Genomic DNA, 70,506 nt, shown 5'->3' on the forward strand with positions numbered 1-70,506 from the left:
AAGATGTGTTGTAGCCGGGCGGTGGTGGCGCATGCCTTTAATCCCAGCCCTCAGGAGGCAGAGGCAGGCAGATCTCTGTGAGTTCGAGGCCAACCTGGTCTACAAGAGCTAGTTCCAGGATGGGCTCCAAAGCGACAGAGAAACCCTGTCTTGAAAAACCAAAACAAACAAGAAGATGTGTTGCTCTCATTGGTTTAATAAGAAGCTAAATGGCCCATAGCTAGGCAGGAAAAGGTTAGGTGGGACTTGTGGACAGGGAGAGAGCACTGGGATGAAGGAAGGGCAGAATTATCAGGAGACCCTGGGGAAAGCAAGATGAACATGCCATGCTGGGGAAAGGTGCAAAGCCACATGCTAGAATATATATAAGAAATATAGGTTGAGTTGTAAGAGCTAGTTAATAATAAGCCTAAGCTATTGGTCGAGGATTTATAATTAGTAAGTCTCTGTGTGGTTATTTTGGAGTCGTCTGGTGGGACAGAATATTTCACTTACACTAATGGCTAGTGCATTTTTTTCTTCAGATACTTAGAACTATTTTTGTTGCCTGTTGTATAACTTCATAACAATCTTAACTTCCAAATTTAAATTAGATAAAATTAATAAACTTAGAATTAGCTTCAGGTCTTTGAGCAAACTAGCTACATTTCAAACATCAGAGAGTCACATGTGGCTAATGGCTACCGTATTGGACAGTACCAATAGGACACTTTCATTGTTGTGGATAATCTTATTGTACAGTACCCTTCTAGAATGGTTACAATATCTAGCTGCCAATGTGGAATGGTTTCTAGCCCCTGACAAAATACTAAGACCCTCCTAAGGTTGTGGCGTTGAAGGGAATGACTTACCCAGCTCCCTGTGGAAATTCAGACTGTTTTAATTCCTCCTGCAAATGTCATTTTAAAGGTAACTTTGATGTGACAGCTGAGAACAGTCTCTTCCAAAAATAATGTTGTGCTACCTCGGCTTCTTGTAAGTACTCTCAGCTTTTCTCATTAAATCTACACAATAGTCCTGTGGGGGAGGTATTACTTTCAGAATGCAGATGAGAAAAACGAAGATCGGAGTACTGATGGATTTACCTATCTCAAATACTTTGGCTTCTAGGAACAGGAATTTAAACTCTCTTCGGCAGAATTCCAAATCTCCTAGAACTTTTGTTTTTGAATCAAGGGTTTATCTGTTGTCGCTCTAGTTAGCATCAAACTCACAATCCTCCTGCCTCAGCTTCTTGAGTGTCTAGATTATAGGTGTTTGTCACCATAGCTAGGGTGTGTGTGTGTGTGTTACTAAAGACTGAACCTATGGCCTTGTACATGCTGTTTTTGACACTGAAGTCTATCTACAGCCTATACCTTTAATCTATAGCCTATTAGTGAAAGTATTAATGTCTCTTATACTCTTATATATGAGCCAATTCTGATATCTTGAGCCAGATTCATGCTTAATAGCTATGTGACCTTGGGCAAACAATTCATTCTCAGTTTCATCGACTATACAGTGGGCGTGGTGACCACAGCAGCTTCCTGCCTCACAGGGTTTCAGCAGTTTGATGAGGTGTGTGCATGAGGATCTGAATCTCAGGGTGCTCAGAGGATGCCTGCTATGATTATCTAAACAACATTCCAAGAAGAGATGGAGAAAACAGCTTTTAGTAGCTTTGACCTTGTTAATAACTTAGTCTGAAAAAATACTTTTCTTTTTTTTTTTTTTAAATCTGTTTTACGATATAAAACAGAGATTGGATAATTGGAATTTTTCTTGTCTGGCTTTCAGCCAGCCTAGGAAGCCTCTGCAAGTAGGCCAAGAGTTGATGCCGCTCCTGGCTCAGCAAAAGCTGGGCATACAAGAGAGGTTACCTTGACTGGCAGCTGCAACACAGTCTGCCCTGCGGCGAACAGAGATGGCAGAGGAACAGGGGATGTCAGGATAACTGGCCTTGCTCGCCTCTGCTCTCTGGCCTCTTGCCAGGGTCTCCTTTGTAGATGGTGAGAAAAAGCAAATGGAAGCTGTTGTGTAATAGAATGTTTAGGTGAGTGGTGGCGGCGCACATCTTTAATCATAGCACTCAGGAAGCGGAGGCAGGCAGATCTCCATGAGTTCGAGGCCAGCCTGATCTAAGAGCAGGTTCCAGGACACCTAGGCCTGTTACACAGAGAAGCCCTGTCTCAAAAACTCAAAAAAAAAAAAAACAACAAACAAACAAACAAACAAAACCCCTCTGTTTAACTATATAAAGATGTGTTGCATTTGTTTGTAACTATGTAAAATTGTGTTGTCAGCCTAGTTGGTCGAATAAAAAGCCAAATAGCCAATAGCTACAGAGGAAGGATAGGCAGGGTTGGTGGACAGAGAGAATAAGTAGGGGGAGGAATATCTAGGCTGAACAAAAACAGGATGTCAGTTGAGCATGTCTTACCACTTAGGACAGAAGACTGGATTTATGCCAAGAAGAAGAATGGCGTGTACATAGGGATGCCTATCTGTAGCCTCAGCATGCAGGTAGCTGAGGCAGGAGGATCAGGAGTTCGGTGACTACACAGTGAAGTCAAAGCCAGCCTGAGCTACATGAGAACCTGCCTCTAAAAGGATAAGCTATGCTAACCTAGAGCACAGTTCTTAAGGCAATGGACACACGGACACACACACACACACACACACACACTCTCTCTATGCAATTATTAGTAAGAACCCAACTTCAAAGAGGAAAGAGCCCCAAACCACTTAAGAGGGTATAGAAAATATCAAGTCCCAATAACAAAGAACTCAAAATACTGCCAATGAAACAAGAATTAGCAGTGACCGTCAGGCGTTGATTATGTGGCTCAGCTCCTAGGACGATCTGTACAGTGTGGGGCAGGAATGAAATAAAGTTTTCCACATTAGGCCAGTAAAGGAAAGAACCAAGTCAAGGAGTTAGACTCTCCCACCAACCTAACACCTGTGTTGGTTTTATAAATGCACGTGTCTCAAATGTCAGAAAGACAGATGGAAGGAAGTGGTGAAGACTCATTAATTATCACACACACCCATTTAATCTATTTTTGCTAGATAAGGTTTAGGACCAAAAAATTAAAAAAATTAATAAAAGAATTGTCACTTCTTTTCCAGTTGTCTACAACATTATCATTAAAAAAAAACTGTTTCTACAAATGTACGCTATGAATTGTTCTGTAATTTGGAATATTGGCACGAGCTGGGTATTGAGTCAGTCACTTGGGCAAAGGTCCAGCTCATCTTCCCAACCCTTATGCAAGACCATTAGCATGTGGCCCACCTTCATGGACAAGCCCAGGGGACCCCTTCTGTGTAGGGAGGATAGCACAGTAGGAAGAATCCATCTGCCACGTTGATTCCTGTCTACCAGCTACACCAGGGCCCCAAGCTACAAAGAGAAGAAAGTTTGCTTTGAACTTCTGTCAGCATGGGTCCCTTTCTATGCTTTTCAGTTCAAATGGGCCTCTCACCCCCCCCCCCCACACACACACATACCACACAGAGAGACACTTTGATGTTGATTTCCACCATAGTTCCTTGAGGAAGAGTGTTGGGATTTGCGGATTAGCCCCATGTCTGGGCACCATTATGTCGGGGTCCAGTGTCAGCCTGGAGCCTAAATTATTTTCTCTTTACCGGATCCCAACATAAACTATCTCTCTCTGAACCAGCATGGAAGCACGGGAATAAAGACACAACTCACGTGGCTTTATCGGGAGGGAGATTCTCAGTGTTCCCTCATGAAGTCCTGAGTTCACATCTTGAAGAATTTCTCCGTCTTTATTCTCCAAACAGCCTTATATGTTCAAACATAAACTGAGGGGTAGAATCATTAGTATTCTGTTTCCTAGGAAACCAGGTGAGTGGCTTTTAGTCACGTCCACGTCTACCTGTGTCTACTGTCGTGTCTTCCTGCTCTGTATGCTAACTGTCAAGTAGGCTTGAATTAGCATCTCTATCAGGCATCCTCCAAATTACCAAGAAAGGAACAAAACAACATCCTGACCTTTTGTTAGGTTAGCAGCAGCCTGTCTGGAAGGTTACCTGACCACTTCAGATACTGACTATGGCTTTGGAGCCTGGCTGCCATACCATATAGAAGTATGGGCCTACAATCCACTCTCTCTTATTAATTTAACAAAACCTGTGCTTCTGCAACAGGACAGATGATCATGCCTGACTTGGGAAAAGACCTCTTTGTTTACCCAAATTTTCCTCTCTGTGGAACAGGCATTCATATATGCAAGTTCCTGTCTTTGGCGTCTAGGAGAAGAAGCTTCAAACCTGTCATTGTCTGCTGATCTCTGTGAAGAAAAGATTAATGGAGAGAGATACTTTGGGGGCTCTGTGTTTCGGAGCCATACTTTCTTGTCAGGATAAATTATAATGCTTTGTGAATAATCACGCTCCCAAAGGCTACAGTCTCCTATTTAAAGGAGAAGAGATCACCTGAGTTGAAAATGCTTCTTCACCTAGCTTAGAGCACCTCTTAATTTTTTTTACATTGTATCAAAATCTAAAGTTCTTTAGCATATGCATTAACTCCCAACATTTACAGGGTGTGTCAAACTTTTCTCAGCAGTTGACAGGTTAATATCATAATTTTTAGCATTATTGGTCTATACCAACTTTTCCAAACATCTTTAGGTCAGTACCATGATTCTCAGCATTATTGGTCAATACCAACTTTTCTCAACATCTTATATGCGGTTACAAATATCAGGTCAATATGGGTAAGAGTACAATGACATTGTTGTTATCAAATACCAGCTCCAGTCCCCACCGTTGTGGAACCAGGAATGCCCTTGTGCCCTCCTAATTACAACAAGAAAAGAAAAGTTAGGGACTTACCAGACATCCCAAGGATGAACTGCCTACAATCCAGATCCAGCTCTTGAGGCCATTAAGGGCAAGAGTTCAGTTAATAAGTATAGAGAAAGGTACTGTATAATGGAAAAGAATAAGACATCAGGACCTTCCCTTTTGGGAGTGTCTGAGGGGACCAGGCCCACTGAGTAAGACTAAGACACAAAGGTACACAATTAGGAAACAGTTCAGTGCCCCTTGGGGAAGATTGCTTTTAAATTGTAGTAGTGTGTCTGGTCCCTGCAGAAGTCCTTTGCCCAAGGACAGGCATTTAGATAAGGGTCTCCATTTCCTCAGGGGCTTGAGGAAAGTTCCTGCTTCCTAAAAGCATCCCTTTTCCTTATCTCCTTATCAGGAAGAACTTGTGGGCTCTCTTAAGGCAAGAGGGCTCTGGGTGGAGTACTGAACCTTTGAGAGAAATAGGGGTGTGAATAGGTCCTGAACTTACAGCTTTCATCTCAGGAAAAGGGTTACAATGAAGTTATGGATGCTTTCCATCCATCCCTGGTGTGGAAGGTTCTTCTGTTTGTGTGTTGCTTTCATTGGTTAATGAATAAAGAAACTGCCTTGACCTAGTTGATAGGGCAGAACTTAGGTAGGTGGCGAGGTCTGGACTGAATGCTGGGAGGAAGAAGGGCGGAGTCAGAGAGATACCATGGAGCCACCAGAGACAGACATGCCAAGTCTTTCCTGGTAAGCCACTGCCACGTGGCAATACATAGATTAATAAAAATGGGTTAAACTAAGATGTAAAAGTTAACCAATAAGAAGTTAGAGCTAATGGGCCAAGCAATATTTTAATTAATATAGTTTCTGTGTGGTTATTTCGGGTGTAAGCTAGCCAGGTGGCCAGGACAAACAAGCAGCCCTCTCCCTGCACATCCCTGAATCTCTCTCTCTCTCTCTCTCTCTCTCTCTCTCTCTCTCTCTTTTTTTTTCTTTTTGACCTGGTTTTTCAGAGGACAGGGTTTCTCTGTAGCTTTTGGAGCCTGTCCTGGAACTAGCTCTTGTAGACCAGGCAGGCCTCGAACTCACCTGCCTCTGCCTTCCAAGTGCTGGGATTAAAGGCCTGCACCACCACTGCCCAGCTATGTTCCTTTTTAAATAAATGGCTCGGGCACCATCCTGATTTGCCCTCAGATCCAGTCTCGTGGGTTTTTTTGTTTTTGTTTTTTTGAGACAGGGTTTCTCTGTAGCTTTGGAGGCTGACCTGGAACTAGCTCTTGTAGACCAGGCTGTCCTCAAACTCACAGAGCTCCACCTGCCTCTGCCTCCCGAGTGCTGGGATTAAAGGTATGTGCCACCACCGCCTAGCTAGATAAATTATTTTAGGAACTAACTTTTTGAAGGCACTCACTGCAGACTTGAGACTTGGGAAAGGCATGAAATCAAAGGGTTTCTGACTGTCACCTTCAGTATTCTACACTTGACACCAGGCATGTGGGAATTTTCCGGATAAACCAAGAATTTCTCCATTAACCTACCCATTGTCCTATAATTTCATTTTATTCTAATGATATCTTCCTGGGTCAGAGTCATACCCCACAGGTTGAAGTCTTAGCCCCATAAGATTGTCATCAATGGAAAATACCAATCACAACTTATAAAGTGATGGCTCTAATTTTCACCCACCATCAGGGGCTCAGGGTTTCTATTACCCCCTCTTTGCGGCCTAATGGAATGGAACTAGAGAGCCTCTTGGGGACAAGAGGTAATAGGTCTGTGTCCTTCATCCGTGACTTGTCTTCCCTGGTATCAATGTATGCAGTATGCCTTGTGTGTTCTCTGACTCTAAGGGGTGTGGGAGAGTAACAGGTGCAGGAAGGCATCAAAAAGAAAAAATTCCCACTGACCTGTATTTTATATGGGGGAAATGTGGGATGTTTGTACACTGTGCGAAGATACAGTGCTGCAGTTGGCTTAATATAGAGTTTATTCGAGGCCAGCCTGGTCTACGAGAGCTAGTTCTGGGATGGGCACCAAAGCTACAGAGAAACCCTGTGTCGAAAAACGAATATATATATATTTTTTAATGGCCAACAACTAGGCAGGAGGTATAAGCAGGATTTCTGGGGAGAGAAAGGAAGAGCACCAGGAATTGAGAAGCAGGAGAAGCCAAGAGAGATGGAGAGAAAACAGGAACTGCAAGATGCAAAAGAAGTAATACCACATAATAGAACATAGGTTAATATAAATGGGTTGATTTAAGTTATAAGAGCTAGTTAGGAACATGTCTAAGCTATAGACTGAGATTTCATAATTAATAAGAAGTCTCGATGTCATTCATTGGGAGCTGGCTGGTGGGACAGAGAAAGACTTGTTTTTGGTTTTGTTTTGCTTTTTTTGATTTTTCGAGACAGGGTTTCTCTGAAGTTTTTGGTGCCTGTCCTGGAACTAGCTCTTGTAAACCAGGCTGGCTTCAAACTCACAGAGATCCGCCTGCCTCTGCCTCCCGAGTGCTGGGATTAAAGGCGTGCACCACCACCGCCCGGCCAGAGAAAGACTTGGGAAATATTACAGGGAAATATCCTTAAACTATGAGGAAGAGATTTCTCTAAAAATACTGTCTCACAGGCAGAACTCTGTGAGTTCAAGGCCAGCCTGATCTATGGAGAGAGTTCCAAGACAGACGGAGATACATATGGACCACGTCTTAACAAAACAGAACAAAAACAAAAATACCATCCTATGCGGGCGTGGGGGAGCACACCTTAAGTCCCAGCACTCAGGAAGCCAAGGCAGATGGACCTCAATGTGTTTGAGGCCAGCCTGTTCTCAAAAGTAAGTTCCAGGCCAGCCAAATCTACAGAGTGAGACCCTGTCTCAAACAAACAAATAAATAAATAACATCTTCATGACTAACAAAAATAACCAGACCTCAGTCCACTTCAACAGCTTGATAAAATGCCCATTACTCTGTCAACGAGTAGCCTGCATCTCAGGAGGCAGAGTCAGGTGGATTTCTGTGAGCTCAAGGCCAGCCTGGTCTACAGAGTGAGTTCCAGAACAGCCATTACATAGAGATAGCCTGTCTCGAAAAACCAAAACCAAAACCACAACCAATAACCTGGAACCAGTTAATCAACCATGCCTGTGTGGTGAAGCCTCCAGCTATACTCTGAGCTACTAGTTCTGGAGTCTGGCTTGATGCAACACTGAGCATCGTGGGCCTTCACTGGGATTCCTCTTGGACATCCTGTTGTTACCCTGTGCTGTGAAGATCCCGCAGCTTCAGATCTGCAGGACCAGCCCTTCCACCTCTTCTAGCAGTTCACAGATCGGATGGATATTGGGCTGGGTCAGCTCACAGCTCTGGTCTTGGGCCTGGGTGGTAGCTGGGTTGGTCAGACTGTCATACCAGCTCTCTCTCACCCTCACTGCCAGGGTGAGCTCTCCAGCACTTCCCTGAGCAGCTCCCTCAATGCCACAGGCAGCAGAGGGCAGGGCCAGGTCTCTTGTTCTTGAGTCCTTGGAGGCTGGCTCCCCAATACCCACACCACCAGGGCCAGCTCTACTGGGTTGTCCAGGTGAGGTGCAGGGTCCAATCACCCATGTATGGCAGCTCCCACAATCGTGACCAGGGCCATCTCTCCTGCCTACTGTAGCTGGGTCAGGGAATCTTTCCCTGGCCCACATCACCACATGGCAGATGGGGGTCAGCTCTCCCACTCCCAAGTCCTCAGGGTCAGCTTACCCACGACCCGGCCAACAGAGTCAATTGTACTGGGTAGCACATGCTTTTAATCCTAGCACTTGGGAGGCAGAGGCAGACTGATGTCTAGTCAACATAGACAGCAAGTACTGCCCTACAGGCAGGGTTACATGGAGAGATCCTGCCTCAATGAATGAAAGGCAAACAAACAAAAAAGAAGTGATATTTAGAACAGGTTTGACATCAGAAAAAAAGTGAATTATGAGTCAGTCTAAATTCAATGAACAAAATACTCAACACCAACCTGTATTGGTGTTACTTTTTAAAAATATTGCTTGACAATAAACCAAACAGAAGCAACAGAAGGAAGAAAAAAGGAAGGAAGGACTCGTTTTGGCTCAGAGTTTAAGGGTGCAGTCGGTCTTTCATGGTGAGGAGGCATGACAACACCAATCATATTGCATCCAGTCAGGAGCTAGAGAGCGATTAATGCTGGTGGTCTTGCTTTTGCTTTTTAATTCGGTTCAAAACAGCCCTTGGCTTGAGTTTTTCTAAATGTGAGTTCCGCAACTAGGCAAATCACCTACTAGGAGATCACCAACCATGTCAGCGTTTCTGAACTTGGTCCTAGATTTCCTACGTGACCTTCAACAACTTCCCTAACCTCATTTCATGTGGCTGTTCTTTTGCTGGAAATATGCTTTTGTTTTATTTATTTATTTTGAGACTGTCCTGGAACTTGCTCTGTAGACCAGGCTGACCTTAAACTCACAGAGATCTGCCTGCCTCTGCCTTCTAAGTGCTGGGATTAACGGCGTGCATGCAACACTACCGCCCAGCACTGCCCAGCCTGGAACAAGGATGTTAATGTGCCACAAAGTAATGTTACAAAGTATTGCCACTTCTTTTTTTTTTTTTTCAAAAAAAAAAAAACCCAACTTTTATTTTATGTGCATTGGTGTTGCCGGGAGGCTGCTTGTTTGTCCTGAATGCCCAGAACCAAAATAATCACACAGAAACTATATTAATTAAATCACTGTTCGGTCTATTAGCTCTAGCTTCTTATTGGCTGACCCTTACATATTAATTTAACCCATTTCTATTAATCTGTGTATTGCCACGTGGCTGTGGCTTAACAACTAAAGTTCCATCTGGCTCCAGTGGGGCTACATGGCTTCTCCCTGTCTCCACCCTTCTTTCTGGCAGCAATCAGTTTAGTTTTCCCTGCCTACCTAAGTTCTACCCTGCTATAGGTCCAAAGCACTTTCTTTATTCATTAATGGTAATCACAGTATACAAAGGGAAATTCCACATCACTTCCCCTTTTCGGTTTAAATAAAAAAGGAAGGTTTTAACTTTAACATAGTAAAATTACATATAACAAAACATATCAAGCAAGAGTTACAGTTACAATATTTATATCTACTTTATCTTTTATCACAACAAAAGAAAACTATAATAATAATTATTCTTTAACTTCATCAAAGACTCCAGAAGGATATAATATTACCTAAGTAAACAGGAAGTACATTGTAAGCAACTTCCAAAACTCTAGAATTGACATCTTGCTGCCTGGACAGTCACCCAAAGTTCTTCTATATCATTGGAGCATCCATCTTCAGCTTACAGGTCCATAGTATCCAGCAGACTTTTCCACAAAGCAGGAAATTTCAAAGACATTTCCACTTACATTGGAAGTTTGTCAGTCACTTTTTTTCTGTGTCCTGCAGAATGTCTGGCAGACTCTTCCATGAAGCAGGAACCCCGAAGGATTGTCCCACCCTTCAGTCATTTCTCTGTGGGTCCTGCATGTCCAGTTCATCAAGCAGTCCAGGCAAGAGCAGCTTCTTGCCCAAATGGCTAACCAACTCCATAAGGAATCTCTTTGATGTCCATCTTCCCCTTGAAGTAGACTGGTGCTTCCAGAAGCAGATGTGCCTCATAGTCATGAAAAGTCCTAAGTTCTTAAAACATTTTAAATGTCATATTCTGTAGTCTTTGAAAGGTTTGAAGAATGCCTATCCATCTGAAATATATCTTTAGAAAACCTAACATGACTACACACTTGACTATTATAGATGATTTTCTATCAACCTATATTTCTTAATTATACATTACATTTTTAAATGAGCTATACTAACACACTATCTTAATCAAGAGCAGAAATATATATATATATATACACACACACAATATAACAAAATTGACCTTAAATTTGTATCAATAAACCAAGATCCATACCAATGCAAATCTCTATAGCATATCCCTCTTTAAATATAAACAAACAGTTATAAACAATATTTGGGAATATGAGTGTAGTTGGTTTTATGTGGCTGTAGTTACTCACGTTGGCACACCAATTTGTTGGAGGAGGGCTGCTTGTTTGTCCCAGCTGCCCAGAACCAAAATAATCACACAGAAACCATATTAATTAAATCACTTTTTGGCCCATTAGCTCTAGCTTCTTATTGACTGACTCTTTCGTATTAATTTAACCCATTTCTATTAATCTGTGGATATCCATGTGGCTGTGGTTTACCAGCTAAAGTTCCCTCTGGCTCCAGCGGGGTTACATGGCTTCTCTCTGACTCTGCCCTTCTTTCTCCCAGCATTCAACTTAGTTTTTCCCACCTACCTAAGTTCTGCCCTGCTGGAGGTTAAAAGAGTTTCTTTATTTATTAATGGTAATCACAGCATATAGAGGGAAATCCCACATCACATTGGTGTTTTGCCGGCGTGTATGTCTGTGTGAGGGTGTCAGATCTTGGGGTTACAGGCAATTGTGAGCTGCCTTGTGGTTGCTCGGACTTGAACTTAGCCACTGACCCATCTCTCGAGCCCCTCATTGTCACTTCTTTTTGAGACTCTTCAGTGTCACTTTTTCAAAGGCTTGCCTGGTGTCTTCTCTGCAGGAAGCATGCCTGCTGAGCTGTAGAATTGATTGCTGGCATACCAGAACTTCATCCTTTGCCTTTAACTGGGTAGACTATGAACACAAGCTCTGAAGCTAGGCTGCCTGCAGAGGAAGTCTGTCTTTGCCTCTGATGGGCTTGAGACAGGTCTTAGGTCAGCGGGAACTAACAATTTGTTCATATACCTTACATACATATTAAGAAGACATCGTTTTGGGGGCTGGAGAGATGACTCAGAGGTTAAGAGCGTTGATTGCTCTTCCAGAGGTTATGAGTTCAATTCCCAGCAACCATATGGTGGTTCACAACCATCTACAAGGAGATCCAATGCCCTCTTGTGGTGTGCAGGCAAACATACAGGCAGAACACTATATATGATATATAATAAATAAATCTTTTAAAAAAGAAGACATCATTTTGATGCCAAACAAATAAAAGACTCCCATACAAAGCACTCCAATGAGTGAGTAAATTGAAGCATATTTATCCTGCTAGAGAAATAACTCATCTCACTGCGGTTAGAGGGCACCAAAGAAGAAATTCAAGCCCCTGAGATGGCTCAGTGTGTAAAGGTGCTTAGCACCAAGCATGGTGACCTAAGTTAGATGCCGTGGGACCACATGGTACGAGAGAGCTGACTCGACTCCTTTAATGCTCTCTTCTGACAGGAACACCCACTTAGTGGTACATGTGCATCTGTGAGCACACCCATACACATAAATACGTGTAATCTCTTAAAATGGCATCCTCTAAAATGGAAGTGATCATTGCCATACATGAGGACTCCAATGGGAAACTACAGACATTTTGAAGTTTCTGGGATTATATTACAAATATAATATAAAATATAATATATTTAAACTATAAATACATTATAAAGGAAAGGTCCCAGGACCTTTCCTTTCACATTTAAAAAATCCTAAGATTCCAAAAGCTGTTTAGCTTTGAGATAAGGTCTCACTATGTAGCCAGGTTGCACTGGAATTCATAAATCCTGTCTTTATGTCCCGAGGTCTGGCTTAGCTGGTGTGTTACTCCCCGTTCCACTTTCCCCCAAAGAACTGCTGTGTGTCATCTAGATACTGATAGTCATCTTGTTGGAAATTAGTGGTGACTTCTTTCTTTCATTTTTTGAGACAGTTTTCCACACTGGCCTGGGACTCCCTGATCCTACGCTGCTTATTCCTCTGCCTCCAGCTCTGGCGTGCCGCAGCTTCAGAAGTATGAGCCCACACGAGGTTTATGTGTTGCTGGACTTTGAACCAGGGCCTTGTGCATATTAGACAGACACTCTTACCAAATGAGCTATACCCACAGGCCCCCACACTGACAAATCTTGAAGAGTAGTTATTTATTCCTGCATTCCTTCATTCAAAGAGTCATAGCACATAGCCTTTTATATGAGCATATTATTTTTATTTATTTATTTATTTATTTTGAGACAGGTTCTGTGTAACAGCTCTGGCTGTCCTCGAACTCGCTTCGAAGACCAGTCTGGCCTTGAACTCACAGAGACCTATCTCCCTCTGCTTCCTGAGTGTTGGGATTAAAGGCATGCACCACTACTGCTCAGCTGAGAATATTACTTTTTTTCTTCCATGCCTGATTGTTTGTATTTACAATGCTGTTCTATTGTATGATATATAAAGTCCGGAATACTCCAGTATAGGCTTGTGAGAGAATGGGAATGTAAAATGTAGGCAGTTCCTTAGTATTACAGACACAGATTGGATCGTCCCCCTTAAAGGGTGTGTGGAAGGTCAGACCACATTTGTTTTGTGGATAGATTCTCAGCGTTGTGGTACATACCCACACTGTGGAAGAATTAAATTTTGATACCAGAGTGGACTACACAGTGCGGCCCTGCCTAAAACCAAAACAACACAAAGAGTTAACAGGTGATCTGTAGCCAGCTGAAAAAGAGCCGCAAGGTTTCACAAGCTCAGGGGTTTTATTTGGGATTTACTTTTTCAGGAAGATGAAAAATTGATACTCTGGTTGTTCTCACTATAAAGCATTTTAATACACAAAATGTGCCCTTTTCTACCACCAAATGAACAAAAGCAGAAATGAAGGCTTGCACATCGTTGCAGAACACCCGACAAGGCGTGGAGGCCCCTTTGACTTAGAAGCAAAACCTGCAGAAGGTGCCGCTGCGGTGTTCACGGTGTTCACGAGGCAAGAGCTGTGGTTCTTAGCCCGAGTGGGAAAAACGATTTCAGAGGGGGGGGGGGGAAGACTTGCAGGAATTAGGCCTGGGTGCGGATGAGAATCTGAGCCGGGATGTAGCAAGCCGGCGACTAGGCTGTTGTCCCTAACCTAGCGGGCAAGGAGAACTAGGGTCGTCGCAGTGAGTTTGGGATCTCCATCCCACCGCGGAGGGGAGGGGAGAGGAGACGGTGGGTGTGCGGCGAGCAGAGGACCCACTCTGGCGGGAAGCCTAGGGCTCCCGGGGAGAAGAAGGACGGCTCTGTTACTAGGCAACAGGGCCCGGGCCCGCCTCCCGCGCCCGTTGCTAGGTGACGCCGAGGCCAGGGGGCGGGGGGAGGAGGGCGGTGGAGCGGCCCTACGTGCTGACGCTAATTGTATATGAGCGCGAGCGGCGGGCTCTCGGGTCTCTTTTAGCGCCATCTGCTCGCGGCGCCGCCTCCCGCTCCTCCCGCCGCCGTCGCCGCCGCCGCCGCCGCCCTGAGTCACTGCCTGCGCAGCTCCGGCCGCCCGGCTCCGCGTCCGAGCCTCCTGGAACGGTAACGGCTGGGGCCGGGAGGGTCGGGGATCGGGACCTGCGGGGTGTGTGTGTGTGTATGTATGTCGGGGTGTCGGAGGCCGCGGGCAGTGCTCCGGAGGGGCCGTGCGGCCTGAGGGACCCCGGCGAGCGCCGCCGGCTGCGGGGCGCGCGGGACAGCGAGGCCGAGGGAGGAGCAGCAGCAGCAGGAGGCCACGCCGCTGAGCGCATGGGTCGCCCGGGCCGCCGCTGCCTCGGTGCCCCCCCTTCGTTCCCCCCCCCCAGAGGAGCAGGGCGAGCAGGCCGCGGGTGTGGGGTGGGGGTGGATGGAAAAGAACGGTGGCCTCGAGTTCCGCCCGCGGGGAGGGAGGGATGGGGCTGCGCAGGCCGAGGCCTTTGCGCTCGGGAGCCGGGCACGTGGGGGACGCGCTGCGGCCGGCGGGAGACCCCCGCTCTCCCCCGCCATGCCCGGGCCAACCCGACTTTACCCCCACCCCCAAAGAGTTGTAGGCAAAGAGGGTCACGACGAGGACCAACCCTGAGGTTGCACACGCTTCCCCGGAGGAGAATGTGCAAACGCATGGGAGGATGGCGCCGGGGTCGGTGCGGGAGGGGGGCTGGGGGGGGAGAAGCCTGCTCGTCCAGGGTTGTTAAGGGGTTAACACGTGCAAAAGCATTTAGCTTAGCTGTTTTTAACGAGAGTGTTTTGTGTCTCACAGGTACAGTTAGAAGTTCGCTGGGTACCTTGGCCCGGGGGTCTTATTTTATGTGGCGAGAACTTGATCTTAAGTCTCCTTAGAACTCAATGGTCCTTAGCTGAAAAGGAGGCTGGTTTGTTGAGGGGGGGGCACAGTCTAATAGAACAACAACGTAGTTTTCCTCTCCGGGATGATGAAGTGGATGGAGGATGAGATGGAGCAGGGCATTAATATATACCGAGTGAGCTCAGTGCGCCACATTGCTGTGAAGATCTCAGGAGTGGCAGTGAAGGGAGGAGACAGGTCCTGTCGGGAGGGCTAGACTTCCAGAATCAATGGGTGAACCAGGCACAGCCTGCCCTCAAGGGCTCCTATTTCATACCATCTCCTGTTTCTAAAATTCCAAGAAGACAACGTTTTAAAGACTCAAAATATTAACCTGGTTTCAGGAGAACCAACACAAGAGTTTGTTATTTTTGAAAACAGTTGCCAGCAAAACATCTCTTCGCACTAATATCCAAAGAGATTTTCGTTGTGTTAGGGGAAAACGTTTATTTAAACCTAACCGCAGGTAAATGGGGTTTTCGGTGATCTTGGGGAATTCTTGTGTCTCAAGCTTGTTTACAGTTGAAATGCACATCCTAGGTTTAAACTATACACCTACTTTAATTCCAAATCTGGATTTGGAGGATTTAATTTAGCATTAGCAGGGGCTTAGACATCTGCCATAAAATCTTAACCAATAGGTGTTCTTTTCAAGTCAGCATTTAGATTATTAAATAGTTAAAGACTCAACATATCAGTGAGAAAAGTTTGTCAGGGGGTCCCCCCCCCCCACACACACACACAAGGTTTCCCTGTAGCTTTGGAATCTGTCCTGGAACTAGCTCTTGTAGACCAGGCTGGCCTCGGAACTCACAGAGATCTGCCTGCCTCTGCCTCCTGAGTGCTGGGATTAAAGGCGTGCGCACCACCGCCAAGCAGTTTGTCAGTTTTATCTGTTGCAAAATACCTGAGTTTTTTTGTTGTTGTTGTTTTTAGTCTTGGGTCCTATAATTGACAGTGTTTAATACTGAGTGTGGCCTTTCTTGAGATAAAATTTTTGGCAGAGCCAATGTGATTAAAATTTTATGGCTTAGTTCATTATTTGCTGCCTCGGGGAGCTATAAGAAATTTCTTGTTGTGCGCACTGAGGTGGTGGGAATGGCTGCTTCATGCCTGTTTAGTTCTTCATCAATCACGGACCACTGGACCATGCTACCTACTGGGTTTGTAGGCAGTAACTACTACACCAGGCAGATGTGGTGGGCCTGGCCTTTAATCAGGTGTTCGGGGCCAGCCTGGTCTACAGAGTAAGTTCCAGGACAGGCTCCAAAGCTACACAGAAACCCTGCCAAAAAGAAGTAACAGCTGTACCTTGGAATAGCCTTTCATCTCTAAAAATGTGTCTGTGCTCTTTTTTGGGTGGGGGGTTGTAAAGCTTTTCACATTTTTGTTTATATTCTTTTTACACTAGAAATGAGCTGTGATTTCCTTAGAGTACTACAGTGGCTGGCGGACTGGCTTGGGTTAAGAGCGCTGGTTGCTCTTCTAGAGGACCTGGTTCTAATTCCCAGCACCCACATGGCAGCTCACAACTGTCTATATAACTCTGGTCCCAGGGAATCCAACATGTACGCGCATGGTGTGTAAGCACACGTAGGCAGAACACCCACTCACATAGGAGTGAAGGTTAGAAAACTTTGAGGATTCCAGTGGGAACAGTCAAGGCACAAGATACTGAGGCTTGGTTTGCTTTTAAAGCCTCTCACTACCTGTCTGCTGTGTAGATGAAGCTGCCCCAGAACTAAGATCTGCCTGCCTCTGCCTGTGAAACGCAGAGACTAAAGGCACGGCATTGTTTAAATTGTTTAAATCCCATCCGCGTCGTTCATTCGTTTGTTTATTTAATGCTGTCAGGTAGCATTAACTTTCTTTTGAAACTGTTTTACTGTACGACTTAGGTGGTGGTGCTGACATTTTAACAAGAACAGGTCTAGCATGGTAAAAAGCTTATCTAGAGTTCCTTAGTTTTGCAACGATAACTTTGTCTTTTAAACCGTGTTTTGCTCACATGTATGTCTGTGCCTGGTAGCTGTAAAGGGTGTCATATCCTAGCACGAGTGGACACTGAGAGTGGACTCTTGGTCTCTGCAGGGAACACGAGTGCTCTTAAGCAGTGAGCCAGGTCTCAAGCCCCTTTATGTTGGTAGGGTTTTTATTGCTGTTGTTGTTTTTCCAGACAGGGTTTCTCCGCATAGCCCTGGCTGTCCTAGAACTCACTCTGTAGACCAGGCTGGTCTTGAACACATCCTCCCGCCTCTGCCTCCTGAGTGCTAGGATTAAGGGCTATCTATATATTGAGTTATAAAGGATGTTGTCAGACTGGAAGTTCTGGACACCAGTGTGGGATTCAAAAGCACTGCTCTGGATTTTTCTGTGGCAAAAAGCTATAGTGTAGTCAGGTGATTTTGTTCCAACATAGAATTTGCTATCATGTAATTAATAGTGGCTGCTTAGAAGCCTTTGCATATATAAGCTGTGCGTGTAGATAAATTGTTATTGGTAAGTGAGGGCTTTTGCCAGATGCCTGTCCCTTGTACATCTGCTGTTGGGTTTGAGGATACTCTACCATGGGAAGCTTTGTACTTACAGAAGGTAATGTTCTTTGGTCGTCCATTTAGTTTGGGAGTTTAATATATGGCCTGGCCAGTTTTGATTTCACCAAAATGAAAAAGTGTTTAAACTGTGAGGTTCGGCTGGAGCCACTTGGTGCTGTGTCCTGAACTGGTGAGAGGACTCCAGAAGAGCCACTTCTGACCTTCTAGGGGTGGGGTGGGCTGAGGGCTGAGAGAGATCCAGTCACTGGGTTTCCTGGAGTCTTATTAAACCATCCCCATTTTAAAGTGACTGCTTCATCATCAGTCATTATTTTCTAAAGAGGAAATGTCTGCTGATGAATATCATGGGAATTTTTTCCAGAAAATGATTGTCCAGAAGATAAGTTGGTGTCTAGCTGATATATCCAAGACCATAAGATGATCAGTGTGTGTGTAGACAGGGCTTTTTGTTTTGCCTCACCTCTTTCTGTGGAAATTTTTACTCCTTTCAGTTCAGATTAATAATTGACTTAAGGGAAGTTAGAAACTCCCGATTGAGATGGTCCGTGCAGTGTTGGGTTACACATTGAACTTTCTCTGATAACGGTCCTGACGTTTCTTCCTTTTGTCATAGTATACTTCGGTTAGGGGGTTGTATTTTGTTTTTTTTTTTTCAAATATTTATTTATTTACTATGTATACAATATTCTGTCTGTATGTATGGTTGCAGGCCAGAAGAGGGCGCCAGACCTCATTACAGATGGTTATGAGCCACCATGTGGTTGCTGGAAATTGACCTTTGGAAGAACAGGCAATGCTCTTAACCGCTGAGCCATTTCTCCAGCCCCTGTATTTTGTTTTACTGCTCTAATGATGTGGGAAATATTTTAGCTGGATATGGGACATACGCCTGTAGCTCCCCATTGGGGTATCACTCCAGCAGTTTGAGCACGTCCTGAGGATGTAGTGAGTGGTAAGCACGTGGAAACAGACAGCTGTAAGTATTGGGTACATGGACAGCTCTTCCGCTGCACCCCCTTCCTAGACTGCCAACCTGGAGTCGCCCGCTTCTAGTGCAGGGTATATGTAATAGAATAGTCTAGTGAGGTTGCTTATGTTCTAAAATCATTAGTTAGTACTCTCAAGTGCTGGGATCAAACATGTATTGCATCACCCATGGCAGTATTTTGTCTTTCTGTTGCTATATCAGCATGTTTCATTGAGTTTTTATCTTCAGAAAAGTTGGATTTATAGGGCTTTTATCTGTGGATTGGGGTCTTTGATCACTTCAGGAATGTTTTAGTTGTTAATTTCTTAACATTAAATCCTATATACTTGTAGAATTTGTATTCAGTCTCAGATCTTGTTATATCTTAAATCTCTAATATTTTCTTTTCTGCCATGCTTGCAGTACAGCTTCCTTTAACTTAATCCATTTCGCAGTTGAACCTATTTTACTGTTAAGCCAACCTATTTAGCTTGATGTCAATTTTTAATTTTTGTTCTGGAAGTTCTTTTTAGTTATTTGTTATCTTCAATAGGTGGTTGTCTCTTGTAGAAGGTTTCCTTCCTCCCGCCTCCTTCTCCCTTTTCTCTTCCATTATGGGGAGGAAGTCATGGTGGGTGTCAGGGGCTTGAATCGACTGGTTAGAGAGATGAAGGCTAGCACTCCTTCACTTAGCCCATAGGATGCTCCTATCTGCATTTAGGAAGGTTTTTTTCACTGTAGTTCATGTCATAATTGTCGAGCATGCTGAGAGGCTTGGCCTTAGGTGCTTCTAGATCCTGCCCAGTTAACAATGTCAGCTGTCACAGTATCCCTTGCGGAGTATGCTCTTAACTGGCATATCATCCTAACTTATTAGCTTACAGAAGCATTGACCTCATGCTAACTGAATGACTAACAACTGCAATGTTGGCTAGATGCAGTATTTAGTTAACCCAGCAAGTTCTATGGTGTCACTCAATGACGTTGGTGCATATTGTAAAACAAAATAGTACAGAATGAAAAATGGTCTCTGCTTGGTTCATGCTTACTATCCTTTTGTTCCGAGTCTGAGGTAAGATTGCCAACAGTTGGAGAGTCTCCTGGGCTGTACAGTTCTAGGCCAGCCTAGGCTACAGAGTAAAACCCTGTCTTAAGGAAAAAACTCCTTTGTCCTTACTATCTTGTTATGTGGAACTATTATTGTTTCTTATGCTTTTGTACAAAGGTCTTAGGGAGCTGGGAGTGTAGCTTAGTGTAGTGTGCAGTTAATTCCCGTGGCCAAATTACTTTCTAGGAAAAGTAACTTAACCCATATTTAAGAACATGTGTTCACCCCGGGTTTCCCTGTCTCGAAAGAAATCTTTAGTGATTTAATAGGCAGAACATACAATCCCAGTTGTTTTCATTAGAGATTAAGAATCAATGTTCTTCACAATTTTAAATTAGTATTTGTAATGCTTACTAAACATTTTATAAACACTGCTGCTAGAGACAATTTCAGTACGCACTGCATAAAGCAAATGGGAAGGGGTGGAGACAGGAGAACCAGGACTCATTGCTCAGTGATGAGGGCCAACATGCTGATTCCTACAGCACCCGTGACCACCTGTGCCTGAGACACCCGCTTGTGCTCTCCCGAGACACTCAGCACCCGTGTACTCCCATTATACTTCGTCCAATGGGATGTGTGTTGCTAAGTTCTTGCCATACAGTGTGAGCGGCAATGACAGCGCTGTCTGGGCTTCAGTCTGGAGACATTCCCAGCGCCCTCTTTGTGTTCTCACTGTCCCTGCTGATGCTGTGTGGATTTTTGGTGGCTGAGTCTTCAACAGGGCAGGGAAGCCAATTCCCAAAAGTCTGGAAGGCTTCTGAGTGGTCCCTCAGCTAGGCTGCCCTGCGATGGTGATGGTCACAGGACCGAGAACTAAACTGTGCTCTTTAAGCTGCAGTAGTGTTGGGTTTTGTTACTGCTCTTTCCTCATCCAAACCCTGATTCAGTGGACATCTTTAGAAGCTTCTAGATCCCAAGGGGATGGCCATAAGAGATAGGTTTTTGGCAGTCTTAGCTCAGGCTGTCGTCTACCTCTCAGTAATATTCCTGCGTTAGCTTCCAAAGTACTTGGGCCATTCAGTTTTCATAAAATAGTTGAAAGATGCAGGAACTATTAGATTTTCAAAGCCTTGTAGACTCACAAAAAGGATAGTAGTTAGGCAAAAAAGAATTTTTTTGTTTTGTTTTTGGGGAGGGTTTGAAATAGGGTTTCTCTGTAGCTTTGGAGCCTGTCTTGGAACTAGCTCTTGTAGACCAGGCTGGCCTTGAATCCAAAGAGATCCCCCTGCCTCTGCCTCCGGGGCCACCACCACACAGCTAAGCAACATTTTTGAAATGAATTAGAGTTAAAAAGTATTTGATGGCTTATTGGGTAAAGTTGTAAGTTCTAATATCCACGCATGCCACGGGACCCACACAATAATAAGTAAATGTCACTTTAAAATAAAAGGGACCAAAACACAAAGTTCCAGCACTAGGGAAGCAGGCAGATATACCTGTTCTGAAGCTAGCCTGGTTGACATAGTGAGTTCCAGACCATCCAGGGTTACATGATGAAAACTTTTTAAGGTGGTATATTTGCACGCCTTTAATCCCAGCACTCAGGTGGCAGAGGCAGGTGAATCTCTAAGTTAGAGGACAGCCAGGGCTGTAACACAGAGAAACACCCTGTCTTCTGAAAACAACAAAAAATGATTCTGAGGGGCTAAGTAAAAATTGACCATTGTCATTAGAAGTTTTTGCGTAAAGACAACTAATATTTAGAAGAGGACTGTTGGCCTGTATACTTGATGGTTAGGGTTAGAATTCTAAGGAATGCTTTTTATTCAGGATTTTGAAGGGGCTGCCTCCAGTGTGATGTTGAAATTCAGAAGCCACAGTTCTTTGTAACAGGTGTGCATTCTTTGTCTGTGAAATTGCAACACCTCGCCTCTGAGTATTGTTGTCTTCTCCATAAATGGGGGTGCCATTCAAGACAGGATTTCTCTGTAACAGTCCTGACTGTCTATGGAGCAGAGATCTGCCTTCCTCTGCCTCCCTGAGTGCTGGGATTAAAGGCACCATTTTTTTTTTAACACATGCTATTTTAAAGGGAGTACACAATTTCTAGATTATGTTGTATTGATTTATAGTCTTCCACTTCAAGTTTTTCTTAGCTTTAAATCATGCTTATTTATAATACTGATTCTTTTTTTTTTTCTTAGATATTTGGAGTTCTTACAAGATGGCAGACATTGACAAGTAAGTGGCAGATATTTCTTTGTATTGTGGCGTAGTTAGTGGCAGTCAAATTGTGTACTGTGACAATGTGTTCCTGACATCCTTTGGTACCTGGTCTGTGGGAAGTTGGGTAGAATATCTAATCTAAAATACTTATATGTAATCACTCATTCAGTAAGCCAGTCCCTGGCAATGGGCAAAGAGACACCTTGGTGGTGGTGTTGTCTTATATCAGCCAGGGACAGAGCAGATGGAGTCCTTTGTTCATCCTAGCTTGATGCCTGTCTTGGTGGCCAAAGCTGTTTCATGCCTAGGGCACATAAGAAAAAAAGCCAGATGTGCTGGCACATGCTTTTAATCCCAGCATTTGGGAGACCAAATCAGGCAGATATTTGTGAGTTGGGGGCTAGCCTGGTCTGCAGGGTGTGTTCCAGAACAAATGACAGTAAACCGTTTGTCAGTGTTGTGCCCTGGATGGGGTGGTACACACCATACCCTTGGGAGGCAGTCAGGCCTGTGAGTTCAAGGACAGCCTGGTCTACAACCCAAAGAAAGAAGTGCTGAGCATGGTGGTAGATCATAAATCTTGCGAGAATTTTTAGCCTGTATGTATTTCTTAGCCTTTTTCCTATTTACACTGTAAACACATGTAGAATTGGAACAGCAACAGCATACACACAAGTTACAATGAGAGAAGGTTGCTTGGACTCTTCCCCGTTGAGCCCTTCGATTGCATGCTCCACCTTCTGACCCCGAGTTTGAAGACTCTTGAGTTTTGTTTTCATTCATTTCCTTGCTATTTTAGAATGTTGCTGTTGGTCTGGGAGGCGGGTGGAACTGTAGTAGGAATTGGACTTAGGGTTATACTTGCCACCGAGCTGGCCCCTCAGGCTGGCTGTTGAATTGTAAGAGCTGAACAGGAAGCACTGACTTAGCTGTGTAAAGCGGTGTTGCTTTGTGGCTTAACCTTTTTTGAGGCTTGGCAAGGTTTGTTGTGGCAGCTAGAAACACAGGTGTAAGCAGGTTTCCATGTAGTGTGGGTGCATGTCTTGTAAGATTTTGGTCAGGGAGGATGGGATAGACTGCTCTGTCATGTTTAATTTGACAGTAGTCTTACCAGCTCCTCACAATAGTTAACTACAACACTGGTGATTAAGATTGTGGTGGTTTTAGATAATGAGGGCATGGAGTTGGGGGAGGGATGGAAACTTTACCAGAAGGTGAACAAATACAAATTTATGTCTATTTTCCATGTCTTTGTCCATGCTCACTGTCTTTAGAAGAGGGCAAGGAAGGAGATTACTTTGACATGTAGCATGACTGTTGGCCTGTATACCTGATGGTTAGGGTTTAGAATTCTAAGGAATGCTTTTTATTCAGGATTTTGAAGGGGCTGCCTCCAGTGTGATGTTAAAATTCAGAAGCCACAGTTCTTTGATCACATATGCATTGCATTTGTTTTTGTTAAGTTTCACAGGGTCCTAGAGCTAGCTCTTGTAGACTAGATTGGCCTCAAACTCACAGATCCGCCTGCCTCTGCCTCCTGAGTGCTAGGATTAAAGGCGTGCGCCACCACTGCCCAGCTTGATAAATTTCTTTAATTTGGCTTTGGTTTTGGAGATACTTAGTTTTTATCACTTGATGCAGCCATTCAGTAGTGGGTCCTTTAAGTTGCCCAGTCCAGTGGCTCTCGTTCTGTCGGGCATGTTTTGACTTTGTTCTCTTGCCTCTTCTCTCTCTGCAGCTCTTGTTAGATGTCTGTCTTAGAGTGTCTTCAACTTATCTTCAGTTCTTCATCTTTGCCTCTTTGCTCTTTCTGGACAGATGCAGAAACTTTATATTTCTGTTCGTATCCTCAACTCTTGCTTTACTTCTCTCTTAGTCTTCGTTCACTGTCTTTCTCTGGGTGTTGCTTTCCTATTTAGTCTTGTTTACTCTTTTCTCTTTTGGTTTTGATTAACTTGTAATCTTCTTTTCTAATGGGTTAGTGCTTGATCATCTATCTGCTTGTTAAAATTGGTGTTGAGGGATCTGGGATTGAGTGCTTTTGGTTAGAGAGCACACAGGTCTGTTGCGGGACTTGGGTGAGCAGTGTCTGGGAGTTGACTGGGTTCCACTGTTGTCATCGAGGAGGCAGCTAGGGAGGTTTTCAGCGTCTGTTTTATAAGCAGTCATATTAGGCATTCAAAATAATGTTACCAATACTGTTAGCTTGTATTCTTGAAGACTGTCCTATCATTTCTTACTTAGATTTTAATAAATTTGATTGTCATTTCTTTTTTCTGGCTTCAAAATTTGGTTTTCCTTTCCTTGATAGTCTTAACCCTTTAAATACTTTCATCCCTTTTTTTGTTTTTGAGTTGGTGATTTTGAAAGAGTTAAACTTAGATGTCATTAATCTGCAGTCTTAGCAGCCATCATTTTTTAAACAATTAAAACTGCAAATTGATACAACAGCTTGATTCCCCTCCCCCTCCATTTAATTCTGTGCCGCTGTTAGTCCTGGGAAGGTGAGAGAAGGGTCCCTCAAGGAAGAGCCAGTAAACCGAGAAAGGAAGGCCTAGGAGTGTCTTTAATTACTTTGAGCCTTAAAACTGCCTGCAGTATCCTTGCTGTTTTGTTGCTATATCTATGTTCTAATACAAATTTGTAGTATTTATAGAAACAGAAGTAGGCTGGATTTGACCTTATGATAAGGTTTGTGAAATGTCTTTTAAAGACTTGGAGTAAATATTTGAGCATAAAAAAGAGCGGCTGCTGTGTGTTACCCAACAGCAGTCCCTGGCTGTGCATGCACAGATCCTAAGGATTCGGTCCTGGAACTAGCCCTGAGGTCATAGGGTCAGAGATTCTACTCGAGTTCAGTACTCTGGTTTGTAGGCTGCCCTGTTACATATGGCAAAACAAAACCAAAATATAAAGGAAAGTTGTCCTTAACCCCACCCTCTTTATTGCTAAATGGAATCTCATGTCCCACAAAGTAGCGTTTTCCAAGACAGTTGAGAAAGATGTCTTTCTTCTAATGCAACTGTCCTGGCTAAAATTTAAGCAAGGAGTTGGCTCAAAGGTCTAAACATTACTTCTCCATCTTTGCTGTGATGTAAAATATTCATAAGCAGAGATTTCTCCCCCCAAGATGGGGTTTCTCTCTGTAGTCCTGTCCTGAAACCCTGTAGACAAGGCTGGTCTTGAACTCACAGAAATCTGCCTGCCTCTACTTCCCAAGTGCTGGGATTAAAGATGTGACCACCACTACCTGGCTTGTTTTTGAGATAGGATATCTGTCACCATGCCATCCTGACTATGACAGTGAAGTCTTAGAAACCAAATCATTTGAAGCTTTAAGAAAGAATCATTATCGGAGGTAATCTGAGCTTGATCATCCTCTGAGTCCAGGACAGCTAGAGAAGTACAACAGGGAAACTGCCCAAAACAAAAAACAAACTGCCACCACCAAGTAAGCACAACCTTACAAGTCCCTGCCATAGATTGGGCATGTTGGTGTAGGCCTGTAATCCTAGCACTCTGGAAGGTAGAGGCAGAAGCATCAAATTCAGAGCTTCAGCTGCATAGGAAGTTAGGGGCCGGCATAGGCTACATGAAACAAATGTACAAAACAACAGCAAATAAAATGTTATTGCCAAAGCCTGCCCAGTTATTTAGTTATAAAACGGACTTGGTCTTGATAATTTGCTCTCCTAACTGATATGCAGGCATTGGATACAAGCTTGAAAAGCATGCTTCCTGAGGGCGCAGACCTACCAGACTGCATTTTTGAAGCTTGAAGCTGGCTTGTTTTAGCTAGATGGTTTTAAGTGGATGTGTGAAGGACTTCAGTTAGTACTTGTCTACGTATTAGAGTTAGAAAACAGAATCACTTTTGAATTTCTGTCCTTTGAAAGAACAAAGATTTATTTTTAAGAAAATGAAGTGTCTCTGTAATTTTGTTTTGTAATTCATACGTTTAAACTATGGTGTGATGCTATGACATTGTAGCAAAGAACAGTCTGAACTTGATCAAGACTTGGATGACGTTGAAGAAGTAGAAGAAGAAGAAACTGGTGAAGAAACAAAAATCAAAGGTATTCTTTTAAATTACTTCAGGAGCCAGCAGTTGCTGGCATGTGTGCTCTAGAGGAGAGTAATAGGAACTGTCTCTTCCCCCCTTTTTTGGACCCCTCTCCCTGTCCATTGTCCCTTATCTCCCGATCTATTCCTTGAGTGTAGTAACTGTATGTGTTCCTGTGTAAGGAAGGAAGCAGTAAGCAAGGAAGCTAAGTGAGTGTAATAACATTTCACCTATTGCTGGGGTTAGAGTACCTAGCTGTGTCACACCAGAAGGGTCGGAAGTGGGAGGAACTTGGCAGTGCTTCTAAATAAACTGTGTTTGCTATTTAAGGTAGAAAGTGTTGTGTCTGTCTTTTAAAATGTACCCTAGTAAACCCCAAAAGGGCACATATAAATGTATGTGGATTCAGTGAGAGTTTACCTAGCAGATAAATTATGAAAATACTGAGTTCCAGTGTTTTTTCAGTTGCTGTAATTGATGCTGCTAAATGTCTGTTACTATAGTTGTGTATCATCTAGTTACTGAATTACTTTTAAAAGCAAATTGATCTCCAAGAATACAATTGAAAATAATTTTGTTATAGTCTCAAAATTAAATGTACATAAAGTAAAAGCCCATTTTTATTACGCATCAAACATAAACATCCAGATAACACCTTCAGTTTTCTCTAGCCTAAAGTGCACTTGGAGTTTTCTGGTAAGTGGAGACTTGAGTAGGCATTGGCACAAAGTATCGAGCTTCCCCGTGTGAACTATGAAATGACAGGAAAGAGGATTTTGTTCATTGTGCTTGTGATGATGGTCTAGAGAAATCCTGGGCTTTTTCTCTGAGTGCTGGGTTGTCCTTAGCTTACTGTACACATCTACTCCTCATACCAACATTTTATGGGCCTCTTAGGAAGACTTCATGATTGGGTGTTCCGTGAAAACTGCAGAAACGGTTTTACAAATCCTTCTTTCAATGCTCCCTTTCTTTTTAAAAGCGCGTCAGCTGACTGTTCAGATGATGCAAAATCCTCAGATTCTTGCAGCCCTTCAGGAAAGACTGGATGGTCTGGTAGACACACCAACAGGATACATTGAAAGGTACAAATTTTTTTTTCCCCTACTCTCCTAATTTATCTTTTCAATAAAAAGAACATTGAAGCTTACCTGTGTGATCATTGAACATCAATGTCTGTTAGTATCTAGTATAAGGTTTCCCGGAGTTAAGAATGATTAGATTGGGTCTTGACTTGTTCCAGTCTGTAGGAAGTAAACATCTTAGCCATTTCTATGATTTGTTTAGAAGTTTGTTAGGAATATGCAGAATTAGAAATACAGGTTTTTTAAATACAGATTACTTCATGTGCTCCCTAACTCAGCTTTAGGATTTGAAGGTCTCCTGGCTTACTGGATACCGTGGTTCTGTATGTCTGCCCTGAGGTTGCCTGCTTTGCTTTTGGACTTTTGTCCAAAAAGATTGTACTGGGATGGGACCCATCATTCTTTATCGCCTCTTAGGGACTCTAAGAATTTCCTTGGACTGTTACTTGGTGATAGAGTTTCTACTTAGAGAGCAAACATTCTTTAGGGCTTGTAACAAGATTTCTAGAGGTGCTAGGATTTCTTTCCAGAGATATTTAGTAAGAAGGTGGCTTTATCTGCTGTGTCTCTGCCGTCCAGTTTTTTGTGGGTTATTTTCTTTTCAACCAGTTTAGAAGGTGTGCTCTTGTTGTACTGTCTAGTAAACTTGGAGCTGCTTTTCAGAAAATGTGCAAGTCTTGTGCCCTCTGTCCATTTCTTACTGAGGTTACTGTCATTTCATATTTTCAGAAATTCTTAATGTATCATTCCTTCTTAAATTACTGTGAATAATCTTACCTATGAAGTCCTTCAGTAAACAGAAATCCTTAATTTCTATATTAGCAAAATGGATAGTTTTGTTTTTCCTTTTGTGCTCATGACATGTGGGCTCTAATTGCTTAGGGAATCTTTTCTGAGCACCTACTTTCTTGTGCCCAGTTGGATCGCTCACGTTTAGGTCTTCAATTTCCTTCAAAGTCCTGCTGTGTGCTTGCTGCAGGTAAACATCATTCCTTCTTGTCTTTCAGTAAGTTCTTATTAAACTATTAGCTATGAACTTTGATTTATACATGTACCATCTGTTAACACAGGAAGTTCTTTTAAATAATTGAATTTGTCTGTGAGTAGAACACTTTGATATCTCCCTGATCTTTCCGTCTGTTTGTGTTTGACACATTAGTAGGTGTAGCCTCATAGTGTTAACAACACCTGAGATGGGGGCTTCGGGAACCCCAGCTCTAGGCAGTCTTCATGTTGATCAAGATAGGATTCTTTATTCCTTGACAGATGCTTCCTTCCACACGGTCCTAAGTTTAAATGGAATCAGGGTCACCTGCCTGCAGCTCTCCCACGGTTGACAAGGCTGTCAGTTTTTAACTCAGAAAGTCAGAGTGGCGTTCATATCACAGATGGACAGAGCAGTGTATCTTTATCATCCATATGTTTGTATTGATAATTACATGCTATCTTTCAGTTTTGTGATTTTCTTAGAATATTGGTTATGTTCATTTCTGTATATTTTGTTTGTGGTAAACCTATTGTGAATAGTCTCTTTTATATTGTATTCCTGCTTATATGAAGAAATGCTGGTTTTTAAATGATAGTGTATTCAGTAATACTGCTAAAATCATGTGTAGCCCCCCCATTCGAAGTCAGACTAGCCTCATCACCAAGGAATAAACGTAATTAATATGTTAAGGTCACTTACCTGTGAGATAAGCTTATGTATATACTTACTCCAGTGGGTTTGCTTAACAATGGGCAGGAATGTTTTTATTTTTCTTTGTCTTCCTGCCAGAACTTCTTTAGAAAGTAACAAAAAAACCTTGTTCTTTTTAATTTGGAGTTTAATGCTTTTCGGGAGATTGAGGCTACTTTTTAAGTAATTGTTTATGAGTGTATTGCTGCCGTGTCTGTATGTGAGATTGTGTGCTGACTATGGAGCTCAGAAGGTCTTGGATGCCTCTTTAGCCACCATGAAAATGTTGCGAACATAACCTTGGGCCTCTCCAGGATCATAAGTGCTCCAAATGCCTTTAGTCCATCTCTCCCCTCCCCCCATACACTTAAGAGGGAGGTGGCTGTCCTGGAACTTTTGGTACGTAGACCAGGCTGACCTAGAATTCAGACATCTTGCCTGATAATGAAAGACTGATACTCTCACACCTATTTTAAAGTCTTACTTGGTCTGTCCCAAGTATTCTTTAGTGTAATTTTGGTTTGCTGTTTTCTTAACATGTATGTATGTATGTATGTATGTATGTATGTATGTATGTATGTATGTAGTATGTAGTTTAGGATTTAAGATCCTCTAGAGCACCCAGGTTCAGTTTCAAACAACATGGTGGCTTACAACCATCTGTAACTCCAGTTCCAGGTTATCTGACTCCAGATATTCAGGCAAAACACACATAAAAATAAAATAAAATCTTCAGTTACCTTGCTAAAGTTTCTTAGAGCCTTTATTGTTTTGGTTTTTTAGTTTTTTGAGACTGGGCTTCTCTGTAGCACTGGTTGTCCTGGAGCTTGTTTGTAGAGCAGGCTAGACTTGAACGCAGATTCTCCTGCCTCTGCACCTGAGTGCCCGGCCCGTAATTTTAATTTGGATTTCTTTTGCATATTTCTGTGACTGCTTTCTTAGATGTCTCTGGCCATAGTGTGTACTTGCTTTGCTTTGCCTCTTGGTCTAATCTGTCCTTCATAGCCTTGGCATTCTTTTTTCTTAAGATTTATTTTTTTTATTTATGTGCATATGTGGTTGCCCGGGGAGGCTAGAAAAGGGTACTAGATCCTCTATCCTCTGGAACTGGATTTACCAATGGTTGTGAGCAGTCCAATATGGGTGCTGCGCGGTGAATTTGCGTCCTGTGTAAGAGCAGTAAGCACTCTTAATCACTGAGCCATCTCTTCGCCTTCCCTCTTACTTTTGTAAATTCCAATGGGGAGCAGTGAGGTAAAAATCTGACTACCTGAATTTAATCCCTGGCACCCACTCAGAAGTGGGAGGAGAGAACTCTCCGGTGTTGTCATTGACCTGTGCATAGCCCCCAACTGGAGGGAAGAAGACATCCTGACCGTAATAATGTTCGACGTAACTGAATTGCCTAAGCTTTCTGCTTCTTTATAGTAACTGTTTACTTGGTCTGGAGGTTCCTAGGAAGGATATGAGGAAAACATGGGTTCCTGTTCCCACTGTAGACTGAATTTAATTCACTAATGGCTGTGTCTGCCTGTGTACTTTTGTCTTTTTACTTTGTAGTTTTCTTTGGACATACTTTTTCCATTGAGACATATACTCTAGCTTTCTAATATTAGTTATGTCTTTCTGTCTGGTACCAAAAGTTAATTTTTTTTTTTTTTTTTTTTTTTTTTTTATTAAATTCAGTCTTTTGAGACATGAACCCAATTTAACTACTCTGGTCTCAGGTTTCCTATGTAGCTTCTTGATATGTCTGTCTTTAACCTCTCTGCAAGTGTGTGCCGTGTGTATGGTTCGAAGGGAAGCCAGAAGAGGGTGTCATATCCTGAGGAAAATGGTGTTTACTATGTTTAGCTAACTGGGGCTGTCTTTCTCTTAGTTACTTATGGCTCAGACAGCTGTATTTATACTGTATAGCTTGTAGAATATTCTAGAGATATGTATTGCTTAAATATTTTTTCTTCAAGACAATAGTTTAATTTACTACCATGTTTTATATAGTATTACTTGAAGTTTTCACTTTAAATAAGACAGTTTGCCTCTTGCAAAAGCCTAATGTACCCAATACATTTATCTTGACCAGTAGCTCATAGCATTATGAAGACAGTTTTTCAAACAAGTCTTTTTCTGTTATAAACAATGTTTAGCTTTGAAGACAGGTATAATTTTGATTCCTTTTCCTTTGTGACTTAATTTTTTTCCTTTGGAATTTTGTCTTTAATATTATTGAATAGGAAGAGGCAGTAGTTGTCCAGGGGAGGAACTGATTAAGGATTTCTTACAAAATGGTTTCCCCTGACTTGTCATCAGCTTGTTTCCTGGCATCTTCTCTCGAGGCTGCAGTTTATGTACTAATGAGGGACAGCAAGCAGTCTTGTGTAGCGTTGACTGCAGGTGTGTGCCTGCTTTCCGGAGTTTTGTGAGCAAAAGGCCAGCTGCTTATGCTCCTCCGTTGCTCTGAGGAGGTGTGACAGTGTATGGGGTTGGTCCTCCACCTTGTGCTGCAGGGTGTCGGGCTTCTGTAGAATTATTTGTAAGAAACAGAGAGCTGATCTAGTTGAATGTGTTAATTCTTTGATTTTACTTTTCTAATGGTTAGGTAAGAATTATTTTAAAATTTTGGAAAGACAATAAATGTGGATTCAGGTTATTTCTTACTCAGATTTTCTAAAATTAGGTATGTCTTGCTTGAGTGTGAACTTTTCATTAATTTAATCTAATTATGTATAATTCAGAAAAGAGCACCAACCAGGTATGATGTACACACCTCATCATCCCAGCACTTGGAAGGTAGAAGTGGGATGATGAGGAGGGCAACGGGCATCCTTGGCTATGTCCTCGAGGCAGCCAGTGGGCAATAGGAGACCTTCGCACATTGTGTATTGTATTATATCAGTTGTGTCAGGTATGAACGGGCATATTCATCATAATATGTTCTTAATGTCATTTCAAGTTCCAATTTAAATACAGAAAGTGTTGGAAAATACCCATTTCTTCAAAATACACTCTTTTCCCCAGTTAATACAGATGAGGTAGTGCCTAGACACAAATCAAAATTAAGCTCTGGCTGGTCGCTCGACTTGTTATGCATTGTCACATCTATCACTGAGATTCTGTTCATACTGAACTTTATTATAAAAAACTTATGTTTCAGTTTTCATGTGAATAAAATGTGAGTTGTGTTTTTCTGTGATTCTTATGTATCTGGTTTCTAAACTTTCAGCTTGCCTAAAGTAGTCAAGAGACGAGTGAACGCTCTCAAGAATCTTCAGGTTAAATGTGCACAGATAGAAGCCAAGTTCTATGAGGAAGTTCATGATCTCGAAAGGAAGTATGCTGTTCTCTATCAGCCTTTATTTGATAAGGTAATGAATTATGCTATTTATTTAACTCAGGAAAACATACTTGTGAATGTTTGATACTTAGTGAATGGTATGGGTAGTGAAACCATTAAACTATTAAACTTTGTGCTGTTAACTATTCAAACTTGTGCTGTTTACTAGTTATATCTATGAGGCATTAATTAGAAACCAGTAGTTTTAAGCTGGGGTGCTAATGTTTTTATACAAGCATTTTATTTTATTTTACTTTAGCGATTTGAGATCATTAATGCAATTTATGAGCCTACAGAAGAAGAATGCGAGTGGAAAGCGGATGAGGAGGAAGAAGTTTCGGTGAGTGCCGACGGGCTCTTCCTGTCTCCTACAACAAGGACTTCTCAGAAGTGCATTTGCTTTTTCATTTTTTTCTTAAATTTTTATTGCTTGTCGATAGGGCTTCTCTGTAGCTTCAGGACCTGTCCTGGAACTAGCTTTTATAGATCAGGCTGGCCACAAATTCAGAGATCCACCTGACTCTGCCTCCCAAGTGCTGGGATTAGAAGCATCACCACCCAGTTCAGAAGTGTGGTTATCAATGGTGTGTGGCGTTATATAAATGACTCTGTAGGTTCTGGCTCTCAGTGGTGTTCTCACACCCAGGGATTGCCTTTTTTTTTGTGTGTGTGTGTGTGTGTGGATAATGGAGATGAGCCGCTCTTCAATCTGGCATTGTCTTATACTATTTTGAGCTTTTTGTGTGGTTTCCTTTGAACTTTATGATGATGGGCAAGGGGCCAGACAGCTTTCAATTGCCCTGCCTGCAGTGAATAATGGCAGCTGTGTCGGATCTTTGCCGTGTTCTGTGGCCTTCTACTGATCAGTACATTATTCTGATGCAGAGTGCCAGGCTGAACATCGGGCGCTTTTTGCAGTATCCCTACAACCCTGATCTGCCTGGTGGTTCTTGATTTCTGTGGAAGTGAGGTTTGGATGAGGACAGTACTTGCACAGCTAAACCAGAACATTGAAGGTTGAAAGTTACCCTAGTGAATAGGGGTCATAAAGCTATCCAAAGACCCAGTACAGTCATTTAGTTGTTTGCTGTCCTTTTTCAAGGAGGAACTGAAAGAAAAGGTCAAGATTGGAGATGAGAAAAAGGATGAAGAAAAAGAAGACCCTAAAGGGATTCCAGAATTTTGGTTGACAGTTTTTAAGAATGTTGATTTGCTCAGTGATATGGTTCAGGTAATTTAATTCACAAAACAACCTGTTTACCTAAAAAAAAGTCTGATATTTAAATATCTGTGGTTGCTAATTTCTTCACTTTACTTATAGTTTTATAGAAAGAATTTGATTTTGATCGAAGTATTTGGTCAAATTTAGTAATAAAATAGTATCTTTGGTGTGATTGACACTATCAGTTGGTTCCTTCTCATAGTTTATAGTACCTTCTTGGTTTCCTGTGCTTCAGTATCTCAAGGCAGGGTGGTGAGAAAACTTGGGTATTTCATTTGTATTGCCCTGAAATATTTTCAGTTTGAAACTTGCTAATCCAGGGGATATTTGCGCCTTAGAATATAAAGCTGTTTAACTGATTTGCAAATATCTTATTCCCAGAAAAGCAGAGATGTTAGCCTTCGCTGGGAAACGGCCGCACTTCTTAAGCCCTTGGCCTGGGTTGTAGTGATTGCTGGGCGGTGACAGCAGCAGAAAGGAGTGGACTTAACGAGTGCATACTGCACTCCTGCTTTATCAGTGTGGAAAAGACAGGGCGAAGGGCATCGGATCTAATCGGGAAACATTTGGTTAAAGAAGGCCTTTCATAGACTTTTTGTATTTTTTAGATGGGTCAGTCAGTATGAGGTAGCTTCAGTTCCCTGAACCATAATATTCCAGTGGAGAAAACTTTAGGCATCATAGTTGCTATACAAAACTTCACTGTAGTTAGATAATAATGTTTATTTTATTTTGCAGGAGCATGATGAGCCTATTCTGAAGCACTTGAAAGATATTAAAGTGAAGTTCTCAGATGCTGGCCAACCCATGGTAAGACAGCTTAAATATGTAGTTTTGTAGTGTAGAGTTAGGGTGGAAGTGAGGGATTGCAGCAGACACTGGGTGCTCTCTAAATTAAATACATTTTATTTTATTTATTTAGTTTGGTGATGGGATTCTGTATGGATACTCAGTGATCCTAGATCAGAGTGGATAAAATAGAACAATAACAGTGTGTTCAGTGTGCCTGGAATGCCTTCAGGTAGATGGTGCCAAGGGCCTCCCTGAGGAGAGATCAGCTAAGCGTCCTTGCTGTGCCTGTTACCCATGGCCAGAGCAGTGAATGAAGAGTCAAGTCTTCGTGTGGTGTTGAAGTCCACCTTCATGTTTAAAATTAGTGTCTCTGGAGAGATGGAAAGAAGGGGCACTTGGTCATTTATTTAGATTTACCTAACACAAATTTAATTTGAAACCATATTTTTCTTGTGCCTCATTTACTTTTAGCTTTCACGTAATTAGGGGTTCCCTTATATTCCTGTTAGGGTTGTTTCAGTGGGAGGACAGCATTGCGTGCTTATCAAACCACGGGTCAGGCTGTGTGTTAATTAATGCATTGAAATTCACGGTTTAAGAATTTAACTCACTTTTGTTTTCTTTTAAAGAGTTTTATCTTAGAATTTCACTTTGAACCCAATGAATATTTCACAAATGAAGTGTTAACAAAGACTTACAGGATGAGGTCAGAACCGGATGATTCTGATCCCTTTTCTTTTGATGGACCAGAAATTATGGGCTGTACAGGGTGAGTTAATTGTGCTGCTGTGTTTTTCGTTTAATTGTAGGCAGAGGTTACAGTATGACATTCCCTTGTGTATCCTGCTAGATTCTGCATTGCCGGACATTGCAGTCTCTGCTGTTTTCCTCTGGGTCTGGCTCTAGCATGTGTATTTTTGGGAAAGAATGTTATTCACTTTCTTTACATCATATGTTATTGGTATTGTAAATCTGTAAACTTTAATGTTTTGTTTAGAAAGTTCTCATTATTTAAGTTTATCCTCTAAAAATTTACATATACTCTTCTAAAATCTAGCAGTCAAGTGTAGTAAAATACCACGAATTCTATATTTTGTTTTCTAAGGTGCCAGATAGATTGGAAAAAAGGAAAAAATGTTACTTTGAAAACCATTAAAAAGAAGCAGAAACACAAGGGACGTGGGACAGTTCGTACTGTGACTAAAACAGTATCCAACGATTCTTTCTTTAATTTTTTTACCCCTCCTGAAGGTGAGTAGTGTCTTAGTTTTGATTGTAGGTGCTTATTGTAAATATTGGTGTCTTTTTTTTCACATTTGAATTTCTTTTCTTGATTTTTGCAGTTCCTGAGAATGGAGATCTGGTGAGTTGAGTGTTTATTCAATTTAGCATACATGAAATCAAAAAGCTAGACATTTATTTTTTTGTTGTTAAGACAGGCTTTTTGTGGCACTGGGTGACCTAGAACTCAATTATTTAGACCAGGCTGGCTTGAACTCACAAAGTCACCTGCTTCTGCTTCCTGGGTCCTGGGATTAAAGGCGTGCGCCACCATCCCTGCTGAAGATTCAATACTGTTTTATGTGCAGTAGTCGGGAACATGTGTGCATTCCGCTTGTATGCACGATGCCTGCAGTAGTCAGAAGAGGGTAATAGAAGCCGCTTGAACTGGAGTCTTAAAACTAGGTGTGGGTGGCTTGCGGGTGTTGACCACAGAATCCAGTGCTATTAACCGCTGAACCTTACCTGCTGAGCCATCTTGTCAGCCCTATTTCCAGTCTTTCCAAAGGGGATGTCACAAAGTTGCTTTTTTGCCTTTTTGCTCTTTAAACAAGAAGCCATACATAATAAATAAATAGATCCAGTTTTTATTTAGTATAATTTTTTTTGTATATGCTGGCCTACTAACATGTAAGTGACCACTTGATCTAAGTGACAGGAGAGCAAAGTTAACTTGCATGTGACAATTATTTTTCGTTATAGGATGATGATTCGGAGGCTATACTGGCTGCAGACTTTGAAATTGGTCACTTTTTACGGGAGCGGATAATCCCGAGATCAGTGCTGTACTTTACTGGGGAGGCTATTGAGGATGATGACGATGATGTGAGTACGCTTGAATCCTGCCGTGGGGCCGCTGCGGGGGCACCATAGCCCAACTTTGACGCTTAGATTGTTTAGTAAAGTAGGACAGATGAATTTATAATTAAGCAAATGCTTTGGATGGCTTTTCTCAGTTTAGAAGTGTCTAGAATATCTGGATTCATTATTTTCAGTTTTACTTTATTTTAAGTTAGAAAAATTATTGAGTTGATGCAACTTGGTTACCAATGGGTATATTTTACTCTTAATTTGATGTCATGAAACAACAGAGCTCTTTGAGTGTTCATAGGTTGTATAGAGTATAAAGAAATAGGGAAATGCTACAGCCTGTAGCTAGCACAGAGCTGGGGAATTTTTCTGCAGTGTTTGGCTTTTTTTTTAACTTACTACATTTGGTGTCTGATGGGTGCTACTGGTGCAGTACTCATTCACACTTTGTCCTCTCTTTTCAGTATGATGAAGAAGGTGAAGAAGCTGATGAGGTAATGTTTACCAAATGAACAAATAATGCACTGTATAACACATTGAGGAGAAAATTATTGAATGATTAATGTATTCCTTTGCCATAATCATTCTGTGATTTGGGATAATTTTGGAAAATATGATTTTAGAATTCTACAGCCAAACAATGTATGTATAAGGTTTCAATAAATAAATTGCAAAACTCAGCAACATTTTTTTTTTTTTATTTCAAATAATTTTGTTCTGCTGCAGGGTTATCAGCTCTTTGAAGAAGTCAAAAGCTGCAGTAAACTTTTCCAACGTTGGCTGCAGTAAATCTTTTCAATAAAAGCTGTCTGGATGTCTCAAGTTGTGTTGGGAAATTTTTCATGTTAGACGCTTTCAAATTAAATTGTATTATCAACAAACTCTGTAATCATGAGAATCTGTTGACCCATAGAGTAACTTGTACTAAAATTTCCGTACGTTATGAGTCAATATTTCCTAATATGTACCTACTTCATGGATGCATTTTGAACTTTAATATAGGAAGGGGAAGAAGAAGGAGATGAGGAAAATGACCCTGACTATGACCCAAAGGTGAGCAAAGCCAGTGCTTCTTTTCAGTTTAACTTAGACTGAAGTTAGTAGACGAGACTCCTAAATGCTCAGTATTTGGGACTTGGCTCTTTCTAAGAATTAACACTTTATTGCTCAGATTGGTTTCCTCCCAAAGGAAAATTATAATTAGTGTTTAATTGGCTAGCTAAAGGAAATCTGGATGCAGGAGTGCTTTGAACTCAAGCAGTGCTGTGTGCTGGATTCTTCCAACCACTGTTACTGTTATTTAATCTCTAAAAGCTGCTTCTCTTCAGAGATTGATTTCATTCATCAACCATATGCTGTGAAGTAGCAGGAAGGTACTTTATTATAAGTATAAGGGAAGTAAAAAAATACTTGGATAGGTATGAATTAGTCTAATAATAAATAGGTAAATATAAACAGGTTATCTTTGAGAATAAAGACTTAGTTAAATGTCCAACAGGGTGATTATTTAAAGATTATCTCAGATAGAGCTTTATTGTATACATGAGTGACTTGCTAACATTCAGTAGTTTGTTACTAACCCACATCACTTGTTTTTGCCCTCATTTTTATAACACTGTGATAAAGTAACTATTGTTGAACTATTCCGAGTAGGCAGAAGCTAGATTGACGTATTGTTTTCCTTTAACAGAAGGATCAGAACCCCGCAGAGTGCAAGCAGCAGTGAAGCAGAAGGCCTGGCCTTGAGGACGGCCTGCCCTGTAATAGCCTAAGCTCGACTCAGTTACTCACAGCCTTATGGTTTTGTATTTTCTTGGTAGAATCAGTAAGTTTTTAAAGGAAAGGAAATTGATATTTTAAAGATCAATTTGTTCTGCCTAGACTCCTTACTATAGTTCTGTCAGATATGTTGAATGCACATAAATCCTCTCTATTGCATGTTCATTTATTGCTGCAGCTTGGTTCTTCCGGAATATTTTCATCATGTAGCTATTGTAATACAATTACGAAAATCAACTGTTGAGCTCATTTGGTTTAGCTGCTGCCTTCCTAAAGAACCAAAGTTGGTTTCAGCTGGTAGAAGAACAAGTTGAAGTCTGCCTGCATCCACTCATGCTTCCGTAGTGTTGCTAGGGGATGCGGTGACTGACATGTTGGAGAAAGGAAAATTGTGGTTAAGAATTTCCAGTAAGATCAAACCTAATAACTGAGGTTATTAAGGGAGTTTTATATTTTAGATGCTGAAACAGAAGTTGATTCATGGCTGTTAGTTAAGCAAGCTGAACAAATGCTAGGTGTTGTTTTTTCTTGTTTTGTTTTGTTTTTTTCCCAGAACTTAATCTGATAGTATTTAAATGTACTTTGAAGACCTCTATTAATGAAGTATCTTTTCTTTGCGGTAGGGACTACCTTCTGCTTTCCTGGAAAGGATGGACTCACATCATTTGAACCTATTTTGAATTTTTCTCTTGTTTGTTTGCCTAATTTTGTTTTTATAGCCTAAAATAAAAATGTCACACAGTTTGAGCTGTTGCAGGATGATGTCTCAGTTTGTGCTGATTGAGGCTTGCAGAGGGTTAGCTTGAGTTCAGGGATGCCTAGTTTTCCATGTCGACCAACTTCGGAGGAGGGAATACATACACATGTGCTTTGGAAACTAACAAGTGTTGTACCATACTTTTTTTAAACAAAGGTTAAATTCTATTTGTTAGAACTAAGTATCTTTGTGACTGTTTATTTGAATACTCAGTGCTCAAGGATAAGTAGTGTGTCACTTAGCCATGCTTCTGTTTACTGTGGAGAATTGAGAATGGGTGGTACTATTGATTTAACTACCTCACAGATATGTTAAGGCATATTGGGGTAATTCTCACATCTTCTCAATCTTACTGAATGCTCAAAAGAATCAGGCCTCTGTACCACAAGTGTGATGGTCAACATTCTAGTCACACCGAGCTTGAATTGTTAAACTGGAGAATGTGTATCTCCTACTCTGGTGGGAATGGATGAAATAGTACATGACTTGAAGAGATTCAAGGATTTCTGTCTTTTTATTTAGTGCCCCTCCTTTGAGTGTTTCAAGTGACCACGTGTAATAAATCCCAAAGTGGTGATGAGGCCATTGCAGGGGGTGATGACATTAAACTTTAGATGCTAAGAGCCACGTTTAAAATACCTCAGGCTAATTACTGTTCATTTTGGGGAAAGGGGCTCTGCCTCCCAGGGTGTGATAATTGGGCTGTGCTTGGAGGACAGTCTTTCGTGTCATTCCTGCTGTTAATCAAATTGACATCGAGTTTTTTTTCCCTTTTGTGGAGAGCTGATATTCTCTTTGTGAAATTTCAGTATTAAGGTCTTAGGATATGAACACATTCTATAACTAACCTCTTCCTGAGATTTTTAACTACTGGAAATCCTTAACCAATTACATTATTTCCTTTATTTTGAAAATGATTTGGTTGCTATCTATTAGATTGTTTGTGCTATTTTCTGTAATCATAGTTCATCTAAACACAGCTTATTTTCTTGAACATTAAAGTTTGTAATCTAAAGATAGAATCCTGTTTTCGGTGAACTTAAAGAGCTAGCACAGTCTTTTCCTTACTTAGGAAGTAGCTGTTGCCAAAGTGAACAGGTAGCTGCTTCTTGTTGTATGATCGGAATGTGCTTTGGACATGGGGGTCAGTGTTCATTATGACATTTTGTCAGTCCCCAAGTGGTTCTATTCCATTCTAGAAGTCTGAAATATGTAATTTGAAATCCTTAATAAAATTGGATCTAATTTTATAAAATACTGGTGATACTTGAAGTTTTTGCAACTACACATAATTTCTTTGAAGATTGGAGAGCAGCTATTCTGTGCTTAAACCACCATGACCTGTTAAAATAAAATTGATTTTCAGAGAATCTTAGACACGTGAGTTTGTGATACAAAGAACAGAAAAGTTCCACGGTGCAATTCTGATTTTACATTCTTAGTGCTGTTCTATTCATGTGGTGTCAAGAAGTTCTTTTCCCCTAGACATGACGTAAGCCCTGTACAGTTCTTTATAAACACAAACTTTGAGAAAATAGCTGGAAGGCTGATGATCTTTCAGGTCTGGTAATGGACAGAGTAGTAGACTCACCGCTGGTGGAGTGTCCACTGCAGTTTCCAGACAGTGTCTGACAGCTCCTCAAAGTGATGCTGTCACTGCTCTGTCTTTGCTAGTGGTGAGTGGGCAACAGAAGAATGGGGTCTGCCTCTTTGTAAGCTCATTTACAAATACATACATAAGAAAAGACATTAACTTTGGCAGATCTTTTTGTGTGTAGGTATGGTGGAGTTAGGGTTAGCTGCATCTGAGAGTCTTTATGTTGCTATTTGTAAGGCTAAATTTGTGGGGTTAGCTGAGTTACAAACTGAAAGTCGTATCTTGCTTGCAGAAATAAATATTTCAATGTTGTGATTTCAGGTTTGGTTTAAGATTATAGTTCATTTTTTAATGGTTAGTGTATTAAGATTTAGTCTTTAATTTTGACTTTAAATTAAACGAAATGTTATTTTTGGTTTGCAGAATATATAATTTAGAAGGAGCATATATAGGGACTTTGAGAAACAAATGTGCTACGCAGTTTTTAAATATTCTTATAGAAACTCGGTGTTTATAGTTACCAGTGTTTATACCAGTGTTTGGTAACTGGCCACTTAAACCACTGAGTTACTAAAAGTAAATGTATCTGGCAGTGGCAAAGTATTAACAGTATTATCTGGTATTAAGATGTGCTGTTTGTATATACTGGTTTACAATTCTAGTCATTAAACTGTAACCTGGGCTTAAAGAAAAAAACCAAGTTCTTTATTACACGTTTTTAGAGAAATGGAAACGGTACATTTAAAGATGTTTGAATCAGTCCCCTGAAAATTTTCATCCTTACTCGTCTGCTTCTTGTTGACATCCTACTGTAGTTTCAGGGTTTCCCGCTCCCTTCAAAGAGTAAGTTGATAGATTCTTTGGTGTCAAAAGAAATTTGGCACAACAGCGTAAAAACTGGTGACAGGAAGTGAGACTTTCATGAAGTAAAGTTCATGGTTAGGCACTGCTTTCAAACGGTGTCTAACTGAAGAGGAACTCGGAACAACTGAGCAGGGACAGTGACACGCCCTTATTTAATGCCTGTGGTTCAGCAAAATAGTTTCTGCTAGGGTAAAAACTTGTGGCTGGTGGGTGGCTGGAATTTTGAAGGTGAGCAGGAAATGGATGACATTTGGCTAGTGGACACACTGAGATAAAGGCTAGGGAGGGTCCTAGGCTCATCGGAAAGGGAAGACCAAGGCTAGAGTGAAGGAGCAGCAGAGAAGGTATGTGCGCCCAGATGAGGTTACGGCCTGGGTGTCGCTGCTCCAGCAAGTGCGGCCCTCGGGGATTTCGAACTTGTGCTGCACAAGTAGGGTAGCTTCTGCAGCTTTTTTCCCCTCCTGACTTTGGAACTAGGAGATTTCCTGGGCATTTTACTGCCATTTTGTGTGCTCGCTTACATGCGCAGTCTTTGTTTTTCCTGAGTTACTTGACAGAAAATTAAACCTGGTGTGACGAGCAGTAAGAAAATACATCTAGTGCCAGGTGTGATGTAACCATGGAATTCATTAAGTTCTCAATACAAAACTTAAATTGATAGTTTACTTTGTGAGCATAATTTGGAAAATAATTCTAGAACTTGATGTGATTTCTTTTCAACATTTAAAAAAAATTTTAATTGTTCTGCCTGCGTGTATGCATGCTCGCCAGAAGAGGGCACCAAATATGCATGGTTGTGAGCCACCATTTGGTCGCTGGAAATTGATCTCAGGACCTCGAAGAGTGGCCAGTGCTCTTAACCGCTCAGCCCCCATGTTTTTAAATTTTTGCTTAGTGTTTTAAGAGCTTTGCCTAGCAAAAAAAAAAAAAAAAAAAGAATAAAGAGTAAAAAATAGAAGTAAAAGAAAAAATAGAAAAAAAGCCTTCCCTAGGTACCGGGTGCCTAATAGACTAGGTAATACTAGGTAATATTACTAAAGCAAGGCCCTACTGAAGTTTTTCATGTTTGCTACCCTTAATTTCAAAGACACATAAGAACACCTGTGTGATCTCTTTGGTATCCAGAGAAGACAAGGAAAATGAATTAATTTCACCATTCTAGCTTCATCCTGATGAGCTGGGCTCCTGGGCTTTGAGCCTTAGGGTGACTGTCTTGGTCAGGTGTGATTGTGGGGAGGGTGCTTGCCATATGGGGAAAGAATTCACAGTGGCCGGTAAAGCTGCTGCCATTTAGACTGAACTTGGGTATCTAGTGAAACAGATTTTAAACTACTGCTCTGGTTTGTTTCTATTTAGAGGAGGCTTTCATTCTGTGGGCCTGAGTGGTTTTCAGATCCAGCTGGGGTCTGAAGACCTCTTCCGGTCTGCAGATGTGCAGATGGGGAACTCCCCTCCCCCATACCCCCCTGCCTGAAAGGAGCAAAAAAATAAAGGACAAGTGTAGGGGTTGGGGGTAGGAATTGGAGTGTCGCAACAAGGACCTAAAACTGTGTAGGAGCTGTACAGCGAAGCTGGTCTGCATCCCTGTAATTAGAGAACAATCGGCCTTAACTCTGAAGAGGCAGTGAGCTCTGTTACACCAATTGGTCACTAGGGGGCACCCGTTCATCAGCTAATACTGCAAAAAACCTGAGCCTTGCATCTTGAAAAACGAGAATAACAGTTAGAAATGAGGAATTTTGAGGGTTTCTTTCAGAAAATTAGAAAACGACTGTGGAATTTCATGTGGATGAGACAGTCTCTTTTATGCACTTGACATTTTCCTGGTATAGCACCGTTTAGCTTTTCTCTTTTGAGATAGTGTCACGCTGCCGCACAGGCTGATCTCGTTCCATCTTCTTGCCCTAGCCTCCAAGGTGCCTAGATAACTTGAAACGAAAATTCTGTCTTGGTGTGCCTGTAATGGGGTGGTACAGTTCGGTGCAATGGCTTGAGGGGCCAGCAAGCACCCTCACCCCCTAAGCCATGTCACCAGTTCTTCAACTCTTGCAGACATAAATACCTCACAATATTGCTCAGAAAAAGACTTTGACTCAATGTGACCCAATCTAGATGGACTGTAGAACGTAGGAGTCAGACTTGCACGTTGTGTGACATCTTGGAGTTTTACACCATCTCTATAGCCTACACCTTGGATTCATGGTTTGGCCTTACAAGTATTGCTGTTTACACCCTGAGAGCCCAGCCTTGGAAGGTTTCTGTTCCAGTAAAGCACAGAAACAATGGGCAGAGCTGAGTTGTAGTCCACACCACATCTTCGTCCCTGCTCTCACCTCTGAATTGAACTGCTTGCTGTAAGCTGGCTGCACGTTTGTATATCCAGACCCATGTATGGGGTGATAACGATGCACCCACTCCTTCGTTCAGTCTTGGAACTGTTTGGATGTTGTTTAGATAGGGCCCTTATGAATAGTTTTTCAATTCAAGAAGTCTATTTCTCTTTGGTAATAAGTACTTGTGTGTGCCAGATAGGTGGAAAACAGCGATGTCCTCAAGTTGAATGAGCCATTAGTATTGAAAAGCAAAACATTTTTTAAACGATTTCCTACAATGTGTTTTCTGACCATTGATGTTTCGGTTTTGCTTTTCTTAAAAAGACCATTATTGCCAGTGAGGTGGTAATGGTGGCTGTTGAAATAAACTGAGCAGTGTTTCAACCTACAAAGTTCTAAAATTGATTGTGGTTCGTTTTTACTAAGTCTAGTCAGAATTAAGTGGGTACATTTGAAATCTGTGTTGGCTGTTGTGGCATTTGCAAGTAATTTAGGAAAAGAGCGAATCTTTTGAATGTCTTTGTCAACTATATCTGGCTTCAGGTAGTCAAGTTTCCTTTACGGATGCCATTCTAAGAAGATGGACAGCTGGTCGTGTAAGAGCCGGACTGCTCACTTGTTCTGCAGAGGCAGGGGAAAGAAAGATGTTTAGTAGTCTAGTCATAGACATACAAGGAGATAATCGTGTTTAATCGCATTAGGAATCTATACAATTCTGATCCTTTACTGAAAAAGTATGCTAGACCCTGTAATACAGCCAAATTCATTTTAGGACTTTAAGACATTTCTTTTAGAAATACAAAAAGGTTGGGTTTTTTATTTTTATTGTTTGTTTTTTCGAGCCAGGGTTTCTCTGTAGCTTTGGAACCTGTCCTGGAACTAGCTCTTGTAGTCTAGACTGGCCTCGAACTCACAGAGACCCACCTGCCTCTGCCTCTGCCTCTGCCTCTGCCTCCTGAGTGCTGGGATTAAAGGCGTGCGACTAGAAATGCAACTTTTTAATGTCTTAGTGTGGTGCACAAGGACTTTGAATACTTGGTGTTTCACTTTCTCTTTGCTTGCATTCTTGTGTATCGCCGTGTGAGAGCAACCCGACTATTAGGTCCTACCCTATGGTGACCGTAGACTTAGGGGTTATTTTTCCCAAACCAGAGAATGTCTCTTATCCTGCATTACCAGGAAGCAGCGTCTCGGAAATGTTTAAGTACAAGAACGGGAGTACGATCTTCCCAAAGTTAGATTCTAATAAGTATTTGTAAGACACCTTACAAATGAGAGTACGAACTACTGGCAGCTATGCTGCTGCTACAGAGGGATGGTCGAGCAGTTAAGAGCTCCTCTTGCAGAGGACATTGGTTCAATTCCTAGAATCCACATGGCGGCTCACAACCTAAATTCCAGTACCAGGGCATCTGCTGACTTCTGTCTCGCGTTCACACACCTGACACATAAGGGAACAAAACCCGAGCAGGGTGCCGGGGGTTAATCTTGCTATTGCCTGTACCCTGGGTGGAAAGAGAAGATACCTGGCATGAGTCCACCCTTTCTCTGCCATATGCCCAACCGGTACCCGTACTGTTTTAATGGCTGAAAAAAGTACGGAGCATTCTTGGGCTTTGTTCCCTCTGCTGTTTACGTGGCCATCTGTAAAGTCACGCCAGGGAACCCTCTCCGCGCTCACCCTGGCTCTCCAGGCTACCTGCCCGGAGAGCGGAGAGCCCACCCGCCAAGGAAGGGCGGGACCGCGGGGGAAACGGCCTTTCGGCGCCTCTGGGCGTAGGCATTCGTCACCCGGCCGCCTGGCAGTCGCGGCGACCTCGGCGACCGACCGCGTGGAGCCGCCAGGAGTTTCCGGAGCTCGGAGCCGGCTCGGAAGGCCGTGGGCGGCGGAGGTGGAGTCGGAGGCGGGGCGGCGGGGGCGGAGCCAGGTCTCGGGGGCGTGGTCGCGGCGGGCTCTGGGAAGGCCCCAAGTTAATGAGGCGGACGCCGGCTGCCGAGCGCCTCTCGGAGCTGGGTTTTCCCCCGCGGCGCGGGCGCCAGGAGCCGCCTTTTCCGCTGGGTGTCACTCGGGGGTGGGGTGGGTGGCCCATTGAAAAGCGCCGCGAGGGAGCCCGGCCAGTGCCCTTCGGTGAGCGCTCGCGGGAGGACGGCGGAGAGCAGCCTGCTCGCGGCTCCGGGATCTTGTGGCGCATCAGGACGCGGTTGTCCCTCTGCCGGGACCCTGAGCCGCCACCGCCGCCACCACCACCCCTCTGCCTCCTACGAGTCAGCCTCCTCTGCGCGCTCCGAGCAGGCGGCCGCGGAAGCCGCTGGGGTGAGGACAGCGCGCGGCGGCTGCTGCTACCCCCAGCCCGGGCGTCTGGAAGCCGAAAGGCCGAGCCGAGCATCGGCACCCCTTATGCCGGAAGGATGCTGGAGAGCAGCGGCTGCAAGGCACTGAAGGAAGGAGTGCTGGAGAAGCGCAGCGACGGGCTGCTGCAGCTCTGGAAGAAAAAGTGCTGCATCCTCACCGAGGAAGGGCTGCTGCTTATCCCGCCCAAGCAGCTGCAACATCAGCAGCAGCAGCAACAGCAGCAGCAGCAGCAGCCCGGGCAAGGGACAGCTGAATCGTCCCAACCTAGTGGCCCCACCGTCGCCGGCCTTGAGCCACCAGTGAAGCTCAAGGAATTACACTTTTCAAACATGAAGACTGTAGACTGCGTGGAGCGCAAGGGCAAGTACATGTACTTCACTGTGGTGATGGCGGAGGGCAAAGAGATCGACTTTCGGTGCCCCCAGGACCAGGGCTGGAACGCGGAGATCACGTTGCAGATGGTGCAGTACAAAAATCGGCAGGCCATACTGGCGGTTAAGTCTACGCGGCAGAAGCAGCAACACCTCGTCCAGCAGCAGCCTCCGCAGACGCAGCAGATCCAGCCCCAACCCCAACCCCAGCCGCAGCCTCAGCTCCAGCCCCAGCTCCAGCCCCAGCTCCAGCCCCAGTCCCAGCCGCAGATCCAGCCTCAACCGCAGATGCCGCCTCAACCCAAGCCTCAGTCCCAACAGCTCCACTCTTACCCGCATCCTCATCCTCATCCCCATCCTCACCAGCACCCGCACCCTCATCCCCACCCTCATCCACACCAACTCCAGCACGCGCACCAGCCTGCTCACTCGCAGCCGCCGCTCGGCCACCGGCTTCTCCGCAGCACCTCCAACTCCGCCTGAAGAGGTCGGCACCCAGGGCCCCTCTAGGTAAGGTCCTAGCAACTTGGGACCCCAAGAAACATTGTCAGCGTGGTTATTGGGAAGGATAGAGAGCTTGTTCACCTGTTTCGCTCTCGGGGCAAAATGAAAGATCCTTGCAAGTTTCTGGAGAGGTGACGAGAAGATGGGAAGCTGTAACTGGTAGAGGCCATGCGGGGAGGGAAGGACAGCAACTCGGCCAGGGAGCCGGCACGGTGGATGGACCACTTTCCCACCACCGTGATCGCCCTTGGTCAGTGCCATATACCCTCGTACTGCTTTATCGTGTGTCTCTGCACCAAGATAACGACATGGTGTCTTTCTGGACACTATCCTTTGGGCTGGCCGGGAGGGAACTGACTTCTTGACTTCTGAGCTACTCATTCCGTGTCATTTCTTTCCAGGTTTCGAGGACTTCGGGGAAGTGGGACAAATGCATTGCTTTTGTGTTTCACTTGGATCAAAAAAACCAGTCTCCCCCACCCGTGCCCGCTCAAGTAGTTTGGACATCACCCGACCGATAACTAGCTTGCAGTTCACTTAGGTTTCTGCATAATCTTCATCACCGTGCAGGAAGCGATTTTGAGTCAAGACGACTTTATTTATGAACCTTGGGAAGGATCTTCTAACGTAATGGACCTTGTAGGAGCAATTTATGTACTGTAATTTTATTTTAATGTATTTTGGTTTATGATTATTTATTAGTTTTTTTATGCCTATTCTAAGACATTTCTGAATGTAGGCCAACCCCTTCCCCCAATGAAACTTTATTTTCAGAAACCTTTTTCCTAGTAAGCCTACTCGGAAAAGAAAAGGAGTGGTGGAGGGGGTAAACACTAAAAACTGATTCATTATCCCTTCGACGTTCTCAGAAAGTCGGCTCTTTCATTGTATTTGAAGAGGTTGAAATTAAACTCGGACGTTACTTTTACTTGTTTAGGCCTCTTTCATAGATGTGTAGTTTGTACAGTTTCTTTTTTAAGCCAAAGGGTCAGAATATATAATTATGAAAATCTGAAGGTCAGGGTCATGCTCTTCTATAAAGAACTCAGTAGAAATGACACAGGATTTCAAAATATTTCAATCCTGCCCAGCCGAGGACACGATGGCTGGCTTGGTACCGTGGTAAACTGAGTCTGCGGGAGGGAGGAAACTTACTGAGTATGGAACCGAGAACAGGACTCAAGTGATAGAGAGGCCCCTGGGATTCAGTCCTGGCACCCCCCCAAAAAAAAAAAAAAACCGTCGTTTTGATTGTGACTATCAGTGCACCCACGTTTTTATTTTAAAATGTAGGGGGTGCTCCTCTTGACTGTGACGGTATTTCTACCACTGTTCGGAATGCCATGCCGCTCACCAAGAGCTCTGCATGCTCCGCTCGGACCATGTTTTACCCCCTCGCGGTGCACCCTGAAAACAATCTGTGAATATGACCAGGAGTCATAACATCTGTCATCTTGGAAATAATACTGAGCAGAGCTGGCAACTCTTTCCTCTGCATTGCTCTGGGAGAAAACGGAACCTTCCACGTTTTGGTTAGATGGCTAAAGTCTCAGGCAGGAAGGAGGGCTCATCCTGTGGGTCACGACCCCCTTGAGGTTGACCGGCCTTTTCACAGGGGTGGCATACCAGATACTCTGTATAGCAGACATTTGCGTTATGATTCACAACAGCAGCAGAATTAGAGTAATGAGGTAGCATTGAATATAATCTTTTGGTTGGGGGAGGTCACCACAACATGAAGAGCTATATAAAGAGCTTTATAGCCTGAGGACCACCGCTTCTAAATTTGTCAGTAAGAAAACTCTTGCTTTCGCTTCGCGGCCTCTCATTCAGGATGCTGAGGGGGTGGAGGAGGAGAATGTGCTTTTAAAAGGTAGAACAAACCCTCCTCTGTGTAAAATCAGAGGGATGATCAAGAGCCACGAAGGCCGGCAGGCAGACACCGCTTTAGCGGAGCAGTCTCGGGTAAGACCAAAGTCTCTTGGGGCTGAAAATCACTTCCTAGCTGCCTGGCTTTACTAACTGTTCCTTTTCACCCTGACCTTTTCACGGCGCCAGTGTTTTTCCAGCATCCAGATTGCAATGTCCTTTTCCAGGACTGAGATCAGAAAGATTTGGTGAGGGGAACCCTGCGATTGGGAAGTCGTAAATTTAGTTAGAAAGTTGCAGGGGGAAATGAGAACTTCAAACATGAAAGAAAGGCTGACTGAGTTCCCACTTTCAGGGCTGTCTAATACATAGTTGTGAAAATACCCTGCCAAGGTTTAAAGCATGCCGCGTGTGTAACAGGTCCCCAAGAGCCTGTCTTGATACATTTCCCAGGTTTGATTTGGCTTCCTTGGAGCTACCTTCTGATAGACTGCCCTCAGGTAGTAGTTTATACATGCAGATCATATAACCCAGGTTAGCCCACTGCTCTTCCCAGCTACAGCGTTTTCCTTCTGAAATTTATGGATTATCAGGATAGTAAAACCCATCCCAAATGAGGGGGAAATTAAGATTAATGTAGGGTTTTTTTTTTGATACATCTATTGTTGGATTAAATATAGAACTAGGTCATCTCATTGAAAAACCAAAACCAGGCTCCAGCTGGGTGGCTAGAATGTTTTCTTTCTTACGGTAGCCATGACTCTTGATGGGATCAACGCAACTGTGGCCTCTTGTCTTGTTGTAGCCTTGTTATCTGCAATGACATGTTACGTTGACCCTTTCCAAAGGTTTCTCTGGACATTAAACTGTGAAATCTCAGAGATTGGAAAGATGAGTTTCTTGAAATGGTGTTTTGTTTTGTTTTTCAAGACAGAGTTTCTCTGTCTAACAGTCCTGGCCATCCTGGCTGTCCTGGAACTTGCTCTTTAGTCTAGGCTGATTTTGAACTCATAGAGATCTGCCTGCTTTAATCCCAAGTGCTGGGATTAAAGTTGTGTGCCACCACCACCCTACTTTAAATTGTTTTGATACTCTGAAATTACAACCTTTTGGGGGGGGACGAGGGGGGGTAAGCATATTCAACAAAACAAAATACAAGTGTGCCTGATAGCTTCATTTTACCTGTAGAAAAGTGATACAAACCACCCAAGACACTGGGAAACCTGTCTGGTCAGGAAGGTGGTTTCATCTGGAAAAGTTTGAAAATATGTTTACCCCAAGAAAGAGCAAAGGGGGGCAGATCCATTAAAATATATATATGTATATACACACATACATATATGTATTCATTGAAAAATGAAAAGGAATGTCCCATCTGGAACTTGAACTAGTGTCCTTGAATTTGTGTTGGCTGCCAACCTTGCACACAGCTCAATAACCCAAAAAAAGGAAGGGTGGGTGACGCCTTAGCACCCAGGAGGTGGTCTCTTGCTTTACTGTTTCCTTTATTTGCTCTCGTGTGTCCCGAGACACAGAGGGAACAGGCTGGATGCCGTGACCTTCATCAGATGAACTTTCTCAGTAGAAATCCCGAAGTGCGTGAAATCCTTTCAGAAAGCCTGACTTTATCAAACAAGCAAGGACTTCTGAATCCTGGATGGATCGAACCAACTTTCTCGTTTCAATTCATGTATTTTTTTTTTCCCAGTGACAGTTAAAAAGGAAGCAGTGTATATTAGCGTTTCCTCTGAACGTAAACAGGGTCAGGAAGTCTGGCTGCCCCTGAACGGCCTGTCTGTGTTAGCTCTTTTTCCCCGCCCTTTCTAATTCTCGTAAGTCCCGATTTTAAACCCAATAGAGAGAAAGTATGGTCCGCCTGTGATCCCAGCTTTGTCTCTGTCCACAGGAAAGGGGACATGATTTACTCCGGGGACGCTGTTAACATATCATATTTGGGGCCGGATTGGAAGGGTCTGAGATCCGAATGGACGTAGAGCGATTCCGCAGCTGACAGACAGTGCTGTGTGGGACGGAGCGGTCTGTGAACATGTATTTCTTTTCGTGTAACTGGCAATCTGCTTGGGTTTGGCTCAGTGAAGAAACACCCTCAGCAGAATCAATTTTAAGTGAGGAAATTATAGATCTAGCAACCCAAGGGCCCTTCCATAGGAGTTGCCTAAGCCCATTAGAAAACACAGATACATTCCGATTCATACCAGCGGCAAAATTACAGTTATAAAGTAGCAACAAAAATCATTTTGTGGTTGGAGGTCACTACAACATAAAGGGTCACAACATGAGGGAGGCTGAGAACCACTGATCTAGATATTGGGGGGGGGGCTCATATAGCGCAGGCTGGCCCCATACTAGGTACCTGAGGATGACCTTGAACTTCTGAACCTTTTGTTTTCACTTCTGGGACCTTGGACGTGCTAAGCGAGCACTTTCCAACTGTTCTACATCCCCAGCTCTAATCGTTAAATTCTTGACCTAGTTTTGAAAAGTGACTTTTTTTTTTTAATCTGCAGTTTGAATAAGCAGCCAGTGTATAAGATCGGGTGCCAAAGACAGCTGCGACTTTGTCAGCAAGTTATTCGCCAAAGAGAAAAGGGGGCATTCTTAGGCCTGGGACTGTAAGTGTAGTGGTAGAATATAGAGCCCTGGGTTTGATCATTCTGAAAGGAATTTTTCTCCAATGGAGGAAAGATCTCATCTCTAGACACATTCTCCTTGGTACTCAGTAGCTGACTGGCTGATGACTGTCTAAGAAGTGGGGAAGCAGACTCTTGTTTGTTCTTTAAAGGTAACTCTCCTGATGGTTACTTTCCTGTGTCCAGCCTTGTAATTCAGGTTTTCAGAAAATGGAAGTACCAGCTTTCCTAAAGCAAGCACCACCTGGCTGTGCCAAGGACTTTACACACAACTGCGTTGTAAACCTGAGAACATGGCCAGATCAGAATTTGTGTGAGTGTGTAGAAAGGAGTTATTTTTCGTGCTTTCAGAATGCATTCCCTTTCAAATAAAGTATCTTTTAAGATGACTTGCTTGTGTGTCTTGGAAGGCCTTAATGCCTGGCATGTCCACTGAATTCCTGTGTGACAGAAGTTCTGAAGAGCTTGGCTTATGAAGGCCAGGACCATTCTCAGATGGAAGAGGTATCTTTAAGGTTAAGTTTATATTCATGTATTTTTTTAATAGATTGAGAACTTTGAATCTAGAAATTTCACTCATCTTTTGGTGAAATAATTAGTTTTCCAAATGCTAATTAGGTTTTGGGGCTAAGGCCACTCCGGTTCCTGGGGAAGGGGGGTTGCTCTTTCTATATTTCTACTTCTAAAGAGGAGGAGGAATGGAGAAAATGCTAATGAATTTGAGCTGAATTATTATTATTATTATTATTAATATTTATTTATTTACTTATTATGTATACAGTGTTCTGTCTGCGTGTATGCCTGAAGGCCAGAAGAGGGCACCAGACTTCATTACAGATGGTTGTGACCCACCATGTGGTTGCTGGGAATTGAACTCAGGACCTTTGGAAGAGCAGGCAATGCTCTTAACCGCTGAGCCATCTCTCCAGCCCCCGAGCTGAATTATTTTTATCTCAGACAACGAGAAACAGTGCCTAGGGAATTATCTGGAAAGCAGTTTTTGTCTTGAGCCTTAAGTTTCCAGGAAGAGTAAAGGTTTGACTAAAGAATCATCCTTCAAACAGTTACCTCCATAGCATTCTGTTTAGAGTTGAGAGCTGTGATGTGGGAGGTCCTCCTGTTTATGTGTTGCTTTTTTTTTTTTTAAATTGTATTTACTTTGAAGCATTCAGAATGTCAACAAAACAGCTGCAATTTTTTTTTTTTTTTTGCAATTACAGAGTGGTATTCAGTTAACAGAACAACAATTATCTTCGTATAGGCTGCATCAGAGACAACTGAAGATGAAAAAAAAAACCCAAACCAAAAACAAAACAAAAAACCCCAAAAAACTACCGTCCCCATATATAAGTAATTTGTGCTGCGCACCAACAAGAACCTGCTTTAAATTTCCATGCCAATTTACAACCCCCAGACTGTACCAGGCAAGGTTAGTGGCTATTGAAAATATCACTAGGACAGGGCTATCTAAAGACACATTCGGTAGTGTGTTAACTATACAAAAAAAGACACTGTACAGTTTAAAAACAAATCTTACACAGCCTTACATTTCAGTTTTTTTCTTTAAAAGGAGTGAATTGTGTACAGAGGGGTTAAATGCTTTATAGACAAGAAAAAAAAACTGCACTAGAACCAACTTATTCATCATCATCATCTTCTTCCTCATCTTCGTCCTCCTCTTCTTCCTCCTCCTCTTCTTCCTCTTCGTCCTCCTCATCATCTTCCTCTTCCTTCTTTTTCTTGCTCTTTTCCGCCTTGACCACCCCCTTTTTCGCTGCATCGGGTTTTCCTTTAGCTCTGTAGGCAGCAATATCCTTTTCGTACTTCTCCTTCAGCTTGGCAGCCTTCTTTTCGTAGGGCTGCTTGTCATCTGCAGCCGTGTTGTTCCACACCTCTCCCAGTTTCTTTGCAACATCACCAATGGATAAGCCAGGGTGTTCTCCTTTGATTTTTTTTTTTTTTTTTGGTTTTTCGAGACAGGGTTTCTCTGTGGTTTTGGAGCCTGTCCTGGAACTAGCTCTTGTAGACCAGGCTGGTCTCGAACTCACAGAGATCCGCCTGCCTCTGCCTCCCGAGTGCTGGGATTAAAGGCGTGCGCCACCACCGCCCGGCTCTCCTTTGATTTTGGGGCGATACTCAGAACAGAACATGAAGAAGGCCGAAGGAGGCCTCTTGGGTGCATTGGGGTCCTTGAACTTCTTTTTGGTCTCCCCTTTGGGGGGGATGTAGGTTTTCATTTCTCTTTCATAACGAGCCTTGTCAGCCTTGGCCATGTCTTCAAATTTCCCCTTTTCTTTAGCAGACATGGTCTTCCACCTTTCTTTTCTTTTCTTTTTTTTTTTTTTTTGGTTTTTCGAGACAGGGTTTCTCTGTGGCTTTGGAGCCTGTCCTGGAACTAGCTCTTGTAGACCAGGCTGGTCTCGAACTCACAGAGATCCGCCTGCCTCTGCCTCCCAAGTGCTGGGATTAAAGGCGCACGCCACCGGTCTTCCACCTTTCTGAGCACTTCTTGGAGAACTCTGAGAAGTTGACAGAAGCATCCGGGTGCTTCTTCTTGTGTTCCTCCCGGCAAGTTTGCCCAAAGAATGCATACGAGGACATTTTGCCTCTCGGCTTCTTAGGACCTCCTTTGCCCATGTTTAGTTGGTTTTCGTCCGTGAGGCACAGAGTCGCCCAGTGCCCGTCCGGCTCTCACTTGCCCCGGCGCTGTCTCTATGGAGCTCAATGTACTGCCTTATGTGTTGCTTTCATTGGTAAATGAATAAAGCTGTTTTGGCCAGTGGCTTAGCAGAATAGAGCAAGGCAGGAAGACTAAAATGAATGCTGGGAGAAAGAAGGCAGAGTCAGTGAGACACCATGTAGCTGCTAGAGGAGAAAGCTGCCAGCCGGAACCTTGCTAGTAGGCCACAAGCCTCTTGGTAAAATATAAAATAATAGAAATGGTTAATTTAAGATGTAAGAGCTAGCTAAAAATATGCCTAAGCTACAGTTGAAGAATAACTATCTATCTGAAGTATATCTCTGTACATCAAGAAAAATCTAATATGACTACAAGCTTGACTATTATACATGATTATCTATTAACCTATATTTCTTAATTATATATTACATTTTTAAATGAGATGCACAAACACAATACCTTAATCAAGAACTGAAATATATATAAAACAAAATTAATCTTAAATTTGTACCAATAAACCAAGATCCATACCAATGCAATTTCCATCTCTAAGGCCTCCAATCTCCATTGGCATCTAAATGCTTTTAAATACCAAAAAACTTTAAAGTAGATCTTTGAAGACATTTTAAAAATCCCATAGCATAGTCTTAACATTGGCAGCTTTTCCTACTGTTTTTCCAAAGAACTTCAATCAGAAGGTCCATTACTGATAGAGAAGGAACTTCAAGGCCACTTGAAATAGATGTATAGAGGTTATCAGACAGAGTTGGTAAAAGGCAAGACTGGGAGCCGTGGATTCAAGCCTTCGCTCTGCCATTTACCTATGATATAGATCTTCACTTAATCAAATCTTCTGTAAAATGGACTTAAACGCTTACCGGAGAGTTCTAGAGATTGTTTGTGTTTAAAGTACTTAAACTGCCTAGCATTTCTACAGAAGGGAGTGTCAGTGTTTCAGGCCAGGTGACACAGGTTTGAAATCATTGCAGCCATGAGAATATGTAATGCGGTATTATGAAGCCACGCACTGCATTTCTTGAGGCTGTAGCACATCTCATGGGATGCCAGGAATGACATCATTGTTGAGACAGGACCTCACTGCGTAGCCCAGGCTGTCCTTGAACGAGCAATCCTTCTGTCTCATCCTCCAAGAGGCTGGAGTTACAGGGTGTGAACCATCATGCCAGACCTTGAAAACAAGAGGAAAATAAAGTATTCATAGTGCCAGAGCCTCAAAAATGTTTTTGTATGTATTTACTTATTATACAGTGCTTTGAAAGCCAAAGAACTATTTGTGTGACTCAGTTCTCTTCCACCATGTAGGCCCTGGGATCCAACCCATGTCGGTTGGACCTCCTCCTAAGTCCTGAGCCATCTCACCTCCCCCAGCACAATCAATGTGATGACTATTTTGATATTATTTTCCATCCCTCATTTATGGACTAATGCATTCTACTGGCTATGGTTATATAATCGATATCATCTCTATGACAACCGAGCTCCACCCAGATGGCCAGTTAGACAGAGGGCTGACACTACAGTGTTTGTGGCTGTTGTGCTCCCCAGAATTGCCTTCACGGAATGTCACCTTGCTTGAAAACACACACCTTCCTTGGGTGTCACCCATATCTAGATAGCGGTGCAAGGGGAAGGAAATAGGGCAAGCCCCCCCCCCATTGTCTCCTGTCAACCCAGCTCTAAAGGGCCATTAGCCTCAGATGCCCCTGTTGGGGTTGGCACGGTCATTCAACTCTGCCCAATTCTGCTTCCCTTGTCCTTCTCAAAATTCTGTGCCCCACCCTCCATCTCTTGTAGCTAAATCATAGTCTCAGAGCCTGTTCCTCAAGGAAGGAATACCATGCATGACTGTGTTTGTGACAGCCACCACCAGGCCTTGGATGCAGGGAAGGCGTCTGTAACATTGCAAGAAGATTGAACTTGAAAGGCTAGTCTTAACTTGGGATGATTCTGTTCTGCAGGAACATTTAGCAGTGTTTGGAGGCTTTTTTAGTTTTCTTTTTTTCGTTTTCTTTTTGATTTTTTGAGATAGGATTTCTTGGTGTAGCTCTGGTGCCTTTCCTGGAACTAGCTCTTGTAGACCAGGCTGGCCTTGAACTCACAGACATCCACCTGCCTCTGCCTCCCGAGTGCTGGGATTAAAGACAAACGCTACCAACACCCGGCTGCCCTACCTCCTTTTGCCTACATATCTGTCTGTTTGTGTGAAGGTGTTATACATAATATATATTAGACATATATGTATGTATGTATATGTATTTATGTATGTATTGGAGTTATAGACAGTTGTGAGCTGTTATGTTGGCGCTGGAATTGAACTCAGGTCCTCTGGAAGAGCAGTCAATAGTCTTCCCTGCTGAGCCATCTTTCCAGCACTGCCCTTCCTCATTTGAAGTGGGCCACGCCGGTGATGAGGAGCTAAGACGCTGTTGATGAGGAGCTAAGACGCTGGCTGTGCCTGTCTCTTCAGCAGGGCGCTTTGTCTTATTCCACCACCAACAGAGGAAGGCTGTAGAGAAGTTAGTGTCGTGGCACGCATGTCCTAGAACTCGAGCCTTACTACACAGTGAGCCGGAACCTGAGGACAAAGATTCCTCTGTGCTGTCCCTGGATAGAGTCAGATTCACCGCCTCTGAGACAGAAAACCTGTGAGAATGGCTCGCTCCCTGCCGGCCCATCCATTCACCTGAAGCGTTCCATGTTTAGTTACACTCCGGAAGTGGAAACTTGAAAAAACACTCAGATCATGTTGCATTTTCTCAAGCCCTGCCAAAGTCATTTACAATAGAGTGAGCCAACCCGTTCCTCCGTCCCTAAGACCACACATCCTGTGCTCCCAAAGCTGCTGGACGGTTACTCAGCTAGCGCCTAGACAGAAACAGGAGATGAGTCTCCAAGTTTTGAAGTTTTTATGATGTCTCTGCCCTCCGCTGCCTTTCTCCTGAAGCTGGTGGTTCATTCAAGTCAATTCTGCTGAAGCCAATCGCTCACTGTCGTGGAAGAAGTCTGAGCTCTGCGGCTTCTAGCCAGTTAGACAGGAGTATGGCTCTGGTCAGGGGTGACTCATTGCCTCAGAAGAGCAGACCGGCTTCATGATTCACTTAGGCCAAAGAAGCCTCCCTCTGTGTGTGTGTGTGTGTGTGTGTGTCTGTCTGTCTTTATGCCTTTGACTGTCTCTGTGTCTGTCTCTCTCTCGTGTTTTATAAATCTTGGCTACAGGAAGTAAATATTCTTCCAAGTGACTCCAAATCCATACATTTTGGGGTGTGTGTTGTGTGTGTGTTGGGTGGAATGTTATTTTTTCCAACCCCCTCCCCCCAGTAATTTTCATGACCCAGTAGGACAGGCAGACCAACTTTATGGTTTGCAATTTACACCTTAGACCTTGGGACAGCACTGAGAAGAGACCTGGCTTCTTCAGAGGTCTGCGCACCCTTGCTCTGAGGGTTGATCCTACTCACTCTAAACATTCATTACAAAACAGGGACCTGTTTTGTAGCAGAGGTACAGGTCCCATGTAATTTCCTGTGATGAAATTTCAAGACTTGGCTGGAGGGAACGGGCTCTTCTCAGTAGGAGGAGAATTCCATGACTCACTCTTAGACACGGGTAGCAGAGGAGACTCTTAAGGTGTCTATCACTACACAAGCCGTATTATAAGCCGTGAGAATGAACGTGGTCCTTCTGACAGCATACACGCTTAGAACGGAGTGATTGTAACTGTCGCCAGAAGTTTACACGACATTCCTGATGCAAGGGAGCTACTGGGGGGCCGAGTTTCAGGAATGTCTCCACAGGTAGACCCTGGTTTGTATTCATTTTGTTTTGTCTTTAGTAGAAAATGTTAGGTAGTCTTACTTTTCCTCGATCCAAATAAAAGGTGAATTTGAAGTCAGAACCCTAATGCCATTTTAGGAGTTGAGCCAAAGCATCATTTAGCCTCGTCCTTTCACAGAGGAAGAAACGAAGCATCTCGGTACCAGTTACCCACCCAGGGGGGTCCAGTGTGTGCGTGCGCGCGCGCGAGCATGCGTGCGTGCGCGCGCGTATGCGTGTCCGTGTGTGCACGTGTGTGTGTGAGAACCACTTCCTGGTGTCTGTTCTCTTTTCCCGCCTTTATGGGTGTTTCAGGGATTGAGCTCGGGTCACAAGACTTGCAAGGTAAGAACCCTTACTCTCGCCGGGTGATGGTGGCGCACGCCTTTAATCCCAGCACTCGGGAGGCAGAGGCAGGCGGATCTCTGTGAGTTCGAGACCAGCCTGGTCTACAAGAGCTAGTTCCAGGACAGGCTCCAAAACCACAGAGAAACCCTGTCTCGAAAAACCAAAAAAAAAAAAAAAAAAAAAAAAAAAAGAACCCTTACTCTCTGAGCATGTCGCTGGCCCTGTAGGTGATTATTCTTTATTTTTTGAATTACTTTACTTATTTTTAATTTCATTTTACATTCCAACCAAAGTTCTTCCCCCTACGCCACCTCCGGCTCCCCCTTTCCTCCCCCCACCGCCCACCGCCATCCACTTCTCCCAACAGGTGATTATTCTTACACAATTATTCTTACACAGAACCACTTGCAGCTTTTAGACTCGTTTGTGGACTTTTCAGCATCCAGATAAAGATTCATCGAATTTTTTTCCCTCCCGAGTGTAGATTTTTATTTTAATTTCATGAAGTCTTTAAGGTTCTTATAAATACTGAAAATAATCTGTTTAATTTTACAGGTTTTGCAGTGATTCAGCCCTTTAAAATATAATCTGCCAGCATGAACAAAAACCTCAAACATGGGGGCCAATTCACAAAGGAAACTAAAAACATAATTTTTAAAAATAGACATATTTTATTTCTTTAGTTAGCTATTTTTGATTTTTCGAGGGTTTCTCCATGTAGTTTTGGCTGTCCTGGAACTCGCTCTGTAAACCAGTCTGACCTCTGAACTCGGAGATCTTCCTGCTTCTGCCTCCTAAGTGGTGGGATTAAAGGCCGGTATTACTTCTGCTGGGCAAACAGCAATATATCTTAAATGTGACTCTTAGACTATATTCTTTAAATTTTTTTTCATTGAAAACAACTTATTTAGAAACTGGGTTTAAAAAGCTGCTTGGAATTTACTTTATCTTATGACATAAAATATTCATGGATTGCTTCGGTGGTGTTAGTCACCCTGAGGTCCTGGAATTCCATGTGGAGTTTAAGAAAACGGTGGCATGCCTTGACTGTTTATTCTGTTACTTGAGGACGTAGCTGACAAGATGTCCTTGCTTCACTGGGTGTCAAAGATAATGATGTCGAGAAAGGCTTCTGGGTTTTGTTTGTTTTTGTGTTTTGTTTTGGTGGCCCCCACAGACTAGGAAGACACTACCACTTAGCTACACCCCGTCAACCAAAAAGGTTTGTTGAGCTGTAATAGTTCTAAGAGCACCTATGAGATCCTGAAGTATCTCTGTGATGGCCCTTCTGAAGAACTAGGTGAATGCCATGTGCCTAACACCAAATTAAACTATCAGCAACACTTTAGCTGGATGTTCCAGCGTGCGCAAGCAGGAGCCAGAAGTAGGAGGATCTCTGTGAGTTCAAGGCCAGCTGGGGCTGGGTAGTAAGACCCCGTCTTTAACTGATATTAAGGAAGGAAGGAAAGAAGGAAGGATGGAAAGAAGGAAGGAAGGAAAGAAGGAAGGAAGCAATAAAAAAAAAAAACAAAAAACAAAATTCCTCTACCTAAAACATCAATAACCCCAAATAACACATTTCCTCTTTCCTTTGACTGAAGGGTTCAGACTGAAGCAGAGTTCAGAACTCCGAGATTATAGAAAGGAGATGGGTCCCCAGTAAGCGTATTGTCCTTGGGTTTGCAGTAACCCACTTTTTAATTCAAAATTGTGTACGTGCCGCAGGCGACGCCATGTTTCCTCTGGCGAACAATGACCTTTGCCGGGGGTTTCATTCATAGTACTTGGCTCCCTCGGGAGTCACAGCGGTTGTCACGAGGCAGCAGGTTGCCTGCTTGTTCTTGTTGGAGTGACGGCTGGGCCCTGTGACAGGGGGCAATGCTGACAGGCTCTCTCTGTGACAGCAGATTGTCAGCGTTCTTGACCCGGTCACTCCAAGAGCCTGGGAAAACACTTTGATTTCAATGTGGCTTTCACACAGAATATCCAACGCCGCCAAATGACTGTAGAATAGGACTGCGGGGCAGCTTTTGTGAAATTAGCTGCTTCTCAGTGTCTTCCACCCGCTGACGGCTGTGTCCGTGGCCTAATAAGGGGGCAGCCTTATTCACACGTATTTTCATTTTGAATTTGCCAGCTAGAAATCAGCACAAAACAAAAATATGGATTTTACACGCCTCATGCGTTTCTGAATTAAAAAGAGAGACATAGAAAGTTTATAGAATTAAAAGTTCATGAGTTGCGAGATGGGTGGGAGGACTCACTCACTCACCCTCCAGCCACAGAGGAAGGGCAAGGGTTGCTGAAGCCCTGCGAAGGAGACAGAGAGGAAGGAACTTTCCCCAAGACTTCCTCGGCTCACACTTTCCGAAGCTCCCAGGACACTGCCCTTTTGTCAGAGGGTAAACAACCTTTTCCTAGAACACAAACACTCCCTCTATAAAGACTTGGGTTGTCTTCTAACAACTGATTAGGTGGCCGCGTTCTGAACAACCGACACCTAACAGTGGTTGTCTAGCAGTAGAGCCTACGGTAGAAGACTAGGGAAGCGAAGGAGCAAACACTCCACAATGATCCAGCCGTGTGTGTACTGAACAGGCACAGATTCTAATGCATCTGTTAGACCTCAGCAACTCCATAAAAAAGAATTCAAGCTTTCTCCCCTAATAAGAGTCACTGGAGAAGGAAATAAACATCAAATTCAGTAGAACTTTTTGTGTATCCTGTTTTTTCTTTTTCTTTTTTTGGACACACATCCCTTAAGAAATGTTTGCTGTGGTTTGATTTGATTTGGAAAAGCTGCCGTCCGTTAGATGTTGCTGCCTGCATCCTAAACGTCCTGTAAGAGACCAGGGAATCTTACCTCTCCAGCAGCAGCTGCCTGGAAGATTACTTCCAACACAGCAACAAAATGCTTAGCCTAGCCTGGAGCTCCGTGGGAGTGACCCATAAAGGAGGGCGACAGTTGTTATAAGGTTGCTAGAGACACCTGGCAGGGGGCAGTAGTTGGTGTTCCCAGTCTGGTTTGCCTGCCTCCTCAGGATTTTATTCTATACGTTAATTTTTCTGCAGAAAGAAGACATTTCGTTTAATAATAATAATAATGATGATAAAAAAACCACAGTAACAAAATTAGTTGCCGATTCACAAATAAACAAAATGAAGCTGACTATAAAACAAAAACCAAGGAGTATAGACCTCTAAATACTGGAATTTTTTCCTTTGGTTCTTATTATTAATGCTTGTTAAGTTTGATTTCATGTTCTCACATTTAACCAAAAATATAAATCAAAGATGTGTTCCAATCTTAGAACTTTGCAGGACACACTGGGTGTGAGGTTATGGATACATACATTTGACTCATTACAATAACTATTTTCTCACTTTTACCACTAAGCATTAAATATTAGCTACTTCTCCCATTGCTGTAAAAACACCGGACAAAAGTGTCTTCATAAAGGAGGGAAGGTAAGCTTTATTTGGGCTCAGGGTTTGAGACTATAGGCCGCCATGGCAGGGAGATTATGGCAGCTGGAGTGAGGGGTAACTGCTCAGGGTGCATCCACAGACAGGAAGCGGGGGGGGGGGGGGGCTGTGCTTGCTCCACTCCTGTTGTTTACTCTGGACCACAGTCCATGGGATGGTGCTACCCACACTTAAGGCTGATTGTTCCTCCTCAGCTAAGCCTCTCCAGAAACAGCCTTATAGGCACGCCTAGGGGTGTGTTTCTGTGGTGATTCCAAATCCAGTCAGTTGGTTGTGAAGATGAATTGTCAGACTTATACACACACACACACACACACACACCTTCCTTCCTTTAGTTGCTTTTGCCTGACATTTTGCCACAGCAATGGAAAAAGTGGCTAATATTTTAATACTTACTGGTGAAAGTGAGGAAGTGGCCATTTTGTGTGTGTGTGTGTGTGTATATGTGTGTGTGTGTAAGTGTGACATATATGTACATATTATATATATATAATCATGTTGTATAACAAGAATATACGCAATAAAATTTGTTAATTTATCTGCAAGCTTAATATGCCCCCAAAGGTGTTTGTCTTGCTGGAAGCCTCTCTTCCTTCAGGCAGAATGTCTAGGGAGTATGTCCAACGGCCCCATTTCACCCCTAGAGTTCCAAGCTGCAGAAGTGCAACCATTTGTGAGCTCATTCCTTGCCCTCTGTTTTCCTCTCCTCCCTTAAGAAACACGAGGAGACAAGTTACTTTCTGGGGTTGGGTTTGGCTAGGGTTCTGATGAATCTGTAAGCGTGCAGTGCACATGTGCAATGAAAACTGCTGTCGTGTGGAAACAGAGGCAGAGACCCACGTCGGAACACTGGACTGGGCTCCCCACGTCCAGTTGAAGATTGGAAAGAGTGAGAATATGAGCAAGGAAGTCAGGACCAAGAGGGGTTCATCCACTGAGACAGTGTGCCTGAGCTAATGGGAGCTCACCAACTCCAACTGAACTGGGAGTGAATGAGCATGGGATCAAACTAGTCCCTCTGAATGTGGTTGACCTGTGCACCCACACGGGCAGGAAGAGCTAAAACTCTCAGCAGTGGTGTGAGGTCTCAAGAGTCCACGCAACCCCCACTTGTTTGAGGCCAGCCTGGTCTACATAGCAAGCTTCATGAAGCCAGTGCTACACAGAGAACTTTCCCAAAGTGGTGCTAGAATCTGATCCCACCCCACCCCACCCCAGGGCAGTGGCGTCTTCACTAAGTCCTCTTAAGTCCTTTTCTCATCATTCCTACGTGAGTACCAGGCTCAGACTTAACTCTCCGGGCCCCTGGTCATGAAGGAAGGGCTGCTTCCCAAGCAGAGACGGTGCTGAGGCTCCGGTTGCAGTGGCAGAAGGGGAGTGGTCCCTGTCCCCACTCCCCCATCCCTTCCAGATTTTTTTTTAAATATTTATTTATTATGTATACAATGTTCTGTCTGTATGCCTGCAGGCCAGAAGAGGGCACCAGACCCCATTACAGATGGTTGTGAGCCACCATGTGGTTGCTGGGAATTGAACTCAGGACCTTTGGAAGAGCAGGCAATGCTCTTAACCTCTGAGCCATCTCTCCAGCCCCCCTTCCAGATTTTTTAAGTTTTTTTTTTTTTTCTTTCAGAGACTGCATACAGAGCCTTCAAAATACCCGAGTCTGCAGAAAGAAAGCTCCAAAGGCTACAGAATGCATGGCTGTGTCCAGGTAGGAAGGACACTCCCTTTCCATAAAGGAGCAAAGGATCTTTCCAGAGAGTGAGCAGAGGGTGAGAGAGGATGGGTAGAGACACTTTCCAAGGAGGAGCAGTTGTCTAAGGAGTGATATGGAAGATTGAGGCACCAGAGGCAGAACACACAACTCCCAGGAAAGCAAAAAGTGGCCTGTGGTTTCACAAGTTGATTAGAAACTGGTGGCCAGGAAGAGTCGGGAAGTACTATCACTCTGGGGTCCTATCTGGGTCCTCTAGAGGTGGGGTGCCTCTGCCCAGCAGGCAACGCCAGCGAAACAGCAGGGTGAATGCTTCCCAGCATGCCATCCCGATCTGCCTGAAATCCATTGCCCCTGGAGTCTCGCCCTTGCTGTGTGGACACTGTCTACTGTGTTTGGCAAGACCTTCATCTTTGGTTTTTGTGCCTTGCCCTTACCCAGACACTGGCACCGTCATTCTCCTTGTGCATGGACCCCCCCCCCCCCGGCTCAAGATGCCCACAGTGCTCTGGGGAAGGAAGCCTCCCTGGTGGAATGCCTGGGCTAGGAACAGGCCAGGACCCCAGCGGTAGAGTGACCCTGTGGCTATGTGGCCTGTACGGTGGCCTATGGTGGCCTGAGTGGTGGCACGTCCCCCGCAAAGAAAGTGGAGGTGGAGATGGAGAATACAGTGGGGAGACAGTTCAGCTAAGGAAAGATGGAGGTCTTGTAGGGGTCACAGAGAAGAAGTCAAGGGTGGCAGGAAGTGGACGGGGCTGCTACTGTCTTCACTAATGCTGTAACTGGTATTAAGAACCCAGTCATCTCAGATCGCTGAGGCTACTGCAACCTTTCCTGGGTAGATCCTTCTGTCCACCTTGACTCCTGCTCTGGGGCGGGGCGGGGGGGTCCTAAGCTGTTTGTCAGTCTTTTTTCTTCCTTTATCGAAAATGGATAATTTTTCATGCAATATATAATCTGATTACATCCCCCCCCACCCCTCCCAGTTTCTCCCCACCTCCTATCCCATTGGGCTCCACACCCTTTCTATCTATTGTTAGGAAACAAACAGGAATTTAAGGAATTCCTTAATAAAATAAGATAAAACAAAAGCAAAACAATCAGAATAGGGCAAAACAATCAAACAAGGAAAAGAGCCAAAGAAAAGGCACAGGAAATGCGTATAGATGCAGAGACACACCCATTTACACACACAGGAATCCCATAAAAACATAAACCCTGAAGCCATATGGATATGCCAAGAACCTAAAAGGTTTAAAGAAAAGTCCTGACTTAACATCATTGTATAAACTGATACCATGGACTTTCTCCACAGTGTGGTTAAGGGGAAGACTTTTATTGTAGATATGAGAGAGAGGGAGAGAGAGAGAGAGAGAGAGAGAGAGAGAGAGAGAGAGAGAGAGAGAGAGAACGCTAGAGCCACCTGGAAGAGTCCAGAGCAGAAAGAGAAAGTGGTAGATAGAACATGGCCAAGCCACAGACTGGACCTGGACATGAGAAAGATGAGAAAGGCAGGAACAGAGGGAGAGAGAGAGAGAGAGAGAGAGAGAGAGAGAGAGAGAATATGAGTGGAGGGGGTCAGGGTAGAGGAGGCGGTGAGAAGAGCAGGAGGCTAGCACAGGCTTAGAAATGTGTCAGTTGTGTTTGTGATACTGGAAGGACGGAGGCCAGCGTGGGCCTCAACACCACAAACAGGCCACTTGTCCCTTCTGCCTTCTAGAATCTGGGGAGGAGAAATGTCCTTAGGATCTGACAATTATGAGACAAAGAACCACCAAAGATGTTGAGTTCATTTTGTGTTGGCCATCCACTGCTGGGCATGGGACCTGTTCTTAAGAGCGTTCTGATTTCCTAGTGAGACTTCCTTGGGGAAAACTAATTTGAAAATCATTTTCATTTGCTAATGACTATCGGTTGGAGACAGCTTCTGGGCCAGAATGGGTGCCTGTACCCACTTCTCCTTCCAGCTCTAGGACCCCATCTGATGCAGATTTGTGCAGGCCCTGTGCCTGCTGACACAGTCTCTGTGAATTCATACGTGTGCCAGCCCTGTAGTGTCTAGAAGGCTTTGATTCCTTGGCATCCTCTATCCTCTCTGGCTCTTCCACTCTTTCCATCTCCTGTTCCTTAGAGTTTCCTGAGTCCTGAGGGGAGGGATTCGGTGGAGACATCCCTTTTGGGGGCTGAGCATTCCAAGGATTCTCACTCTGTACATTGTCTGGCTGTGGCTCTCTGTATTTCTTCCCATCTGCTGCAGAAGGAAGCTTCTCTGATGATGGCTGAACAGCCACTGATCCCCGAGTATAGCTGAATGTAGTAGAGTCACTTGCTATGTTTCTTTAGCAAAGCAATAGTGTTTGGTTTTCCCTAGGGCCCTGGGTTATTTAGTCTCAGGTTCTTGCCCACCCACCCAAGCAGCATTGGGTATGGGTCCATCTCATGGAGTGGGTCTATAATCCGTTGTTGGTTGGTTGCTCCCATAGACCTTGTGCCGCTATTGTACCACTGTACCTTGCAGGCAGGTCACCAGGGTAGTTCTAAGGTTTTGTAGCAGTGTTGGTATTTAGCTTTCTTCTTTGGTACCGTGCAGAACACCTTCTAGTGCCACACGCACCAGTCCATAGGGGCAAAGGCTCTAGGTGGGGACCAGCTCTACCTCCCCATTTCCAAGGAGTTGCGCAAGCTGTGTCTTCAGCAATAGGTCCATCCCATCAGTTTGTGGAGAGCCACCGATGGCATTGGTAATAGCCTGGAGTGTTCTGGGGGTTCCCATAGTTCTCCCTTGACCAAAAATTGATTATATGTAACTCATTCCCCATACTGGAAGCTTCATTTGGTGATGAGAGATGCCCAGTTGGGGCTCTGACTTCCCCATTCTTTGGTGACTCCATTCAGATCACCGTCATACGTGAATATATTTAAGAAGCTTCTACTGTATTGGGTTTCCATGCAACCCCTCAAATGCTCCTTCGTTTGAGCTGTCCCTTCCCATATCTTCTTCTTCCCTCACTTCTCTTTCCCCTCCCTATTTGATCCTCTTGTCTTTTTCATCAGTCTTGGCTGCTACTGTATCCTGGATAGAAGAGTCTGTTTGACACTTTTATGACCCCTCAGGGCTTTTTGAGAGTCACAGAGGTGAAATTGGCCTTTAAAGTTCACAGTGTCACCCCTGAGGCTTCCCTTGGCCTGGGCTATATTCACTGAGATACTATCTTAAGTATCCTTCAGGATGGATTGCTATACAGGGCTTGGTCTCAAAGGTTCTTGCCTCTGGTGCTCCAATAATTAACATTTATCCTTTCTCACCTCCTCTTCTGAGATGATAAAGCAGGATTTTCCTCCCCTTAGTTCAGTGGTGCTTTGCATGTCTGTCTGTCTGTCAGATTTACACCTTTTGCTCTTTCTCCTGAGAGGCTTCAAGGCTCCCCAGATAGAGATATCTTACTTTCCTAGCCCATTTCCCAGAGTCTACAAAATAAGCGCAAGATTAGTTCTGTACACTGACGCATAATTTAAAAAGAAGCGAAATAAATCTTTACAAGTAACTTGTAGAAACCAGGCCAGACTTGCATCTTTAAGCAAAATCAGACACTGTTTCAGTGAGGTCTCTCTAAGCCCTGGGTTATTTTTGAGGCGGATTGCTGAGAACCCTTTTGAGGATAAAGGCCAAGTCCCTTTGGGCACACAGACCACCCCCAGAGATACAAAGTGGATCTCAGAGGCATTCCAGAGGGGCTGGGAAAAACCTCACAGGAAGTATTCCCAGAACATTCAACTCCCCAAGTCCCTGCTGGCTAATGACTAGGGCATAACTGTAAACAAAGCAGATCAACTTCAAAGAATAGCGATCTATATGCATGAGCGTCAACCTCAGCAAATAGGAAAATGCCCTCCCGGCTTTTGGCAACTCATAGCCTGTTTCGTGCCAAGACTCTGCAATTGAACCAAGAAAACTCACATTTTCTTTACTTGGGGCGGTGTTCTAAACCTCAACAGGAGCCCCAGAGTCTTGTGACTTCTCATCCCAAGGTTGGGAAGAAGGGAGTGAAAGACCCTCGGTTTGAGATGTGGTGAAGGGGGTCAGAGGAGGGGAGAGATCAAGATGGCCAGGTTACAGGTCTCCTTTAATAGACACAGAAAGTGCAGGGCAGTGGTGGCACACACCTTCAATCGCAGCATTTGGGAGGCAGAGACAGGCAGATCTCTGTGAGTTTGAGGCCAGCCTGGTCTACGTAGTGAGTTCCAGGACAGCCAGGAAGGACTGTTACGCAGAGAAACCCTGCCTCAAAACAACAGACAGCAACAGAAAGCAAATCGCTGATGGTCAGGGTCTCACTGCAATCTTCCTTGTTTCCCTATTAGTCCAGTTCAGCATAGTCTGGACTCCCAGGACAAGGCATGTGCGGACTTGGGCCTTAAATAGCCCAAGTTCCAAACACTCAGCCCTTTGATCTGATATGCTGGACTTGATACCATTGCATGTTTCCTCTTCTGTAAAATAGAAACCCTAGGGTTGGAGAGATGGCTCAGCGGGTAAGAGCAGTAGCTGTTCTTCAAAAGGACTTGGGTTCAATTCAAGAACCTACTTGGCAGTTCATAGCTGTCTGTAACTCTGGTTCCAGGGGATCTGACACCCTCACACAGACATACATGCAAAACACCGATGCACATAAAATAAGAACAAATAATTAAAAAAAATAGAATCCACAAATCCTGATCTATGGCTAAGCCTTATTTTACATTATAAGTGCATACAACACGTATGTTTAGTGCCTGACACATGGGAGGCACTGCCACCGCTTGCAATACTCCTGGAACCCACAACCAGCTGGCTACTGAGTGCTTGCTTGCATACGCTTGGATTTGGGTTAATGTTGTGGGCCAGTAGTTAAAGATGTGTCAGATGTGTTTGTGCTGTGGAATATTGGTTTAATGATGCTAAGATGTGTGGCATTTGTTTCACTTGGTAAAACTATGCTACTTTGTCTGCCTAAAACATCTGATTGGTCCAATAAAGAACTCATTGGCTAATAGCTAGGCAGGAGAGAGAAACAGGTGGGCAGAAAGAATAAAGAGGGGAAGAAATCTGGGGAAGGTCAAGGAGCTAGAAAAGGAGGCGAGGAGGACGCCAGGGGTCAGCCACGCGGCCAGCCATAGAGTAAGAAGGAAAGAAAGGTATATAGAATAAAGAAAGGTAAAAAGCCCAGAGGCAAAACGTAGTTGAAGAGAAACGGGACGATTTAAGTTAGAAAAGTTGGTTAGAAGCCGGGCGGTGGTGGCGCACGCCTTTAATCCCAGCACTCGGGAGGCAGAGGCAGGCGGATCTCTGTGAGTTCGAGACCAGCCTGGTCTACAAGAGCTAGTTCCAGGACAGGCTCCAAAACCACAGAGAAACCCTGTCTCAAAAAAAAACAAAAAACAAAAAACAAAAAAAAAAAACAAAAACAAAAAAAAAAAATGAGAAAAGTTGGTTAGAAACAAGCCAAGCAGCTGGGCGGTGGTGACGCATGCATTTAATCACAGCACTTGGGAGGCAGAGGCAGGTGAATCTCTGTGGGTTCAAGGCCAGCCTGGCCTACAGAACGAGTTCCAGGATAGGCTCCAGAGCTACACAGGGAAACCCTGTCTCAAAAAACAAAACAAAAAGCCAAGCTAAGGCTGGACATTCATAAGAATAAGTCTCCATGTGTATTTATTTGGGAGCTGGGTGGCGGGCCCCCAAACAGTAAAAAAAAAAAAAAAACAAAAAAAAAACAAAAAACTACTGGTTAATATTTTGTGTCCACTATATCTCATATGAAACCATTTTTTTTAAAATCAGTTTATGACACGGTGGAGTATTACACCATTTCAATCAAATTAAATAAGAATGTCATATTGGAAGGGAGTTAAACAGACTGACAGTTATGTTTGCATTTGCTTACCTGAAATTCGCTCATTATATTTCACAAGCAATCTATTCTTATGCCAAGCGACGATACCGTATTCCAGCAGGTGTTAATCCTGACTTGTCTAGGCTTCTAAAGGGATATTAAGAATTGAGACAGTTGACTCTATAAAGTAGATGAAAAGTTGCTTTAAGGTGATTATCAAATAATTGAGGCCCAACAATAAAAACTATTTTAATTATTTTATTATCTTAGTTCATCTCTCTCTCTTTCTCTTTCTCTGTCTCTGTCTCTCTCTCTCTCACACACACGCACACACACTCGCGTGCACACACGCACACACACAGACACACATGCACACATGCACGTGCACACACACACACACACTGCAACCTTTCCCCTTCCTTTTTTCACTGTTGAGATTAAAAGCAAGGCCTCAAGCATGCTAGGCAAGCATTGTACCAGAATGCTGAATGTCTAGCCCTAAATACAAATTTTTATTTTCATATTGTTTTGAAATAGAGTTTCACTGTATAGCCTTGGGTGGTCTGGACGTACCTTATAGAGCAGGATTGCCTAGAACTCAGGGAGATTTGCCTGCCTTTGCCTTCCCAGTGAATATAGAGTTTAAAGGAAGGCCTGTGCCACTACAACTGTCTATATACATTTTAATACTGTTTTTGATTGTTTGTTGGGTTTTTGAGACAAGATTTCTCTGTGTAGCCCTGACTGTTCTGGAACTCACTTTGTAGACCAGGCTGGCCTCAAACTGCCAGAAATCCACCTGCCTCTGTCTCTTGAATGCTGTAATTAAAGACGTGCGCCAACACTGCCTGGCTTAATACTGCTTTAAAATACTACAGTGTGTAAACATTCCCTGTGCTCGTTTCTCTCTCTCTCTCTCTCTCTCTCTCTCTCTCTCTCTCTCTCTCTCTCTCTCTCTAAGGCAGGGTGTTATTTTGTATCCCTGGCCAACCTTAACTGTACCCCAGTCTGGTCTTGGATTTATGATCTTCTTACCTCAGTCTTGTGGGTGCAGAGGTTTCAGGCATGAGCCACAGGGCCCAATTTAGAATTTAGTGCTGCATGAGGCAGAAAGGACACCATTCCTGTTCTGAACCATGTCTACAAGGAGCCAGGAACCATGAGCCCTCCACATACCATGTACTAATTATGTTCTGTGCAGAGTGTCTCCAATCTAAGCAAGAGAGGGGCTGACAAGTTGAATGAGAACCTGTCTGTGAGGTGCGGTTGGGCAACATGGAGGGAACAGTCTGGGCGGACAGACTCTGAGCGTCATTCCAGCTTTCCTATAGTCAGTCTGTTGACAGTGGCCTAACTGGTATGTCTCTGGGATGGAAATACCTTGCTTTGCTTTTAAATGGGACAATTTGGCCAACAGGTTGACTTTTCTTTTCTTGGGACACAGTTGTGAATTTAATGGATTTTCCTC

At 43.5% G+C, this 70,506-nt stretch overlaps 3 protein-coding genes and 1 non-coding gene across 5 annotated transcripts; 3 read left to right on the forward strand and 1 right to left on the reverse strand.

Annotated features, from left to right (window-relative positions):
* Positions 1-13,762: 13,762 nt before the first annotated feature.
* Nap1l1 (nucleosome assembly protein 1 like 1) lies at positions 13,763-38,545 on the forward strand. 2 transcript variants are annotated; one of them, XM_057757878.1, is made up of 16 exons: positions 13,763-13,780; positions 14,056-14,177; positions 21,736-21,772; positions 25,748-25,833; positions 26,803-26,905; positions 31,807-31,948; positions 32,177-32,257; positions 33,020-33,148; positions 33,878-33,949; positions 34,561-34,700; positions 35,037-35,182; positions 35,275-35,294; positions 35,915-36,037; positions 36,487-36,516; positions 37,025-37,075; positions 37,713-38,545. In XM_057757878.1, the coding sequence occupies exons 3-16, from the start codon at positions 21,756-21,758 to the stop codon at positions 37,746-37,748; spliced, it is 1,176 nt and encodes a 391-aa protein (XP_057613861.1). In that variant the 5' UTR covers positions 13,763-13,780; positions 14,056-14,177; positions 21,736-21,755; the 3' UTR covers positions 37,749-38,545. The 2 variants fall into 2 exon arrangements, with proteins under 2 accessions (XP_057613861.1, XP_057613862.1); XM_057757879.1 differs by lacking the exons at positions 13,763-13,780; positions 37,025-37,075; positions 37,713-38,545 and adding an exon at positions 36,749-37,001 and having other exon boundaries at positions 14,037-14,177.
* On the forward strand, positions 21,933-22,074 carry LOC130866695 (small nucleolar RNA SNORA48). The gene has a single exon (XR_009056378.1). It is a non-coding gene; the product is annotated as a small nucleolar RNA SNORA48 (small nucleolar RNA).
* A 6,781-nt stretch (positions 38,546-45,326) lies between the features above and the next one.
* On the forward strand, positions 45,327-47,516 carry Phlda1 (pleckstrin homology like domain family A member 1). The gene is made up of 2 exons (XM_057757849.1): positions 45,327-46,586; positions 46,982-47,516. The coding sequence occupies exon 1, from the start codon at positions 45,327-45,329 to the stop codon at positions 46,557-46,559; it is 1,233 nt and encodes a 410-aa protein (XP_057613832.1). The 3' UTR covers positions 46,560-46,586; positions 46,982-47,516.
* A 5,221-nt stretch (positions 47,517-52,737) lies between these two features.
* Positions 52,738-53,737, reverse strand: LOC130866552 (high mobility group protein B1-like). Its single transcript, XM_057758080.1, has 3 exons — positions 53,595-53,737; positions 53,205-53,416; positions 52,738-53,039 (listed from the first exon to the last, which is right to left on the reverse strand). The coding sequence occupies exons 1-3, from the start codon at positions 53,735-53,737 to the stop codon at positions 52,738-52,740; spliced, it is 657 nt and encodes a 218-aa protein (XP_057614063.1).
* Between the last annotated feature and the right edge of the window lie 16,769 nt (positions 53,738-70,506).

The sequence above is a fragment of the Chionomys nivalis genome, chromosome 25 (genome assembly GCF_950005125.1).
Source record: "Chionomys nivalis chromosome 25, mChiNiv1.1, whole genome shotgun sequence".
Taxonomy (NCBI): domain Eukaryota; kingdom Metazoa; phylum Chordata; class Mammalia; order Rodentia; family Cricetidae; genus Chionomys; species Chionomys nivalis.

Excerpts from the sequence above, each read along its gene's own strand:
- Nap1l1 (XM_057757878.1), top strand. Across the intron at positions 35,295-35,914 it reads TTCCTGAGAATGGAGATCTG|GATGATGATTCGGAGGCTAT; the intron begins GTGAGTTGAGTG and ends TTTTCGTTATAG. Across the intron at positions 36,517-37,024 it reads AAGGTGAAGAAGCTGATGAG|GAAGGGGAAGAAGAAGGAGA; the intron begins GTAATGTTTACC and ends ACTTTAATATAG.
- Phlda1 (XM_057757849.1), top strand. The coding sequence starts at position 45,327 with ATGAGGCGGACGCCGGCTGCCGAGCGCCTCTCGGAGCTGGGTTTTCCC.
- LOC130866552 (XM_057758080.1), bottom strand. The coding sequence starts at position 53,737 with ATGGGCAAAGGAGGTCCTAAGAAGCCGAGAGGCAAAATGTCCTCGTAT. Across the intron at positions 53,417-53,594 it reads TCCAAGAAGTGCTCAGAAAG|GTGGAAGACCATGTCTGCTA; the intron begins GTGGAAGACCGG and ends AAGAAAAGAAAG. Across the intron at positions 53,040-53,204 it reads AATCAAAGGAGAGCCGGGCG|AACACCCTGGCTTATCCATT; the intron begins GTGGTGGCGCAC and ends AAATCAAAGGAG.